At 31.1% G+C, this 72,089-nt stretch overlaps 1 protein-coding gene and 1 pseudogene across 2 annotated transcripts; one reads left to right on the top strand and one right to left on the bottom strand.

The window, feature by feature from the left end:
• Positions 1–18,380: 18,380 nt before the first annotated feature.
• On the top strand, positions 18,381–21,598 carry LOC111292294 (putative serine/threonine-protein kinase At1g09600). Its single transcript, XM_089766814.1, has 8 exons — positions 18,381–18,663; positions 18,760–18,852; positions 18,934–19,203; positions 19,305–19,371; positions 19,484–19,550; positions 19,640–20,027; positions 20,331–20,589; positions 21,325–21,598. Exons 6-8 carry the CDS (start codon positions 19,861–19,863, stop codon positions 21,331–21,333), a joined length of 435 nt encoding a protein of 144 aa, XP_089622940.1. The 5' UTR covers positions 18,381–18,663; positions 18,760–18,852; positions 18,934–19,203; positions 19,305–19,371; positions 19,484–19,550; positions 19,640–19,860; the 3' UTR covers positions 21,334–21,598.
• Positions 21,599–41,449: 19,851 nt separating this feature from the next.
• On the bottom strand, positions 41,450–48,973 carry LOC111292938 (alternative NAD(P)H-ubiquinone oxidoreductase C1, chloroplastic/mitochondrial-like; annotated as a pseudogene). The gene is made up of 9 exons (XR_016345776.1): positions 48,769–48,973; positions 45,618–45,684; positions 45,319–45,500; positions 44,880–44,973; positions 44,555–44,767; positions 43,109–43,505; positions 42,816–42,892; positions 41,917–42,028; positions 41,450–41,825 (listed from the first exon to the last, which is right to left on the bottom strand). The product of XR_016345776.1 is annotated as an alternative NAD(P)H-ubiquinone oxidoreductase C1, chloroplastic/mitochondrial-like (transcript).
• Between the last annotated feature and the right edge of the window lie 23,116 nt (positions 48,974–72,089).

Genomic DNA, 72,089 nt, shown 5'->3' with positions numbered 1-72,089 from the left:
ACATTACATTGAAGAGGTCCGAAATGATAAAGACAGAACCGAGATGTTCAATTCCTGATAAGGACATTGAATTTGAAAGGAAATTTTTTTTTTTACAGAAAGAATACGAGCGGAAGAGGTGATTGAGAGCTGCACTGGCTCGACCTTAGAAGAGTAACGTAATCTAATTTTTGAAGAATCAAAGGGTTTGGGGCCCAAAAAAAGAGCTTAAGAAGCTTGAGTACCACAAACTAAATAAGAGTTAATCAGCCAACATTTGCATAACATGCATTGAATTTCATATACATTGCATAGCATGTACTACATAAATTCAAAAAGTAGGGGTATTCCAAAATCCCATATAGAGGAGATAGATGTGAAGACATTTTCAAATTTGAGAAAAAAGCTTGTCAGGTAAGTTCCTAATCCTTGAAATAGGATGTCTCTTGGTATCGGGGTTGATTTATAAGACCTTTGGGCATAATCTCCTGAAATTCCTTCAAACACAATTTCCACTCCTTTGGACATGATTGTCAAGGAGTAATTTATTTTTCCAAAGTCGTGGTGCCTCTGTTTAAAGGAGCAATTTACTTTCCAAAGTCGTGGTGCCTCTATTTAGAAGAACAATTTACTTTTCAAAGTCGTGGTGCCTCTGTTTAGAGGAGCAATTTATTTTCCAAAGTTTCGTTGCCTCTGTTTAGAGGAGTAATTTACTTTCCAAAGTCATGGTGCCTCTGTTTAAAGGAGCAATTTACTTTTCAAAGTTAGAGGAGCAATTTACTTTCCAAAGCCGTGGTGCCTCTGTTTAAAGGAGCAATTTACTTTTCAAAGTCGTGGTGCCTCTGTTTAGAGGAACAATTTATTTTCCAAAGTTTCGTTGCCTCTGTTTAGAGGAGCAATTTACTTTCCAAAGTCGTGATGCCTCTGTTTAAAGTAGTAATTTACTTTCCAAAGTCGTGGTCCTCTGTTTAGAGGAGCAATTTACTTTTCAAAGTCGTGGTGCCTTTGTTTAAAAGAGCAATTTATTTTCCAAAGTTTCGTTGCCTCTGTTTAGAGGAGCAATTTACTTTCCAAAGTCGTTGAGCCTCTGATTAGAGGAGCTTTGTTTATTTTTCCAAAGTCGTTGAGCCTCTGATTAGAGGAGCCATTTATTTTTCCAAAGTCGTCGAGCCTCTGATTAAAGGAGCATTATTTATTCATTTTCAAAGTCGTTGAGCCTCTGATTAAAGGAGCTGCTTATTTTTCAAAGTCGTTGAGCCTCTGATTAGAAGAGCATTGTTTATGTTTTTCAAAGTCGTTGAGCCTCTACTTAGAGGAGCCTTGATTAAATCTTAAACGCAAAAAAAAGGGTCAAGTTGAGTTTTGAATGGGTATCTACGTCTTTGCGCAATTTTTGTTTCACAGAAAATATGCAAAGAGGGGCAGCTGTAGACACTCAATTTGATCCAGGCCCGGATCAATTGGGCCTGGTCCAAATGGGTAAGCCCATTTTTTTTTTATTTTTGTATTTTACATTTTTATTTTATTTATATATATATATTATTATATATATTTTTCTTATGTATTTATTATTATTATTACTATTTATTAATATATATATCCTTATTATTATTATTATTTTCTGTTAATATTTATATATATTTATCTGATTATATATTATAATTAATTTATCTGTTAATTTTTTGGTTTATCTAATTATTTATTTATTAATATTTTTTTATTATTTGATTTCTTTTTTTTCGACTGAAGATTGGATTGGGATTCAATCAGAGTCCATATTGGATTTAATGATTGAATCCCGATCCAAAGAGGAGTTGGGATTGATCAGAAACTCTTTTGATCAATCCCTATAAAAGGACCTCGGATCAAAGGAAAAAGGATAGAAAAGAGTTATTGGCTGAGAGAAAAAGGCAGACAGAAGAGATTTGAAAGCTGAAAAAGGGTTTAGAGGTGCTAGAATAGCTTTCGGGATAGGTGGGAAATTTTTGGAGATTTTTCTGTGAATTTTTTCTAGAAATTTTCCAGAAATTTCCAGATTTCGGTTGAATTTTTCAACGAAGGTTAAATTTTTTGACGATAATTCTAGCCAAGTTTGAAGTTTTTGGTCAACTACCCAGTTTTCGGTAAGAATTTCCAGAAATCGACCAACTTTTCGATGAACTTCTAGTGAAAAACCCAGATTCCGATGAAATTTTCAAAATTCGGTGAATACTCAACCGGAGTTCTTCGAGAATTTTAGAGAAAAGGGAGAGAAAAAAAAGAAAGAGAGAGAAAGAGGGAAGACTCGGTCTATTGAAAAAATGAAGGAATCAACCTTATATACCCTCCCAAAATGACGTCGTTTCTGCGTTAAGTAACCCAGAGGATCCACACGTTTTGCCAAGATCCGACCCGACCCGAGCGTCGATCAGCTTTCGACCCGCGCGTGATTCGCCTCTCCTAGCCGTTAGCCGAGCCGAACCGTTCCAGGTTTTTTTTTCATTTTTTTATATATATTATATATATTATTTATTTATTTATTATTATTATTAGATTAGATTTGTTTGATATTCTTTTATTTTTATCTTTATTTTATTTTTATTTTACTTTTCTTTACTTTTATTTTCATTTTTATTTTGTTTTTATTATTTTATTTTCTTTAAATAAAATCCAAAAAAAAATATTTCTGGGAAAAAGTTAGAACTATCAATTTTCCTTGAAAACAAGCTTTCCAAAAAAATATTTTTAGCGAAAAGTTGAAAGTATCAATTTTTCTTAAAAAAATAAATTTTCAAAAAAGGGTTTTGAGAAAAAGTTGAAAGTATCAATTTTCCTCAAAAAAATAAATTCTCAAAAAAAAAAGATTTTGAGGAAAATTTGAAAGTATCAATTTTTCCTGCACAAAAGCAATCATTTTTTTCTTTTTTATTTTCTTTTTTAAATAATCCGATGATGGAGCCTTTGTAAGTGAAATAGTAGTTTTTTTGCATACTCTTAAGGTGAGAGAATTTTCTCAATTTTCTATTAAAAGTATTAGAGTCAATTGAGAATAATTTCCAATAACTAATTACTTGGTAAAATTTTAAGGCTTGTTGGATAACATAAAATTAAGCTGGTACCATCTTTTGATGGGCGTTGTGAGGGTGCTATAACCTTCCTCACACGTAATCGAACTCCCGAACCCTGTTTTGATTAGTAGACCCGAACCTACTCTCTTAGGGACCCTTAAATTTAGGTGTTCCCTAAAAGAATAGATTTTTTAGGTGGCCAATTGCACCTAGATAAAAGAGATTGGTGACGACTCCTTAAGTCAATGTCTAGCGATAGATCCCCGGATCTAAACGTTATGACATTCCTTATCCCTTGTAGGCTTTTGCCCAGATCAAACTTGATACTCCAAAACTTGTTAATTATCTAATTGATTACAATCCAACTAAATTTAAGCCCTTCACCTACTGTATTAATAGGTTCAAAGGATCTGTACAAGCACTCCAATGATTCTTCTGCTGTTTCCACATGTGGGGCATTTATGGGTTAGGTCACCAGCAAATCTTTATTCTTGGTCACAATCACCAATTACCCTTCTACATTGAATTTAATTTTTTAGTGCAATTAGGAAAAGACAGTGCTTGTCTTGTGGATCCATGGTTTTCCCACTAAGCAGCTATATAATAGGGATACATAGAATTTTATATTGAAGACACATGGTCCAATCTCGATGGGCAACTCAACATTTTCTAAGACTTCTTGCCTAGTCCCATCAAATGCTCGGACCACCATCTAATTATCTTGGATATAGGACATATTAAAGAATAATTCAACTAAAGTGGACATCGACATGACATTAATAACGGATCCATTATCAATAAGAACCTTAGCTACTATGTGGTTTTTACATTTGATAGTGATATGCAATGCCTTAGTGTTCCTTCTACCTCTAGGCGAAATCTCATCATCGATAAGAAAATGTGATGTGGCACTACTAGATTCCCTACTAAGTGATTCACTTACTCTATAGATACATTATAAGCCACATAAGTCTGATTTAATATCTTCAACAAAGCATTGCAATATGGTTCAGAGTTCAAGAAAAGTGATAATAGAGAAATTTTGGCTAGCATCTTATTCAATCACTTCACCACTGAATACTCACTATGCTTGACTAGCTTTAAAAACTTATAGGCCTTTTTTTTAGGCACGAACTTCGAAGTATCCTTCTTTAGGATCTCTGATTTAGGTTTTTTTTTTTTTTTTACTTTTTCTAAAATCTCTGGAATATAACATCTTTCACTTCTAGTTATGCCCCTTACTCTTGTTATATTGGCAGTTTCAACTTTTGACCTTTATTGCTCTTGAGTCATCACTTCACATTTATATCTCCAGGGCACCGCTTTATTATCTTTATAAAAAAATGGGTGGAAGACTTTGAAAGCTATTAGTTTGGGAACAAACTTGCTCCCAGTTGATTGTGGCTTTTTTTTATAATGTATAGTGATAGATTTTGGCACCTACCTATTTGTCATAGCCACCCCAATGTTTTCTAAGGCGCTTGATTCTTCATATAACTCTATCTGATAAGAGTCTATTAATTTTTGCACCTCTTGGTGAAATTATCGACATTTTTTAATAGAGTATCCTAGAGCTCCACTATGATACTTACACCTTTGATTGGGGATGCATCCTCCCACGTATTATTGGTTGTATCAACCCAACTTCAAATAAGGCATCATAGAACTGGTTAAATGGCATTTTAATCTCTTATACCCTTCTTTTTATATGCCTTTTATCTTTATCCAGGGCATTGACTCTATGATTAGGCAAGGGATTCCCAACTAACATTAGGTGTTGAGCTCTCACTGGAATTAAAACTTATCAACCCCTCTTTAATCAAATGCTATACTTTTTATTTTAAAAAAAGGTAATTTTCAATATAATGGCTTGTTACTTCATAATGGCAGTCATAATGGACAGTGGCATCATACCATTTAAGATAAGAAGGTTCAGGTTATTTGGCAAGGACAAGAGCAATTAGATGGTTCCTGATAGAACTCTATGTAGCTTATAGGTATATAATCAAAATTAGGTCTTTTTTTGGTTCGTGATTCTTTTGTATTACTTGTAGTACTAACTGGATGGGTAGAAGATCTTGGTGAAGATGGATAAGATGATCGAGTGGTTATCTGGTAAGGATATACAAAGGTATGGTTCACCGTGTGGTAGTATGTAAGGTAAGTAGGTTGAGAGTAAATTTTGAATTACTGTCCTTTAAAACTCACAGCTTGAGTCTCACTCTCTTTTTTCTTAAGTTTTATTTTAAAAGACTCACCTCCTTCAAGCTTATCATTTTTAATGGTATTTTCAATAATCTCTCATGAAATTACCATATCAACAAAGTTTTTAGTCGTTTTTTCGATCATCTTCTCATAATAGGGTGATTTTAGAGTGCTCACAAATAGCACAGTAGTTTTCTTCTCTATTAAGGTAGGTTGTACTTAAGCAGCTAAATCTCACCATCTTTGGGCATATTGCTTGAAGGATTTGGATGCCTTATTTTCTATTACCTATAAAAAAAAGTTAATCCGAGGCTATGTCGATAATATAGCGATACTGATTGATGAAAGACTGAGTTAAATCTTTCCATGTCTTTATTCAGGTTTTATCCAACTGGACATACTAACTTACTGTAGACCCAGTTAAACTGTCTTAAAAGATATATATAAGCAACTTCTCATTATTAGCATGTGCTACCATTTTACGATAGTACATAGTGATATGCATGATAGGACATTTGGTACAGTCGTACTTCTCAAACTTTGATACTTTAAACTTTGGTGGCATTACCATGTCTGGTACTATACACAGTCCCATTGCATCCATGGATCCATAGAAATCTATTCCCTTTACAACCCTTAATCTTTTTTTAAGCCTGTTCATGGCTTGATCAATTTTAAAATTCTCCAAGGGCATAGTTGTTTGTGGCTTTTCTTTTCCCTTTACTTTATCTGCAGTAGGGAGTTGAATGGGCTCAACTACCTTTTCGATAAAGACAGGATTATCATAACTTTGGACATTCTCATGGCTTAGGCATAAGTCATTCCTAGGTAGTTATATTTCGAAAAAACTACTTGTTAAGGTTGAAAAAGTGGTGCAGTTTGATTTCATTGTGGATCAAAACTAAGAAGATATATTGAGTTAGTAGCTTCTTGTAAAATATCTTCTTCCAGTGATTTCCCCTATTTACCTTTCCAAGGCCTTTAGAATTTAGCTCAGCTTTCCCTCTAATGCTTATTGGGCTTTTTTTATCCTTTCAAGATGGCTTGTATTGTCCTATTCTATCTTTCTAACTCAAGCCCAAGTATTATATTGATGTGTAGCTATTCTTGCACCTTAGTACCATAATTAAAAATTCAATGATAATGTTGTGAATGAATGAATGAGCATGATGCAAATGCATGAAAAAGAAAAAAAAAAAAAGAGGAGAAAAGAAAAGAACATATTTGCCCCTTAAAGAAATTCAACAAAAAGAAATTTTTATTTATTTCACAAGAGTCTGTTTTACATCAAACCTAATAATGTTCCTTTATAAAAATGCCTAACTTACTCATACTGGTCTTTAGCTTCCTCAATAAAGTTCAATAGCTTCTGTCTATGATTCCCTACTAGTGTAATCGAAGCTCCTAATGTCTCAACCTTTTTTGTCATCATACCTACTTTGATCACAGCCTTACCAATCTAAGCAATGTGGTGTTCTATGTATCTTTATCTTTCCAACCCTTCTCTTTTACTACACCACACTTTATAAGATAACTTTCTGTCCTTTCTGTGATGATTTTGACATGATTTTTTTGTTTATTCAACTTTGATGTTAAGGTCAGAATGTAGTCTGAAAACCATTAATTCTCTTACTCAACTTTTATGAAAATATTTTTTATTCGGTCATGCTATTCTTATAGCTCTATATTTTCATGAACCAACTTTGTGTTGTTTATTTCTTTAAGGGCATAATCCTATTCTCTAATAACTTTCTGGGCCTTACTGTACTCCTTGGAAATCATATGGACTTGGATTTCTAATTTTTTTACTTTATTCTGCCACTGGTCCTTTTCTCCCTATAGTTTCAAAATTTCTTGCTTTAGTTTCCCCTTTTTCCATTTTATGTTTTAACTTAGAAAGCTTATTGTTTGTCTTTTGGCCCATCGGTATGTGATGACCCCGAGGCATAAATGTAATCTCTTGACCTCTCTTATTTCTCCAAATCAGATACCCTTGAGTGACTCGATCAATGATGGCCCTGAACTTACTCTTTTGGGCTTCTTCCAGGCCTTAATCATGCTATCAATCTTCTGGAAAGTTCTAGGCTCCCCATATGAGCAGTCAAACTGGTTGAGCTTGCAAGTCATAAGAGTAAACTGTTTAGCTCTATGTTGTCCCTTTACCATCAACGATGCCTAACTTGTTGACCCCCATAGACCTAAAAGTGAAACCTCTGTATGATCTCTACATTGATACAACATAGGTTCCCTGTCCATCCATAAAGCTAACCATTTTACCTAACTAGCTGTAAGCCCTTGTAGCAGACATTTCCATTTTTTTTGAGTTTTTACCTTTGGTCAAGTGCTCTGACAGAATTTTCTAATCGAACTTCGAGTGTGAAAATAAAGTTTGATAAAAGCACTTTTCTTGCATTTAAAATGGCTCTTCATCCATACAAATAATAAGGGTATGTAACCCTTGAAATGTGCTTTATCCATCTCCCTACAAAAATTCAGAGACCTGATAGTTTTTGCCAAGATAGTTGGTGAAAGATTACACCCCCTTTCAATCTGCTCAAATAAATCCACCACTTCTATCTCAATGTGGCCTAAGACCTTAGGAAAAATAACCAACCCATATACGGCTAGAGCAAATACATTCATTCCTTGATTATCATTTGGATGGTTGATAATGAAATCCCGAAGAACCTCTCATGGAATACCTTTGTGATCACCTTTCTCGTGAATGTATGAACCTATAGTCTCATTTCCCACTCCTAGCATCTGACTCAGCTTCTTGCGACTTCTTGATTTGTGTTTCTTCATGTATACTCTATTTGGATACAATAGATGTATCCCTACTCGAATTGAGTACTCTTCTATTATTAGTACTAGAACAACCTTATTAAAGATGAAACATCAGTAGAAAGGATCTTAAAACGATACCATCACCCTAATAAGTGAGTAGTCAACCTTTACTAAGGTTGGCAACGGGTCGGGTCGGGTCGGGGCGAATTTTTGCTCGCCCCGACCCGACCCAATTTTATAACCATAAAACCCGTACCCAACTCGATTTAAAATTTTTTTTATTTTTTTCATACCCGAACCCTGTTCGACCCAACATTTGTATAAATCATACTTGACTCGACTAAAAATTAATAAAATATTATTTTTTTGAAATATAAAATATTATTTTTTAAATATAAATATATAAATATATATAAATAAAAAATTTAAAAATAATTAAAAAATAATTATTTATATAATATTGGGTCGAGTTTGTCTAAAATCTAAACCTGACCTGACCCCGATTCTTATTTAACAATACCCGACCTGACCTAAAACCTGATTTTTTTTTTAAAAAAAATTGACCCTATCGGGTCGGGTCGGGTCAAAACTTGTCAATTGTGGGCTGGGCTGTCAACCCTAACATCTACTAACATGAGGTATGTGATGTGCCCAAACTTCTCACAGAAAGCCATCTGCTTTGAAGGGATCATACCATTCTACATGTCTAATAAGCATTTCATATCATTATGTTTGAGAAGTAGGTGGACTTCTCTTGATAGTGTAAGGACATGACCAGGTGGCAAACAGTCTCCTTCTAGCTGCCACTTTTTTTATTCCATCCTCACCTCTATGAGAAAGTCACATTTGAACAGTATAGATGAGGTACAAACCTGATATTTTGTGGAATTCATAAGGGTTTTTGTTTAAATAGATTTGGGGCAAAAATACTATGCAATTTGTAAAAATGTTCATGAATGTGCAAGAAAATAAATAAAGAAGACAAAGAGATTAGTTAATCACTTTAATAAATCATATAGTGAACATAGCAATTAAGATAACATCATGGTCTATTACAAACTAGTAAGGCACCACAATCTTTAACCATCATAGGCTACAAGCGAAAAGGATTCAATCTAAATGAGAGTGTTTCGTAGGCCTATGCAGAGACATGAAATCTCATGAAGGCATAGGTACTTCACTCCCTCTTAAAGGTAGAGCCTGAGTGGAGAGCTTATGTCATGCACATACTGATGAATGACAGATATATATATATTCAAGTAATAAATACTTAAGCAAATATGAACAGCTAAATAAGCAAATATATACAAGGCAAATAATAAAGTAAATATAAGATATAAAAGGGAACAAAATAATTTCAAACTTATTAAGCAAGGCTTGGATAATAAGAAATCATTTACTGACTTGATATCTCTGGCAAAGTCGCCAAGTTGTCATAACGTATAGATTCGTAGATCTATAGCTAGACATGGATTAGAGGAGTCGCCACCAATCTTTTTTGTTTAGGTGTGATTGGCCACCTAATTGAATCTAATCTGTAAAATAAATGTTAGGCTCAGGAGTTGGTTACACATTGGGAAGGTTGTAGCACCTCCACAACGCTTATCCAAAGGATGATACTAGTTTAATTTCAAATTATTCAAGCCTTGATCATTTTGATTATTTACCAAATAATTTAATATTGAAAAGTAGCCCTAAAATTGTCCTAATAGTTTGGTAGTAATTTAGGATAATTCTCTCACCTCAGGAGTATTCATGGAGACTAGTGTTTCACTTTGAATAGGTTTCGTCGTTGGATTTATTAATTTATTTCAAGAAGAATTGGTGAAACCTCCTAATAGTTTGGTAGGCTCACTTCAAAGTAATACTCTAATAGTTTAGAAGATAAAAATTATTTTTGTTTATTTGGAAATATATATTTTCAATTTTTCTCATTTTTTTAAAGAATTTTTTTAATTATTTTTTTATCATTTTTTTAAAAAAAATTTTTCTTTTTGAAATACTAGTGGCAAGAATTTTTTTTCTTTCTTTTTTTTTGAAAGGATTTTTTTTAAAAGAAGATTAAACCAGAAAATAAAAGAATAAGTTGAAAATAAAATAAAATGAAAAAAATAAAAATAAAATGAAAAAGAAAAAACCTGCGATCGAGTCGGGTCAATACCAAGGTCAGCGCGCGGATCTTGAGTTAGGTTCACGTAGATCCTAAATGGCCAAAACAACGTCATGTAAAGGCGGTATATAAGGCACCTTTTAACTTTTTTCTTCAAAAACCATAGAGCCTCCCTCTCTCTAGCCAAAGAACCTTTGCTTTCTCTCTAGAAAACCCACCGATAAATTCAATCAAAAACTGGGAATTTCGTTGATTTTTAGGGATGTCGTTGAAAAATTCAATTGAAAACTTCAACCCATCGGTAGAAAATTCACCAAAAAATTCAAAGTTCTTAAAAAAAACCCAAAAAAATTTTTAAAAAAAACCTAAAAAAATGTAGAAAAATTCCCAGATAGCTCCAAACCTTCCCCGAACCTTTGGCAACCCTAAATTCACTTTTAGAAACCTGAATCCACTTTCAGAACCATGAATTAACTCTAGAATCCTAATTTTCAAATACCAACAACCTTTATTGCCAAACTTTTCGCATAATTTTCTCAGTAATTTCCTCTCGTGTTTCTGTGTGTCTTTGCTCTGTGAAATTGGTCCAATTTATAGATAGGTTTAGGAAGATTTTAGAAAATAGATAGAATCAATCCCAGGCTTGAATCCTGGGATTGTATTATGTCCAGACGAGATATCAGGTCCAAAATTTTAACAGTCATTAATTAAATTTGACCAAAGAATTCTAATTCTTGTTTTCTCATTCACATGCAGACTTGAATAGAAAAGGAAAGAAAAAATGAAGAAGAAAAAGAAAAAAATGAAAAATGAAAATAGAAATATAATAATAATAATAATAATAAAAGAAAAAAAACATAAGAAAAAGAAAGACAAAAAGGAAAGTAATAATAATAATACTAATAATAATAATAATATAACAATGATAATAATAATTTATAAAAACTATATAATTGGACTTAGGCATGGAAGTGCTTAATTTAAACAAAAGAGAAAAAGAAAAAAATGAAAAATGAAAACAGAAATATAATAATAATAATAATAAAAGAAAAAAAAACATAAAAAAAAAGACAAAAAGGAAAGTAATAATAATAATACTAATAATAATAATATAACAATGATAATAATAATTTATAAAAACTATTTAATTGGACTTAGGCATGGAAGTGCTTAATTTAACCTAAACACAAATGGGCATAATTGAGCCTAAATGTCAACAAGCTTAATCGGGCCCAGACGTCAACGGGCCTAATGGGACACAGACATAAATGGGTATCTACATGTGGCTTTTATATTTGACAATGATGTGCAACACTTTGATGCTTCTTCTACCTTCAGGTGAAAACTCATCATCGTTAAAACAGATATGGTGTGGCACCAGTAGATTCCCTGCCAAGTGATTCATATACTTCACGAAAACATTATGGGACATATAAGCCTGATTTAATACCTTTAATAAAGCATTGCAATATGGTTCAGTGTTCAAGAAAAATGATAGTAGAGAAATTTTGGCTGGCATCTTATTTAGTTGCTCCACCACAAAATATTTGTTGTGCTTAACTAACTTTAAAAACTTGTAGGCTTCTTTTTTAGTCATCGATTTTGAGGCATCCTTCTCTAAAGTTTCTGGTTTAATATGCTTCTTTCTTTTTTTCTAAGGTTACCGAAGTGTAACATCTTTCACTTCTAGTTATGCCCCTTACACCTGTTATATAGGCAGTTTTAGCTTTCAACATTTCTTTTTACTGCCCCTGAGTCATCACTTCACACTCATATCTCCAAAACATCATTTTGTTATCTTCATAAAGAAATAGGTGTAGAATTTTGAGAGTTGTTAGTTCGAAAACAAATTTATTCCCAACTAGTTGTGGCTTCTCTTTATAACATATAATGATAGGTTTTGGCACCCACCTATCTGTCATAGCCATCTCAATGTCTTTCAAGGCTCTTAACTCTTCATATAACTCTATTTGGTAAGAGTCTATCAGCTTTTGAACTTCATCATGGAATTGTTTGTAGACATTAATCGAATGTCTTGATGCTTCACCATGATACTTATATCTTTGATTTGAGATGCATCTCTCCAAATAAGTACTTAGAGCCACTGGTTGAATCATCTTAGCTTTACATAAGGCTTTATATAACTGATTAAATGGCATCTTAAGCTCTTCTACTCTTTTTTTCACATGTCTTTCACCTGCATCCAAAGCATTGACTGTATGACTGGGCAAGGGGTTTTCACTGACATTAGGTGCTAAACTTTCACTAGTATCAAAGCTTATTAACCTTTCTTTTATGAAACTTTGTACCTTATACTTGAAAGGCACACAATTTTCAGTAGAAAGTCTCGCCACTCTAAAATGGTAGTCACAGTGAGCATTGGAATCATACCATTTAAGTTATGAAGGTTCAAGCTGCTTAGCAGGGATAAGAATAATTAAATGGTTTTTGTAGAGCTCTTAATATAGCTCTATATAGCTCATGGGTATAGGATCAAAAGTAGGTCTTTCCCTGGTCTATGGTTCTCTAGCATTAACGGTGATATTGACTAGATATGTAGAGGATCTTAGTAAAAATGGATAAGATGGTCGGGTGGCTGATGCAGAAGTATTATTTTTCATGTGATGGTATATAAAATAGGTAGGCCAAGAGTAGTGTCTGAATTACTGCCATTCAAGACTCACAGCTTAAGTCTCATTCTTTTTTTTCTTATGTGCTCTTTTGGAAGACTCACTTCTTCAAGCTTACCATTTTTATGACATTTTTTATGATGTCTCCTGAAATCACCATATCAGTAAAGTTCTTAGTCCCATTTCCTATCATCCTCTCATAATAAGGTGACTTTAAAGTGCTTCCAAACAACATAGTGATTTATTTCTCTGTAAAAAGAAGTTTTATCTAGGTAGCTACATCCCATCACCTTTAGGCATATTGCTTGAAAGATTCAGATGCTTTCTTTTCCATTGCTTACTAAGAAAGGCAGTCAGAAGCCAAATCAATAATGTGACGGTATTAATTAATAAAAGATTTAGTAAGATTTCTTTATATCTTTATGCAGGTCTTATCTAACTAAACATATCACCTTACTATGGATCCAATTAAGCTATCTTGAAACCCATGCATAAGTAGTTTTTCATTACTAGCATGTATCGTCATTTTGCTACAGTACATAGTGATATGTATAATAGGACACTTAGTACCATCATACTTCTCAAACTCTGACACTTTAAACTTAGGCAACACACCACGTCTGATTCCAAGCAAAGTTCCATAGCACCCATAAATCCATAGAAATCCATTCCCTCTACAGCTCTTAATCTTTTCTCAAGTTTGCTCATGGCCTAATCAATTTTAAAACTTTTTAAGGGCATAGCTATTTATTGTTTCTCTTTCTCTTTTACTTCATCTGCAATAGGAAGTTAAATGGGTTCAACTATCTTTTTAGCATAAACAAGATTATCATAACTTTGGATGTTCTCATGATCGGATGCATAAGTTATTCCTGGATAATTGTATTTTGGAAAAGCTGCTTGTTATGGTTGGAATATTGGGGTAGTTTGAGATTATTATGGATCGAAGCCTAGGGGATATGTCGATTCAGTAACTTCTTATAAAGTATCTTCTTTCACTTATTTTTTTCTATTTACTTTTTCCAAAGCTTTCAGAATCTTGTTTAACTTTTCCTTTAGTGTTTCTTAGGCTTTTTCTATCTATTTAAGGTGACTTGTATTATCCTGTTCCATCTTTCTAACTCAAGCTCGAGTATTAAATTGATGTGTAGCTATTCTTAGACCTTAGTACCATAATTGAAGATTCAATGATAATGTTATGATAATAAATGCTTGAACAAATGTAATGCAAATGCATGAAAAAAAGAACATAAAAGAAAAGAAGAGAGAATAAAAGAAAATATTTGCCCCCAAAAAAAATCTAATAAAAAAAACTTTTATTTATTCCACAAGAGTATGTTTTACATCAAATCTAATATTGTTCTTTTGTAAAACACCTAACTTGCTCATACTGATCCTTAGCCTCCTCAATAAAGTTTAGCAGCCTCTGTCCATGCTTTCCTACTAATGTAACCAAAGCTCTCAGTGCCTTAGCTTTTTCTACCATTTAGCCTGCTTTGATCACAACCTTGCCTATCTGAGCTGTGAAGTGCTTTATGTATCTTTGTCTTTTCATCCTTTCTCTTTTGTCACACCACACCTGATAGGATAACTCTCTATAACTTTTCATGAGGGTTCTGACATGATTTTTTTGTTCATTTAACTTCAATATCAAAGTTAAAATGTAATCTGTAAACATCTGATTCTCTTACTCAACCTTTATAAAGTCACCTTCTATTTGGGAATGCTTTTTCTTCAACTCTTCATTCTCATGAGCTAGTTTTATGTTGTTTATTTCTTTGGCCTGTACCTGTATATGCAACCTCTTATGTTCTTGTCGTAGCTCTTTGAGGGTATCATCATATTCTTTAACAACTTTCTAGGCCTTATTGTATTCCTTAGAAATCCTATGGACTTAGATTTCTAATTTTTCTACTTTGTTTTACCACTGGTCCTTTTCTTCTTACAACTTCAAAATTTCTTGTCTCAATTTCTCCTTTTTCATTTCATGCTCTAACTTTGAAAGCTTTTTGTCTAACTCTTGACCCACTGGCAGGTGAGGATCTTGAGACATAAATGTAATCTTTTGACCCTTCTTATTTCTTTCGATCAGATACCCTTGAGTGATCTATCAATAAATGGCCCTAAGCTTACTCTCTTAGGCTTCTTCCAAGCCTTAATCATGCCATCAATCTTCTAAAAAGTTTCAGGTTCCCTATATGAGTAGTTAAACAGGCTGAGCTTGCAAGTCATAAGAATAAACTGTTCAACTTCATGTTGTCTTCTTACCATCAATGGTGCATAACTCGTTGACCCTCATAGACCTAAAAGTGGAACCCCTGTCTCATCTCCACATTGATACAACATAGGTTCCCTGTCTATTCACGGAGCTAACCATTTTACTTGAGCAACTGTAAGCCCTTATAGCAGACATTTCCACTCCTTTTGAGTATTTACTTTTGGCCAAGTGCTCTGACAGAATTCTCTAATCGAACTCTGAATGTAAAAATAAAGTTTGATAAAAGAACTTTTCTTACATTCAAAATGGCTCTTCATCCATACATATAATAAAGATATGCAGCTCATGAAATGTGCTTTGTCATTCTGCCTATAAAAATTCAAAGTTTCTGCTAAGATAATTGGTGAAAGATTACACTCTTTTTCAATCTGCTCAAATAAATCCACCACTTCTATCTCAATATGGCCTAAGACCTTAGGAAAAATAACCAACCCATATATGGCTAGAACAAATGCATTCATTCCCTGATCATCATCTAGATGCTTGGTAATGAAATCTTAGAGAACCTCTCATGAAATATCCTTATACTCTATTTGCTCTTGGATGTATGAATCTATGACCTCTTTTCCTACTCTTAAAATCTAGCCCAGCTTCAACGACTTTCTAACTTGTGTTTTTTCTTGTATATTCTATCTGGATATAATAGATGCATACCTACTAAAATTGAGTATTCTTCTATTATTGATACTAGATCAACCTCATTAAAGATGAAACATCGATAAAAAGGATCCTAAAACTATACCATCACCTTAATAAGTGAATGGTCAACCTCTACTGACATGAGATATGCAATATGCCCAAATTTCTCACAAAAAGTCTCCTGCCTTGAAGAGGTCATATTAGTCCATATATCTTATAGGCTTTTCAGATCATTATGTTTAAGAAGTAGTCAAACTTCTTCTGATAGTGTAGAGACATGACCAGGTGGCAAACAATCTCCTTCTTCTAGCTGTTTCTTTTCTGATTCTAACTTCACCTCTATATGAGAGTCACATTTGAATATTATAGATGAGATGCAAACCTGACGTTCTGTGAAATCCATGAGGGCTTTTGCTGGAATAGCTTTAGGGTAAGAACACTATGCATTCTGTAAACATGTTTATGAATGTGCACAAAAACAAAAAAAAATAAAAAAAAACAAAGAGAGAGTTAGTCGCTTCAAAAAACATAAAGTAAAAAAAAAAAACAGCAAGTTAAGATAATAGCATGACCCTGAATTTTGAATTATCTACAAAGGGTGAGAGAATAAGGCTCTATCTATGGTTAGGCTCTTAAAGTTGACTATATGCGATTTGGGTTAATTCTAAAAGGTTCTTAAATTATTCCTTACATCATGGTCCATTACAGACTAGTAAGGCACCCCAATCCTCACCCATCATAGCTACAAGTAAAAAGGGTTCAATTTGAGTGAGAATTTTTTACAGGCCCATACAGAGACATAAATCTCATGAATGCATAGATACTTCACTCCCTCATACAAGTAGAGCCTGGGTGGAAGGCTTATGTTGTGCCCATGCAAATGAACGACAAGTATATATACAATAAACAAATAAATAAGCAAATATGAACAAATAAATAAGCAGGTATACACAAGAAAAATAAATAATAAAACAGATATAAGCTATGAAAGGGAATAATTCTAAACTTATTAAGCAAGGCTTGGATAATAACAAGTCATTTACTAACTTGACTCTCAAGGTCTCCAACGGAGTCGTCAAATTATCATAACATATAATTTATATTTTAAAGATACCCAAATCAAGTTTCGGACTCCTCTTTAAAATGGGAGAGATTTAGTTAAGTGACTAATCACCTCTAAATAAAAAAAAATTGGTGGTAACTTTTAAAATCTATGTCTAGGGATAGGTTCATAAATTTATACGTTATGAGAAATTTACTTATGAAATATTTACATTATTATTAAATGAATTTATAATTCTTTCATTTTGAATAAAAAATGTATGATATCTCACTTTTTATAAAAGAAAACTTTTCATAAAAGCTACTAATAAATTAAAACTCATAAAAAAAATAAACTATTAAAAGTAAAAAAAAAATTACCACTAATCTAGTAGTAGTAAAAATCGTTAAGGTATTTTTGGTAGGATCAAAATGAGAGCGACTACTATTGAAATGTTCATTTTACTTAAAGATTGATAAGATGAAGAAGTCCAAGCTAAGTGAATTATCAAATGATGAAATGAGAAATAGAATAAAAGTCTTGTGTCTTGTAATTTATGTTTTGTATGTTTTGAAATATTAGTATTTTAAATTTTAATATCTTTATTTAGTGGATTTGATTATCACTTTCCAAAGAAAGTAGGCACATTGTCTAACCACATAAATTATATATTATTTTTATTTTTATTTTATTTTTCTTACATATTATTTTTAATAATAAATAATAGATAAAAAAATTAAAAATAATAAAAATTTTGAAAAAAATATTAATGGATCATGCTTGGCACGTCTCTGACACAAAAATCTCATAAGAGTTATAGATCACGTGTCATGTTGGATCGTATCTTTAATTTTTATAGGCCATACTCACACGATCTGTTAAAAAATAATGTTAGGCTAGCATCTGTCCGTTAACACATGGACTAATGTTAGATTGTTGGCATGATTCATTTGACACGTGTACTATTGAGTAAAAATTCATTTTCCTTCAAAAGTCAACTTTTGCTTGTGCAATCTAACGTAACAATCTAATATTTAACAATTTAACATAATATCATATATTATATATAATATAATAATGTAAAATTATTAAATAAAATTTATTTGCGTTGAATATTTTCACTCAATGACACGTAGAATAAAGACTAAATTTATATGTTATAAATATTTCAAATATTAAAATTTAAAAGAAAATTTCCCCAATTATCTATTACATATTAAATTGTAATAAAAATTTAAATTTAAAAAGTTCATTTTATTTGATTTAGATCTCATAAATTATGTAGATTTTTTTTTAAAAAAAATTTGACAGCCTAAAAAGGGATAATTTTACTTTCATGAATTCCTTATAACAAACTAATATATAGCAAATTAGTATAGCATCTATACTACAATAGATAAAAAAAAAAAAAATCTGTAAAGATTTTGAGTTTTTTGAGTTTAAGCTGTCAAAGTTATCTTTTTATTTAATTTTGTGAATGTATGAAGTTATTTTGTTGAGAGACAGTTATCGCATTGCATGTAAGATAAAAAAGAAGATGTGGCATTGCATGAAGGATGTGGTAATCCAAGGAGAAGAAAAAGATACATTTGGCATGTTATGTGGCATGATGATGCATAGACCGGATTCTAAGCATTTGATCGAAGAATCTAAGAGTAGAGATATCGGTATCTGTAAAAAAGAAAGTCTCAATCGCCAAAAAGGAATCTTCACCTTCTCCTGCTAATAATCCTTCTTCCACTGGTCTCCCATTGGATGATGAGCATGAGAACTCGGCAGTAACAAAAGCTTGAGCATTATTTCCTTTTATTCATTTGTTCTTTTGGGGGTTTATAAGTCTGGAAAGCTTGAAAATTTTCCAATTTGAAAAATTTTGGTGTTTCGGGAATTCAACAATTTGTGAGATTGAGAGTCAGCGAGAAGAGAAGCTCCAAATAGATCTAATGGTGTGGATCCTGTTTTTGTTAAAATACCCAAGCTTTTTCTATCTTCCTGATTAATTCTTGACCATGGAATTCTAAGATTTTTTTCCTATTTTTTAGGCTTTTCCTCCGACTAGATTATCTTCAGAAAGGGATGGTGAGATTGATTTTGGGCCTTCTGATCTTAAACCAATGGCCACAGATATGGAATTGGTAAGTCTCCTAGCTGTCACCTATCTTTTGGTGTGATGTTGTGTCATAAATAAATGGTTTTTTATTTGCTTTGTTGTGTAGGAGATGAAGGCTACCACAATGGAAGATGAAAGAGAGTGAAAATCAGAAAGAAAGATGTGAATGTGGAAGCTGAGGATAATAATAAGCCCAAACCGATCGATGAAGAAGCTATATGACATAAACTAGTTGTAAATAAACAAAGGAATAATGATCTTCAGCTTGATTTGGAGAAATCTGATAGAGATAGTGGCACAAGTAGTGGTTGTGCGAACAAGCTCAATCACCATGTTCAAAAGTTGCAGCATCAACAACCCAGTATAGAGAAAACTGGTAAAAATAATCCTTTTTTTCCTTTTTCTGCTTGGGAAAATTCCCTTGTCTCCATGTGTTGCTGATCTGGAGGTTTTTCTTTTTTTTTTTGCCTTCTACAGCACAATCTGGTTCTTGACCTTTGCCGATGTCAAAGGCTAGCTGGCCTGGTGGACTTCCTCCAATAGGGTATAGCTGGGTTGATTTGATATTTGTTTTGTGGTTTTTTGGCATTAGGAGATCTAAACCAGTGATTTAGATGTTATAATTGGGGGAAATGACTTTTTCTTTTCCTGATCAGATGCATAGCGCCTCTACAAGGTATTGTGTACATGGATGGTAACATAGTATCTTCTGTAGATATGCAGGCATGTCGCTGTGTTCTTTATATTCACAAGTCTAGATTTCTACTTCTTTTTTTTTTATTAATTTATCTTGAAATTTTGGACTTTTGCAGCCTCCACAGTTGCTTTTTACTCAACCAAGGCCAAAGAGATGTGTGAATTGTGTACAAGATAAGGGGCAGATGCCAGTGCACGGTTGATATCAAATCAGTAGCCAAATCACAATGCCAGTTCTGCGCATGCATCCTCTTCTGATGATGAGGAAAAGAATTCAACTTTGGCGGTTGTTGACAGGTCTACAAGGACCCCATCTCATCTGCAAAGACGATCAGTAATGGGGGCCAGGGTAAGGGCTGGACAAGGGCAGCCGAGGATGTCCAGGATCATTATTGGTGGTGAGAGAGGTGCACAGGTGGTCGCTGGTTGGCCTTCTTGGCTAGCAGCTGTATCTGGAGAAGCCATCAATGGGTGGATACCTCAAAAGGTTGACTCATTTGAAAGGTTGGAAAAGGTCACCATAGCTGTATCTTTCATTATTGATTATTGTGTTCTGTTCCATTGCTAATTGTATTCAGTGGTTCAGAAACTTTTGTTTTTTCATGTGTATGCTTACTTTGAAATTTATAATATATATGGTACATGCAGTTAAAATGGCCTTATGTTTCGTTGATGTGCATTTTCATACACATTATTTCATCCTGTGAGGGGTTGTATCCCTTTGATTTATGTCATATCCCCTTTCCTCATTCATTAACTTGACTGTCCTGCTAATTATGTACATATTGGTCAAGGAACTTACAACAGTGTGTACAAAGCATGTGACCTTGAATCAAACAAGATAGTTGCCTTGAAGAAAGTGCGATTTGTTAATATGGACCCTGAAAGTGTTTGTTGCATGGCAAGAAAAATTATTATTTTGCGTAGGCTTGATCACCCTAATGTCATGAAGCTTGAAGGTCTAATTACTTCCAGGGTGTCTGGAAGTTTATACCTTATATTTAAATACATGGAGCATGATCTTGCAAGGCTTGCAGCAAAACCTGGGGTTAAATTCACTGCTCAGGTATATTCATATCTTCAATATATTTGATTATATCATCAATGTTGTTCAAATGAGAATAGAATTGGTGATTCTATAATCTTATGGAATTCAAAGGAGTAATATTCGTGGTGGAAGAACACAATTTTATAAGTCTGTTACATCATGAACTGTGACTGGATCTTCATTCGTTTTTGATAGTACATATTTTGCACGATATTAATCCAGGAAAACAATCTTCAACAACTTCTGCATGAAAAAAAAAATCCAATTTATCCAAGGGTGTTCTTGGACCAAGCTAGGTCTCTATGATCTTCTTTTTTGAGTTTTTACATTTCATAATTTGGTGTAGAAATGCAAATGAACTATTGTTTTTGGGTGGTTCTTGATGCATTGGATGCAACTATTTGTTGATTTTGGTAGATGAAAATATAACATGATGTGTCTGAACAGTAGCAATTATGCTCAATTATGCTACTATCTCTGTAGGTTTTGTTTCCTCTTATGTATGGTAGCTAAAATTATTACACTTTGCAGTCAAAGTGAGAAAGGCCATAGTTGGTGCAAGAGCAGCAAACACTATGCTCAGCAGTGTGCAAATATATCCTAAGTTACATCATAGTCTTTTTTCTTTCTCAAACTTTACAACTAGACTGAAAGGAATATAAATTATGGTTGTTTATGATAATTTGTGCATCTGAAATGCAGTTTATAATATGAAATTTATGTTATCACTTATAAGTGGGATTTCTTTTGCAGATTGGGTAGCACTTCAAGGATGGCTACTTGCATAAAGATGAATTTAAAATAGTTTATGTTGCCCTGATAAAGGTTGAACCCTCCATATATTTTTCTATCCCTTCCTTAGGAGGATTGGTTGGTGATTGACTACTTATTTTTAATTATATTTCCTAGACATTAGAGTTTTGTTAGGAGGTTGGTGTCAATTTGCAATTGACAACAATTTAAACCCAAGCAACCATTGTATTTTCATGAAAATTGGTCCAAAAAAATTTTAAGTGATTGCATATAATGGTAATTAGTAATTGCCCAAAATAATTTTCGATTAAGATAGTTTTTTAACTTAAAAATATTGAATGTATTATAGCAATTACCCTTTTTCACAATTCTTTATCTTTAAAATATTTATTCAACATTCTCTACTTACTTTCACAACTCATCTAAGTTCTTATTTCTATAATTTTTTGGATTAAATTATAATTAAATAATTAATTCATATTAACTGCATATATCACTCTGAATTTAAATTTAATTAATTGCCGAGCCATATAAAACCTTTTTCCCTTTTCTTTTGTTCATTTGTTGTTGATGGTGCAATTAACAGTGATAAGACATACTTAAAAAGAAACTATCTTAATTAAGAAATAAGCAAGAGTGAAAAAGGTCTCGTGATATCTACGTATGTCATCGTGATTAATTCTTGATTATTGCACTTTTGTCTTTTCTGTAATTAAGATATTTTAGATTTTCCCCTTAATTACTTCATTTTATCATTTATTTTTCTTATCAAATGAAAGTTGAATATATGTATTTTGTATATCATAATATTTTTTGAAAACTTTGCATACAATTATGTAAAGAATGCTAATTAGTTTAATAGTTTTTGTGTATATAATATATAGTTTAATAAAATTAATCCATAGTACAAGTTACAAACTAATTTTAAATTTTAATAAAATTAAAAAAAATCTAAATATTAAATAAAAATTCAAGTTTTTAATTTTTTAGAAAAAAATATTTGAACTTGGGACTATATCAGTTTATAATCTAATCTGGACAAGTCTAATAAAAATTTTGAAGTCTAAATTTCTCGTTAGACTGACTTTACCAGGCTTGTGGGCACATTTACTTCAAACCCACGTACTTGATGGATCAAATTTATCACTGTGGTTAAAAACGATAAAAAAACAATAGACATTCCCAATTCTTGATTCAACTCCAGTCTTGAATATAATCTTTTAAATTCGAGTCCTGAATATAATGTTTTAGACTCAAGCTTGGCCTAAAAATATTTTTATGTTAATAAATATTATATTTTAATTAAATTTTAATTTTAAAATATATTTAAAATTATATAATTATTTGTAACACCTTAATGATAATTCTAAATTAAATGGATGAGTCGAAGTCAAACTCGTAGACTAAACCTTAGAAGATTGAAACAAAGGTAAAACACATTAATAGTCACTTAATTATATGAATTTTTTAAAAATAATTATTAAACTATTAAATTTTTTTTATTTAGTCACTACCCACTAACGTTCAAATGTGTTTTTTCTTTGTCACTCCGATGTTACTATAGTATGCTAATATGACAAGCCACACAACTGTCAAGTGCCATATCAGCTAACCATGAATAAAAGTCTTTTTTTTTTTCACTTTTTTCCTTTTCTTTCCTCGCAATATCTCTGCTTTCTCTTTAGTTTCTCTTTAAAACCCACCATCAAATTTGAATAAAAAAAAAAACACAATCCAAAGATAAGCAAATTCAATCTTCAAATACACAATCCAGAGCCTCAACACAACCAAAGCTACAATCAATTGGCACTAAACGAACCATTCAAACACAAGTCCTGTCAACATTACACAACAACAATAATCATCAATAAGAAATTTTGGGCATTAACAATAAACCGACAATTTCTAGAAGCAAGCATTTAAAATACAAATACACAACATAGCCACACTAAACAACAATCAACAAACCCTACCAATGTCTGAAGTATCATTTGCCATATTCAGTTCCACAATCCAGCAAAATCACAATGCATACTAGAGAAGTTAAGAGGGTTGAGGTTCATATCAATAACCATAGTTGATGAAGAACTCTATTGTCCTACTGTTGATCTACCAGCTAGAGATGCCATGAATACAGGTGCATTTGTTAAAGAGAGCGCCTCTCATTCATTGGCGTGTAGGTCTTCAAAGAGAAAGAAATAGAGATAGGTTTCCCGTGAGTGGTTTTGTTAGTGTTTGGGGTCGATCAATTAAACAACAAGAGGAAAGGAATAAAAATGGGTTTCTAGTGACAAAGAATAACAACGGTAAAGAAGACAAGGGTTTGCGGTTCAAAGTTTTCTTAAGGTTTTTGGAAATCAAAACCAATGGGAGGATGGTGTTTTAGGTAGGATATGAATATAGTTGGTGTTGAGGAGATTTGGAATAAGGTAAGTGAGATTTTAGCTAATAGATGTTCTTGATTTTAGGATATAGATCTACAAAGTTAGGTTGTTGATTTTAAGGTATAGATCTACAAAGTTAAGGGAGCTTTTTTGTGAAATCGAGCCTAAAAGAAAGATTAGGATCGTTGCAGACAAGCGACAATAGGTGATGGCAGATGATCGCTAGTTGTCGATTTTTGAATTTATTTTTGGATAAATTACATATATATACCTTATGGTTAAACATGATTTGATTTTGCCTCTTAAGGTTTGAAATGTGACACATTACCACTCTAAGTTATTTTTTCATACTATTCCATTAGTATTTACTAACTTCATTAACACCTAAACCTTTATCTTTCCCCTAGCGCCTTCTTATCTCTTTATCCCTCATTCTCTTTCAAAAGTTTTGGTAATCCATACACAAATCCAAAACCACCTCTTTTTCTTTCTCTTCATCATCTTCCACAAAAATCACTTCTTTTTCTTTCTTAAAGTACCTTAAAGCATCAAAAGCTTGCCTTTTTTATTTACTTAATCTACCACTCATAATATTCCTTTTACAGCTTTTAAATAAATCTTAGTTAGGATTTAAAGCTGATAATCCAAATTTAAAGTATTTGATAGAGGTGTGAATTTCTCTAAGAAAGGGAAGCTTAGTTTTTAGGTAACGAGAGATTCTCAAAATAGTGTTGTTCAAGGATAAAATTATTTTTTTTGGGCTTTAATTCACTTAAGAAAATCTAGATTTTTTAGAAAGTTGAAAATCTAAGGAATTTGAATATAGGGCTTTATTTTTATGACTAAAATTGAAATAAAAATACTTATCACCACCATATTTACAATTACTTGCTAAAGCACTCTTTGATGAAATTTACAAACTGCAAACCTTGAAAACTCAATACCCAGTCAAAGAAAACCATGAAACATAAATTTGGGATGTTAGGGCTATTAGAAAATTCTTGAAAACATAGAAACCAAAATAACCATTTCTGAAATGAAATGTTGAAAACTCAAAATTTGAAAAACTAAGATACATCAAAACCCCATGAAAAGATAGGATTTTTTAGACAAAAAAAAAAAAAAAACCCTAGAAATTTTGAAGTGAAGAAAATATGTGGAAAAATGGGAAGAGAATTTTTTGGACAAAAAGCTATTGACTTTTTTTGGGGAAAAAATCGATGAAAAAATTGATGAAAACTAATTGAATAGTTGTTTTATGTACTTTATCATAAGCATGAATAAGGGAAAAAAGAAAACTCAGCAAATAAGCTTCAGTATTTAATATCCCTTGTTTCACATCTTTTTACATTTGCATCTTCCTCTCTTTCTCATGAATTTTTCCTTACAATCTTTGTCCACTCTTCCTCCAATACAATCCCTGATAAAACTAAAACCCTACCTTCAATTGCAATCGTTTTGTCTTCAGCAAATGACATTTTCTTTCATGACCACTTACTTCTTTTCCACTCTTTTTCACACCTTCCAATATATCTCCATGTTTCTCTATAAATTCATAGGATAATTTCACCTTTCTATAATATAGTTGTTAGATGACCAAAAACCCAATAAAAACAACTATAATTGTAGCAAAATGACAACAAATCAAAAGTAACACCTACAGTAGCAACAAGAATCATGTCCATGATAGATTTAGTAACCATCATCACAACATTGAAGTAAAAGCTCCATTGGCAAGCTTATTCATTTTTAGGTAATTTAGGTTTGAGAAACAAAAAGTAAGAGTTGAGAAGAAAAAAAAGAGAATATGGTAAAAAATACAACTTAGGCATTAATGGCGTCAATGAATGATGACACAGAAAAATAAGTTAAGGTGGTTATATGTCACATTTTAAATTTCAAGGGACAAAATCAAATCACGTTTAACCATAAAGTATATATGTATAATTTACCCATTATTTTTAATGCAAGTATTGTGCTTAAAGCTTTAATGAGAGAAAGTTGATGGTTGAAGATTATAAAGAGAAAGGATGAAGGGAAAAATGAGAAGATAGTTTTAAATTTTGGTGCTTTAGTTAGGTGTGAAAATAGGAATGTTTTGGTTAAGTAAAAATATAAAGAGGACCATGTTATCTTTGTAGAGATTGACACACAACTTGTGAGGTATTATACGTTTTAACTCGAAAGTCTCATAGTTTTATTTCACAAAAGGTGTCGCATAAGTATAGATTTAAGTATCTACTCATATATCACAGCAAATCCTCAAAACATTCCAATGTAAAATTAGGGTGTTACAAAATCCTCTATTAAACCTTAACGTGCCCATCAAGCTTAACATAATGTACATATATAACTATAGAATTAGGACATACTACATATTGAGAGGTGACTCATCATATAACACTTAACTCCCTTAAAATTCTAAAAATAACTCTCATTATGTAGCATTTAGTTCCCAATCAGTAGGATTCTAAAGGTAGCTCCTATGATGTAGCACTTAATTCTTGAACTTCTAGCCAATTATCACTCTAATACTATTTGTAAAGATCTACAACTAACTTGTGTCGTAATTTTTGTCATGATTCAAAGAACTCACAATTTTGTCTCACAAAAGTCACTTCTTTCTTATCAATAAACCAATGTCACATCTTTAGCTATGTGATATTTTTTATGACATGGACATGCCATGTGATAATTAACATCATATGTGATATGTATAATTTACATTGTTAAATATTAATGATTGACTGACAAAAAAATAGACTCATTGACTAAATTAAAAATTTTAATAATTTAATGATTATTTTTTAAAAAATCATATAATTAGGTAACTATTTATGTATTTTACCCTTAAAACAATAAACAGAGAAATTCTATCCTTTTATGGTTTTGTTCTTCGTTAAAGAAAAACCAAATCCAATTCATATATGGTGTAGACATTAAATTTTGTCAAAAATGGTCTAACACTATCAAACTGGGTTTGTTTTACAAAGTACCAAAATGGAGATTAAAATAGAAGATTTTAAAACAAATCATTTTCTAGCCCAATTAAATATCAGGATAATCATCAAATAAGGCTCGAAATTAAATTAAAAATTAAAAAAAAAGAGAGAAAAAAGAGAAAAAAAGGAAAAGCTGATTAAAGGACCATTTGCAACTTGGGAGAGGGCCCTATTACAGGCCTAATTCATAACCCAATCACGATCCATAAATAGCCCGTTATAAAAGTCTATTTAGAGACCCAAATAAGGCCTTTAATGTCGCATATTATAAGGCCTATATTACAAGAAAAAATGAGCTCCAATGAGCTACTGCAATCAGCATGACCTTTATGGGAAAGGCCTAAAACAAAAAAAAGATAAATAAGAGAAGGAATGACCTAAAATAGGCTAACCAGTTTGTTTATGAGAAGAAATACGTGCATACATACAAGAAAAAACTGAAATGAAAAGGCACAAAGCTAGGAAATTTTGGAAGCCTAAACCAAAACCATAAAAAAAAAATGAGGGTTCATTTTTGGGTTTTTCACGTAAGTGTACGGACATATAGGTACAAAAAAGACAATTAGCTAAAAATAGGTAGATTTGTTGTCAGGGACAATGAGGGACAGCACCTATAACAAATAAAAACAAAAAAGATAGGGTTAGTGGAGCATAAAAAAGAAACAAATCTTAAAGCCTTAAGAAGAAAGGTTGAGGAAGTTTAAAAAAAAAAGGGCGAACACAACATAAGGGGGAGGTTTTTTGGAGTAGTTTGGGAGGTTTGTTTTTTAAGGTTAGAGTTTTTTTGAAAAAAAAAAAAAGAGAAAACCTAGAGAGGAAAGGGAATCGGGTAACTAGAAAATACAAAAAAAAAAAAGAAGCTCTAAGGAACCACCAACAAGAACAAAAAAGAAATCTAAAGAAGCTTAAAATAGAAACGAGAAAAGGTAAAGTTTCATGATTTTTCCCTTTTTCATGAAAGCTTGCAGTTTTGCTTATCTCCCTTATTCTATTTTCTTTCATTTTTTAGTGCATAATGCTTTCTTGTGTTGGTTATTGCATAGCCTTATTTTTTGCTAGCTATGGCATTAAAAAGAAGTCCTTTACATAAAATAAATAAAAAAAAGAAATACATAAATTCATAGAGACATAATAAACAAAATAAAGTTCTTAGAGTTTAAAGCTTTAAAGTTATTGTTCCATTTCAAGTCTTTTTTTTATTATCTATAAAAGCTGGTCTTTGTTGGATCGCAAGCACTTGAAGCTTATGAAAAAATAGAATCCATTCTTAAAAGAGAAAAAGATTGTTTCAAGACTTATGAATGAGAGGTTTAAGTAAAAAAAAAAGAATATATATATAGATAGTTTTTAAGCAAGATAAGTGTTCAAGTGTCATTTTTTCCCATTTGTATAATTTTGGGTTTGATAGCTACAGCTTCTTGTTTTGTTTATATAAAAAAATAATAATAATGAAAAAAGAAAGAACCTTTTACTAAAAACTAGAAAGCTAGAAAGGTAAAATGGAAAAGGATAATAAGAGATGGTTGGGAGGTTTCGATCATGGTTTCTCAAACAGAAAAGGATAAATGACTGTGCGAATGAAAAGTATGAAGCCTGTTTGCTCATATTTGTTTCTCTTACTTGCTATTTTGGCATGGTTAGGGAAGCTTCAGGCATTATCATTTCATGCATGTTGTCTTTGCTTCCAAGTTCACATAAGCTAGTTTCAGTTTGTATCATGGTTACTAGTTTTCCTTTTCTATGTAAAGGTCATTGTGGCTATAGTTTGCATCTATTACGATTTACGCATAGAAGTTTTTACCTTTGTTGTTCCCATATTCATTGATTTGTCCCTTGCATATAGTTGTGTGGTGTATATTATTTTATGTGATCTTGAAATATAAGATTTCAAATATTGCATGGTTGTTGAGAATTTTTGAAAAAAGCAAGAAAATGTATTCATGTTTTCTTATATGTGTATTTTTTTAACAATTTCTTATTTGGACTATTCTTGCTTGACATGTTACAAGACAAGGTTTTTTTAAAAAAAAACTTAAGAGCTATAAATCGAAATAAGAGATATAGGTAAAAACATTAGGTTTTTATCTAGTTAGTTACCTTGGAAGTGCGACACTATTTAGGCTTGAATCTCTTCTACTTTCTTTTGATAGCATGAGAGGATGTTTGCTTAGGAGGGATAAAACACTCAAAAGGAAGAATAGGGATGTTCAAAGAGCTTCAAGGATCCAAAACTGATATGGATTGAAAAAAAAAAAAGTCTTTAAAATGTAGGTACTAGTATAGGCGGTTTAGGAAGTATCAGAATATGCACTACTAAGGTCTTCAAAATGGAGGTTCTAGAATATTCAATTCTTGAAAGAATGTTTGTTTTGGAAGTATAGACTACTCAAAATAAAAAATAAAAAAAAATGAAAGTTCAAGGGTGGCTGGTTTTAAAATGGGTGGAGGAAAATCCTAAGTACTTATTTTAGTTGATTTTAATAAACAAAAGTTCTAGGATATGTAAAAATCTGCTTATTCCCCATAAAGCTTATTTTCATACATAATTTGTATCATGTAAGTCTGACACATTTCCTTTATATTGTTCAAGCTCAATTACAATTTAAATTTCATGCTTTTTTTTTATGGATTTTTATGCCTATCATAATTTTAATGCAATTTATAATGCCGTGCTCCAATTTACTTTTAGAATAATTTATTTTCTATATGTTTTACATTTATACCAAACACAATAATGGCAAAAATAATAATATAAACAAAAAATTTTTATGATGGGATTTCGAAAAATTTGAGTAGTAATTCTTGAAAATTTCCTAGGTGAGAAAAATCTTTTAAAAATTATCAAAGTATTGGCATATTTAAAAATTTATTTTCAATATGAAAAGCCTTTATTATTTTCTTGAATTTGAGAAGTCTTTTAGAAAAAAAAATATGCCTTTTCTTTAATAAATTTAAGGATAAGTTTTATTCTTGCATTTTTTTTAAAGCAAATGAAAAATCTCCAAAAATGACATCCAAAAGAAATCTGAGTAGTGATTCTTTAGGAGACTCAAAATAAGAAAGTTTATCTAAAATGTCACCAATATATTGGAGCATTTAGATTAATTTTTGATAAAAATTTCTCATTTTTTTACATGGCATAAAATGATTTTTTTAAAATATTATTTAATTTTAAACTATAGATATTATACTTTACAACTTTTTAATAAAAATATTAGAAATAAATATGAACCACTGAGGGTAGGATTTTTGAGAATTTCGAGTAGTGATTCTTAAAAATTTTCTTACGTAAGATAGTTCCTCTTAATATTGTCAGAGTATTAGAATATTTTAAAGAATTTTTCAATATGAAAGGTTCTTTTTTTTTTTCAAGCATAACAAAAAATAAAAATATGTTTTTAAAGAAAATTTTAAAAAATTAAATTTTAAATACAAAAATTAAGATCATTTTAGTCAATATTAAAAGATAACACATAATTAATCGCTACCGATTTAATCAGGCATTGTGAGGGTGCTAATCATTTCTCACTAGTAATCGACTTCAGAACTCAAACTGTTTTCATAGACCCAAAAGTTATCTTTTTAATAAATTTTAATTAGTTTTAAAATTTTATTAAAAAGGTAAGTTTTAATAGGTGGCCAACTACATCTAGTCAAAAAAGATTGATGGCGATTCTATCTTTTGTTTTCAAATTCGTTTAGCAGCTTTAAACCTATTATGACAGGTTGGCGACTCCATTGGGGATGTCAATATTTAGAGAGTAAAGCCAAAAGTTAATAATGTATTATCTTTAGTTGTGCTTTAAAGGTCTTAATTAGTATTTAATATTAATTTCCTTAATCTTAATTTTGTTTAATAATAACAACAAGAATAATAAAATAAAATAAAAAAATTGCGTTTCATTTCAACCATGTCATTTATTATTTGCTCATTTATTTTATGTCTCAAATGTATCATTATTGTTATTATAAAGCACCTAAAATAAAGATTATAATACTTTGTTCCCTCATTCACACACAACATATTCATATCATATATGAGCTCTATACCTAAGCTCTAGCTCTTTTAAGAGGGACTAAAATACCTATGTTCTCGTGAGGTAATAACCTCCACAATGGCAAGCAAAATGCTCTCACTCAAATTAAACATTTGTCATTTGTAACCTATAATGGGTGAAGATCAAGGTTCCTCACTAATCTTGTATGGATGCCAATAAGTAACAATTTGGAACCTTTTAGACATATAAATCCTCACTCAACATGAAGTGAGCCTTAAGGGACTGGCTTTAGGTAAAGTCATGCTAACCATTTTTGTAAAAAATTATCGAATTAGGGTACGAGAGAAACATTCCAATAAAATCTGTGTTTAGGTGTATGAATGGTGTAAATAAAACTAAAATGGTGTTAAAAAAAAAAGAAAAAAGCGAAATGAAAGAAAAATATTCTTTTAATAAATTGACATATGGTTCAATTTGACTAATGCTGATTCAAAATTTACATCTTCGAAAAATATTTTCCAAAAAGAAAAAGAAAAAAAAATTTTCAGCAAACAAAAATACGAAAATAATTTTTTTTATAAAAAAGATTTTTCATTTTTTCTTTGACTGATTAAAAAGCAACAAAAAAAAAGCACAAAGAAAGACAAAAAATTTCTTGAAGTATTGGTAATCTTACGTGCTTGTTTTCCATAGAAAATGTTTTATTGAATTATTATTGTTTTTCTTCTAAGCAAAAAAAGCAAATAATAAAAAAAATGTGAAAGAAAAACAAACAGAAAAAAAAATTTTAATTTATTTGTTTAACAAATAAAAAGGAAAATCATGAAGAGAGATTTTACCTTTTTTTATTTCAACCAAAATTTTCTTTTGAATTTAGAATAAAGTTGTTCTATATTTATTTTGTGTTCTCACATTTAAAAAAAAGTCTTGAAACTGATCAAATTATCTAATGGGTCTTGCAGAAATAAAAAGAAAAAAAAAAGAAAAAACATTAATTTATTCTTTCGTATTGCATTTAAAAGCCTTCATTTACTAATTTTTTCAAGTTCTTGGTTTTGCTGTATGCATCATTTTTTTGCATAAAGCATTAGAGACAATCATTTTAGATAATCTATCAGCAAGATTTTCATGGAACTTTAAAAATCATGAATAAATCTTTCTATTAGCAAGTTATCTTGGGAAGTCAATGAATGGTCCGAAAATAAGCAGCAAGTAAAAGAAGAATAAAAAGAAAAAATGAAAAAAAGAAAAAATAGATAAAAAGGCACATCTAATAAATTTTTTTTAGGCATATTATGCAATTGGTTTAGTGTTTGTTCAAGATTTGTGTTTGTAGGAATTTGCAAAAAAGAGAGTTGTGAATTTAAAGTTTATCCTTTGTAATTCATTTAATCTTTTTTATGGTTATCTCATCATGTTTTGCATTTGAAAATAAAAAAAATAATACATACACTTCATCCCATACCTAAATGTTAGTGTCAATTTCATTTGATTTACATTGTACATGATTGTACATGCATTGTACATGCATTGTATCCCATGCATAAATTATGTCAATGCATCTTATCTAAGTATGTTTCATCAATTATATATATGCCTCTCATTACTCATGTAATATGTCATATATGCATATTCATGAATAATATGATTCTTTAAAATGTGCATTGTACAAATAGCATTTCGTGCAAGCACATCATCTATCATGAAATAAGACATTACATTCCATGTATATACATTCACATGATTTCTATTGTGCATATAATGTATTTTGTATAAATGTGTTTCATCATTCATGTACTAAGCCATTACATTATGCGCATATACTCATAAAATAATATGATTCCCATTGTACTCACATTATAGATACACTTCATTTCATGTAAATATGTCTTATTACTTGATGAACATGCATGAAAAAACATGATTCTCATCAAATTTTAAGAGTGTATATATTGTATTTCAGTGATGTATGTCTCATACATTCATAAATTCATCATGGAAACATTAAGCCATTCATGTATTCTCATAACATCCCATCATTCAATGAATAAAAAGCACTCCCTATAAGAAAAAAAAGGGGGTTCCTAAAGTTCTTTCAAGAAAAATCATGACGAAGCCCAGTTTTTTTTCAAATTATTCTTCTTTTCATCTGAATTTGGCAAAACTGTTAAAAGGTTGAATATATGAGAGGATTGGGCATTTTGAAGTGAATAAGCCTAAGATGAAAGATAACATTATGGAAAAACATGGTTTATGATCACAAACAACACTTGGCCTTTCTAGCTTTGTACCAATTCTTGAAAGTATATTGTTGTTTTCCAAAAATAAAGGCTTTTAGTTTTTAGATTTTTGTAAATAATAACATATTGATTGATCAGATTTGATTTGTAAATATTATTTTTTATATTTTCCAACTCTTGAGTGAGGTAAATAAAAAAAATTGATTCGTAATTGTTTACGAATAAAGTCTCATATAAGTGGTTTTCAAGATCCTCAAAATTTTTGAAAGAAAATAGCCTTTTCAAAGGGAAATATACGTTTTCTAAATAACGAGAATCTCAAAATAATTGGTGATTACTATCAGAAAATAAACTCATCTAATACCTTCACACATTTCCTTGACTGCTCCCATGCTTCAATTATTTTGAATAACCTCACCCACCAGTCATAATCCTTTAAGGGACATAAATTTCAATTTACGAACCTTGTCATCCTTTGATATATTGAGATAATAATCTTTTCTACATGGGCAATGAATAAAAGAGACTAATTTTGAAAATTTATTTTGAATTTCAAAAACTAAGCAAGATACTCTTATAAATTTTTAATTGGTAATTCAATGTGTGTCAAGTTTTGCCAATATAATTGAACCATCCAAATTCTTTCAACAACCATAGACATGAAAAATGCTTAAACCTTTTCTCTCAAGTAACCCCTGTTTTATATCTTAAGGCACATTGACCAAAAGAAGCAAAATTTCTTCTTGTCTAAGATAATTTGTTTCATACATAAATACATTTTCCCTTCATTTTACCAAAAATGTCAGATAGTTTGGAAGTAAAATGAACTTTTTTATGAGCTTTGTGATCAAATTTGAGATATCCCATATAACTTAATTTTCACCATCATAAAAACCTTGAGTGGAAAGCAAGATGGGGCATCAGTCACACAAAAATGATTGATGGTTATAATACAAAAATAAAGAAAAAATCTTTTATCTCTTTTTTTAAATAATTTACTCTTCTAACTAGGTGATCATATTTGAAATGATGAATAGCCATCTTTCTCTTTCACATATAGAAAATTATCCATTTGTTACCCATTTGAGCCTATTAAATTTCTTGTTTTAAAATAAACCCCAGCTAAGGATCATCTTTTACATTAGGTGTAAGATAAGAACATCTTCAAGAAACCAATTTCAAAAAAAATGTTTTAGAGCATCCAATGTTCACCTCGAAAATAAAAACATAGGGTAAAGTAGAATCTTAAGTAAAATTTTAAGAAAATGAAATGCTAAAGTTGAAGTCAAATATTTTCAAAAAAAATATAAAACAAAAAAAGAGATGAACAAAAACTGAATAAGGAATCATAATTGAAAACCTAAAAAGGATAGTTTGAGTCAAAGAAAGGATCTAAGTTAAAAACATAAAAAGACAGCTTAGATGCAAATAAATACCAATTTTCAAGTATAGAGGGCAATGTCCAATATAACAAACTCAGAAGGATTAAAGGCATCAATGGAATAAGGTTTTAAGAGAAAAAATTTTGGAATGTTGTTCATGGTTGTTTGAATATTCACTTTCTAAATACAATTCCTTTATTTAAAAAAAAAAGATACAAAAAAAAATGAAGAAAGAAATAAATACATTTTGGAGATGAGAGTTTAGAGTAAAAAATGAATAAGGCTTTAATTACAATCCCAAGTAAAAAAGAGAAATGGAATTCAAGAAAGAAGAATGCTAAAGTTAAAGTTAAATGTTTCCAAAAAAAAAAAAGAAAGAAAGAACAAGGAAAGAAAGACATATACCTCAAAAATAAAAGTCCGGGGTGAAAATTGAATAAGGCTTCAATTAGAATCCTAAGTAAAAAATGGAGATAAAACTCAGAAAAGAATAATGCCAAAGTTAAAGTTAAATGTTTCCAAAAAATAAAAAACAAAGAAAAAAAGACATACACCTCAAAGATGAGAGTGCAAAGTGAAAAGTGAATAAGGTTTTAGTTAGAATCTCAAATAAAAAAAGATAAAATTTAAAAAAGTGGAATGCTAAAGTTGAAATTAGATGTGTCTAAGAAAAAGAAAAGAGTAAAAAAAGAAAGATACATAACTTTTCATCCAGAGAATGCTTCGTAAGATCCTTGGCCTAATTACCTTAAATAACATATTTTTGAGCCTATTTATCCATTCTTTCAGAACCCTGAACCTTGGCCTACATTACATACCTTAAAAAGTCAACTTTGATTGAATGTGAACACTTGAATTGAAAAGCTATGTCCTTAAAAATTTGTATATACCCATTAGTATTTGGCAAGTTTTTACCACATTCTTCGCTAGTAAAAAATATAGCTCTAAGGTGAAAACCTAAAAAGGGCAGTTTAGAGCTAGAGCCACTCTTGAGGCTCCTAAAGAATTTTTAAGTTCTAAGGTTCTATCCAGAATAAAATTCATTATGCAAAACCTTTTGAAAGATCAATACCCATTAAAGATTTTACATTTCACCAAAAAGTGAAAATAAAAACCAATATTTTTCCCTTCTTAGATCTTTTTGGAAAAATAAAGGTTAGTTTTGACTCACGTTGCAATATCATATTTTCAATAAAAAAAAGTGTTTTAGAAAAATGATCTATTTTGTGAGCTCAAGAATAATCCTTGCAATCCTTGTTAAACCTTTCAGTTATGTCCACTAGTAAAAAGAATTGAATTATAGATTACCTATATCCCTAAGCATTCTAAATAGTAATCATCAATTTTTTAGAGATTTAAAGTCATGAGTTTTCAATTTTTCTCATTAATTACGAAAATACTTCACGTAAGGCAAATTTGTAATCACTTTTGAAAGGTCCAAAAATTATTTATGCATTTTGTATAGAATATTGACATCATTGTTGCTAAAGAGTGAACATTGAAAATTTGAACAAAGATCTTTAAAAAAAAAAGAAACAAAAAAGGTTTCACATTTGCATCACTTGTAAAAAACATTTAACCTGCATGCTGTATAGAAAAAAAATCACATTTGCATCAATTACATGTGCATCATCAAAAAGACATTCGTATAAAGACACTTAATCTGCATGCAGTGAAAATAACAACAAAAAAAAGATATTCACAGTTGCATCACTTGCATTCACGCTTTCATTATGAGTAAAACATTCACATTCGCATTTATATCATGATAAAGACATGTGCATTTGCATCACCTGCATTCACACTTGTATGTACATCATGAGAAAGATATTTACATTTGGCATTTGCACTTGCAGCATTGCATCTACATCATAGAAAAAATATTTGTAAGGACATTTACATGAAAGGAACATTAGTATTTGCATTATAAAAAAGTCACCTGCATTCGCATTCTTGCATTCACATCATTTGATGAAAATAAACATTTATATCATGATTATGTTTGTCAACTTTATAAATATAAAAAAAAAAAAGACAAAAAGAGACAATGAAGTTTATCATGAAAAGATAAAAAAAAAAAGTAGTTTGATTAGAGACCAAAATGCCAAAAAAGTTTGAAAAGTTGAAAGAAAAATGATTTGTAAAAATGAAGCAAGTGTTGAAAAATGAATGAAAAAGGAAAGATGTGATATAAATAAGATTTAAGCATAGTTTAGCGGGTACTTTAAGCCCAGTTTAGCTTATACACTAAGCCCAGTCTAACTGGCACCCAGATCAAGTTGGCACCCAAATCTGTAAGACCTCTAGGCATAATCTTTAAGATCTTCAAGCATAATTACTAAGACCTTTAGGTAAAATATTTTAAATTTTTAAAGTTTCAATACTTCTAATATAAGGAGCATTTAAAGATTTTGAGATTTGTAAGACCTCAGGGCATAATCTGTAAAACCTCCAGACATAATTTTTAAGACCTTTAGGCAAAACATTTTAAATTTTTAAAGTTTCAATGCCTCTATTACAATAAGCATTCAAAGATTATAAGATTTGTAAAACCTTTAGGCAAAATCTCTAAGACTTTCGAACAAAAACATTTTAAATTTTCAAAATTTTAATACCTCAATCACAATGAGCATTCAAAGATTTTGAGATTTGTAAAACCTCCGGGCATAAACTCTAAGACCTCTAGGCAAAATATTTTAAATTTTGAAAATTTCAATGCCTTCACTACGATGAGTATTCAAAGTTTTTGAAATCTCTAAGACCTTCAGGAAAAATATTTTATATATTTATAAAGTTTCAACGACTCTACTATAATTAGTATTTAAAGATTTTGAGATTTGTAAGATCTCTGGGCATAATCTCTAAGTTTTTGGGTAAAATTCGTGAGTTTTTCAAGCTAAATCTGTTTTAGTTTTGAGATTTGTAAGACCTCCGAACATAATCTCTTATTTTATTTTCAAAAGTTATTATGTTTTTGTTTAAAAGAGTTTTTAAACTCGTTTTCAAATGGTCAAGTTTATTAGTTATAAAAAAAACAAAATAACAAAAAAAAAATTTTTAAGAGAAAAAAAAAAGTTCTCTCTCCCAAAAAAAAGTTCTCTCTCCCTCCGAAGCATTATACGGATAAAATTATTATCTATGTATTTGCATTATTGTTTATTTTTAAAAATATGCAAAAAATGAAAACTGTAAACATCGAATTTTGTTTGGAATGACCTAACACTGTTAAACTAGGTTTTTTTTACTAAGTACCGAAATGGAGATTAAAACAAAAAAATTTTAAAATGACCCATTTTCTAACCCAATTAAACACCCAGGATAATCGTCAAATAAGGCTCGAAATTAAATTAAAAATTAATAAAAATGTCAAAAAAAGAGAAAAGAAAAAAGCCGATTAAGGGACCATTTGTAACTTGGGAGAGGGCCCTATTATGGTCCTAATTCATAACCCAATCACGATCTATAGATAACTCGTTACAAAAGTCTATTTAGAGACCCAAATAGGGCCATTAATGTAACTTATTATAATGCCCATATTACAAGAACAAATGAGCTCCAATGAGCCATTGCAACAACATGGCCTTTATAGGAAAGGCCTGAAACAAAAAAAGGATAAATAAGAGAAAGAAAGACCCAAAAATGGGCCATCTGATTTGTTCATTAGAAGAAATAGGTGCATGCTTGCAAAAAAAGACTGAAATGAAAAGGCACGAAGCTAGGAAATTTTGAAAGCCTAAACCAAAACTAGAAAAGAAAAAAATGGGGGTTCATTTTGGGTCCTTCCCATGAGTGTGACATGTAAGTACGGAAGGGATAATTAATTGAAAACAGGTAGATTTGTCGCCATGGACGATGAAGGACAACACCCGCAACAAAAAGAAGAAAAAAAAGAGACAGGGTCAGTGGAGCATGAAAAAGAAACAAATCTTGAAGCCTTGAAGAGAAAGGCTAAGAAAGTTTAAAAAAGGGAGGGCAAACACAATGTAATGGGGAGGTTTTTTGAAGTAGTGTGGGAGGTTTGTTTTTTAAGGTTGGAGGTTTTCTGAAAGTTGAGGGAGTTTAAAAAAGTGAAGGCAAACACAATGTAATAGAAAAGTTTTTTAGAGTAGTGTGGGAGGTTTGTTTTTTAAGGTTGGAGGTTTTTTGAAAAAAACAAAGGAGAAAAACCTAAGGGGAAAGGGATTCAGGTAACCAAAGAACAGAAGGAAAAAAGAAGCTTTAAAGAACCACTAACAAGAACAAAAAAGAGATCTGAAGAAGCCTAAAATAGAAATGAGAAAAGGTAAAGTTCTATAACGGTTTCTCCTTTTCATGAAAGCTTGGAGCTTTTCTTTTCTCCCAAATTCTTTTTTTTTTCATTTTTTGGTGCATAACGCCTTCTCGCGTTGGTTGTTACATAGCCTCATTTTTCGCTAGCCGTGGCCTTGAGAGAAGGTCCTTGCTATAAAACAAAAAAAAAGCAAGACATAAATTCATAAAGACATAATAAACAAAATAGAGTTCTTAGATATCAAAGCTCTAAAGTCAGTGTTCCATGTAAAAGTTTCAGGTTTTTTTTTTACTATTTATAAGAACTGGTCTTTATTGGATTGTAAGCACTTGGGCTTATAAAAAACTAAAATCCATTCTTAAAAGAGAATAAGGTTGTTTCAAAACTTAGGGATGAGAGGTTTAAGTAAAAAAGGGAATATATATATATATATAGATAATTTTAGAGCAAGATAAGTGTTCAAGTGTCATTTTTTCCATCAGCATAATTTTGCTAGCTAAAGCTTCATGTTCTATTTCTATAAAAAAAAAAATAATAATAATAATAAGAGGATCATTTTTACTAAAAACTGGAAAGCTAGTGAGGTAAAATAGAAAAAGACAATAAGAGATGATTGGGAGGTTTCGATCATGGTTTCTAAAAAAAAGAAGGATAGAGGACTATGTGAACTAAAAGTTTGAAGCCTGTTTGCTCATATTTGTTTCTCTTACTTGTTGTTTTGGAGTGGTCAGGGAAGCTTCAAGCATTATTCATGCATGTTGTCTTTGTTTTTAAGTTCATATAAGCCTAAAGTTTTCAATTTGTATCATGGTTACTGGTTTTCCATTTCTATGTAGGAGTCATTGTGGCCATAGTTTGCATCTTGTACAGTTCATGCATAAAAGTTTTAAGCTTGGTTGCTCCCATATTTGTTAATTTTTCCCTTGTATAGAATTGTGTGGTGTCTATTATTTTATGTGATCTTGAAATATAAGATTTCAAATATTGCATGGCTGTTGAGAATTTTTAGAAATAGCAAGAAAATGTATTCATGTTTTTCTTATATGTGTTTTTTTTTTAACAGTTTATTATTTAGACCCTTCTTCCTTGACATGTTACAAGACGATTTTTTTTTTTAACTTGAAAGCTATAAACTGACATAAGAAAAATAGAGGTAAATAGGTTTTTATCCAATTAGTCGCCTCGGTGGTGCCGCACTATTTAGGCTTGAATCTTTTCTACTTCTCCTTGATAACATGAGAGGATGTTTGCTTAAGAGGGATAAAACACTCAAAAGGACAAAAAGGGATGTTCAAAGAGCTTCAAGGATCCAAACTTGATATGAACTAAAAAAAAAAAAAAGATTTTCAAAATGTAGGTACTAAGATAGGCAGTTTTGGAAGTGTCAGAATATGTAGTACTAGGGTCTTCAAAATGAAGGTTCTAGAATTTGCAATTCTTGAAAAGATGTTTGTTTAGGAAGGATAAAGAACTCAAAATAAAATTTAAAAAAAATGAAAGTTAAAGGGTGATTGGTTTTAAAATGGGTGGAGGAGAATCCTAAGTACTTATTTTAGTTGATTTAAATAAACAAAAGCTCCAGGATATGTAGAAATCTACTTATTCCTCGTAAAACTTATTTTCATTTATAATTTATATCATGTAAGTCTAGACACATTCCTTTATATTGTTCAAGCTCAATTACAATTTAAATTTCATGTTTTTTTTTGTTGGATTTTTATGCCTATCGTAATTTTTATGCAATTTATAATGTCGTGCCCCAATTTACTTTTAGAATAATTTTTTTTATGTTTTAGATTTATACCGAACACAATAATGTCACTAATAATAATATAAACGAAAATTTCTAATGATGGGATTCCCTAAAATTAGAGTAATGATTTCTGAAAATTCTTTAGGTAAGAAAAATATTCTAAAAATTATCAAAGTATTGAAATATTTAAAAATTTCTTTTTAATACAAGAAACCTTCATTATTTTCTTGAATTTGAGAAGTCTTTTAAATAAAAATATGCCTTTTCTTTAATAACTTTAAGGATAAGTTTTATTATTACATGTTTTTTTAAAAGCAAATAAAAAATCTTCAAATATGAGATTCAAAAATAAATCATAATGATTTTTTAAAAATTTTTAAGTAAGAAAATTTATCTAAAATGCCACAAATTTATTGAAACATTTAAATTAATTTTCGATAAAAATTTTTTGTTTTTTAAATGACATAAAAATGATTTTTTTAAAAAATTATTTGATTTTAAACTATAGATATTATATTTTACAGATTTTTAATATAAATACTAAAAATAAATATAAACCACAGATGATAAGATTTTTAAAAATTCTAAGTAATAATTCTTAAAAATTCCTTAAGTAAGATAATTCATCTTAATATTGTCAGAGTATTAAAATGTTTTTAGAAATTTTTCAATATGAAATGTTCTAATTTATTTTTCAAGTATACTAAAAAATAAAAAAATATTTTTAAATAAAATTAAAAAAAATTAAATTTTAAATACTGAAATTAAAATCATTTTAATGAATATTAAAAAATAACATATAATTAATTGATATCGTTTTAAACGTACATTGTTGTGGTGCTAATATTTCCTCACGTGTGATTTAACTCTCTAACTCAAATTGTATTTATATACCTAAAATTTATTTTTTAAAAAAATTTTAATTAGTTTTAAATTTTTATTAAAAAGATAAGTTTTAATAAAAAATCAATTACACCTAATTAAAAAAATTAATGACGACTTCATCTTTTGTTTTTAAATTCGTCTAGCAGCTTCAAACCCATTACGACATATGAGAGCCTAGTGCGTAGATCCAAAAATAAAAGAAGTCCCTGCCTGACTACAATAGATTTCCTTGCTTACCCTTGATTGGCGTTTCTTACAATGCATACTTATCCACATATCAATCACTTCACAATTTTGTAAACTCTTGGAATATGAAGCACATACATCGAGCATTTCGTAAGACCTAGTATTCAAGCCCCAAATGGTGTTAAGGCAATTCATAATGTATTAAAGGTACATGAATCAAACGATCCAATCAGCCATGCTTTCTTACATATTAACAGTTATCTATGAGCCTGAAAGAACCTTTGTTAAAGTGCTGTGTACCGATGCTACTGAATCTATGGCCGACCTAGCAAACCAGCTAAGTCCCACCTTAAACCGGTGCTCCTTTGTTTGTAATCAGATCAAGTAAGCTAACTTCCTTGCTGAAATAATGGAAAATATATTAAAAACTTAAAGTAGAACAAAAGCAGACGAGGGAAGATATGCCGAGAAATCAATGCACAAACAACTTACCAGCATGACCAATAGGACCCTCTAAGGTTAGACCGTTAGACCCTCAATGAAACTCGGTGAAATAGTTGCATCATTTCTACCTAGGGTCACCATCTCTCCTAGATTCTGGAATCTGGTAGCCAAACATGACAGTGTTAGAAAACTTATTCTAGTTCAAGAACTTCAATACGACTTTAGGCAGTGTACAAATATTGAGCATAAAAAATGACAAGAATGTATGACTACCATGTTCATAGAACACATGCACGCTCTCACATAGATGCTGTTAACCAACAACACATAATTATATTCCAAAGACCTTCCATATTCCTTTAGATTAGATATGAGGACAAGCTACGTAGAGAAGGCATAAATGTGGTGATTGCAAGCGAAAAATTACTAACATAACAGAGTATAGTATTATCTGAATGATATACAACCCAACAAAATTGCGGGAGCTGTGAGAATACAATCTAAACTTCCATGACTATTTTAAAATATGAAAAACATCTACTGTCCAACTATGATTATCTCTTTATCAAAATCGCAAATGAAGCAACTGCAGCAAGATTTTTTGGGACTACATTGTATGAGGAACTTCAGATCAGCTTTAGCCCCTAATTTACATATTAGACTTATTTACCAGCATGGATATGGCTATACATATGTGAGTAGGTTTTATCTTGTAAAATATTTCAAGGATCAACTAAACCAGCTAATATGTAAAATCTTAATGAAGGGGCAAAGGAGATGCATGCTTTATTGAAAAAACACAATGGCAAACAGGAGGAACAGAAGGAGGAAAGAAAAAGAAAATCAAGTTACATGGCTTAGAGTTAAATACATATAAAACCATCATTGGTGCTATAAAAAGCAATGCAATTTTATCTTTCATAACAGTAAGTGCCCATATTTCTAACCTAAACGGCAACAAAGGATGGTGATTATTTGCTACCCGTAGATTCCAAACAGCAAAGTTTGCCTGCCAAAAAGTAACCTGAGAAAGACAAGCAAGCAAGTCAATTAAATAAAAATAATGAGAATAAAAAAAGAAACCATTCATAGGTTTGGGAAGTTAGAGTTCCGGATCCATATGAAGACCTAAAGTTCCATTTAGAAAAATAACAATGAAAACTTTTGACAGAGATTCCGCAAGCAGTGAAATGGAAAATACATTCAAATCTTACAATAAACTAAAGCACGTAGGTTATACATGAGCTGTGGTTGGCAAAAGCCTTCCAGTTGAGTCCCTTAGAGCAAAAGAGTCACCGAGTGCAAATATGATGGCCCTAAACACTGAGAGTTAGTTTCATCTGTTTCTGCTTCTCCTCTGGCATTCAGTGGAAGTTCATGGGGTTTGTCATGAGGTTCCAATTCAGGAAGAAGTGGTTTGGACCCAGCTGTTCATAACACCAAATCTGGTTCCAGAATTTGACTTTGTAACCCTTTTCAGCAGGTTGCAGCTCCAAATATTTCTTAGAGTTGCATTCGGCAATGTCCTTACCTTCTTTTATCTCATTTGCATCTGCTGAAGCTTCCACATAAATTACTCTCTGTATGCAGCAAACAAAATAACCCAGGAGAAGTTGAACTTTCCTAGATGAAAGAACCTGGTAACAATAGCACAAACATTATAAAAGCCAAAGTTAAGACCACTACTACAGCTAAATACATACTACAAACATGAGAATTAAAAGTACAAGACAAGATAATAAGAACTCCAGAGGCTTAGGGACACATATTGTGGCATGAAGCTCAAAACTCCCATGTCCGAATCTTTGAAATAATATTGTTAATGAGAGCATTGCAGAATGGCATGAACACATGTAAACATCAAGTTCAGCTTGAAACTGAAAAAATGATGCACTAGCTGCTGTTCAAAAAGATTTTCACATGCTTTTGCAGAATTTCAGCATCTTCTGTACAAATAAATTTAAGGAAAAGCCAATCAAGTAATGTTTCAAATTAAATTATCCTAATGCTAGAAGAATTGAAGTTAAGGTTTTAACTTATTATTATTCAATAACAAGAAGCCGTTTAGGACTAAGGATAATCAGTTACATGGATCATATTCAGCCATTCTGCTTTATGACGAACTCCGAGTAAGTTAAGTCGCATTTTCTCCTCCACCTTACATGTCTATATCACCTTAAACACATCTCATTTATTTCATCCTCAATTGGCGCCAGACCCATACTTTTTTAATGCATTAATTCCTGGTAAAATCCTTCTTTGCATCACAAACATCCATCTCAACATTCATAATGCAACCTTCTCTAGAACTCGAGCTTAGGATTAATACCTATTTTGGTCATATATACCCAAAAATAGGTCATCAGCAAAAGGCATGCACCGATTAATAGGGTCCTGGATATGCCTTGAAAATCCATCCATTACCAGGGAATAAGCTAAAGTCAAAGTTAATGCTTAGTGTAAGCCCATTACCATTTCGAAAAACTGATCATGACTCCTTGCGCATGCAAACATCATGCATGCCCTCTATAACTTAAATGCAAAACGATACAACCTCCTTTTCTACTCCAAACCAGACAAATGACTCCTCTTGAGACCTTATCATTTAACATTGAAAAACCATGGTAATATAAAAAGAAAAAGAAAGGCCATGATTTCACATGTTTTCTAAAAGTTAACATGTTACTTTTAAGGCAGCTTCCCTCTTTCCAGCTGGGGCCGTTGGACAGATTGTGGTTTCAACGTTAATATCTTGTAATATTCCTGTATCTTGTAATCTCTCTGACAAGGTGGCAGCTAACTCCACTCCAGAATAACCACAACCAACTACAGCTACATGGATAAGAGAATCTTTACCAAACTTCCTCTGCTCCATTGCTCTAAACTTCTTGTCAATCTTCTGCATAAAAAAGGGTAACATTTAAGAATATAAAACCAAGATACCAGCAACAAACTAGAAACTAAATGAAAACTGTATCGAGATATCAAGGGGGTAGCTGAAGGACTCTTACACATGCATCCTCTAGGATGGAGAATGGCAATGCAAACTCTAAAGCACCTGGTACAATATGAAGTTTAGCTTCAGCTCCCAAAGCAAGAACCAACATGGCTGCCCAAGATAAGATAAAATAATATCAGATGGGCATTCAAAAAGTACAAGCAAGCAAATAAGAAAACCAATGTGTATGTAAGCTAATCAAGAAGACCACTTATGCAAAGTTCATAAATGTTGCCAGAGTGTCGAATAATAGTCTTGGAACCATACAGGACCAAAAATATTTTTTCACATCAAATAATTAGAACATGTATTTCCGTGGCTCTAAGTCAAAGAAATATAGCACAAGAATAGAGGAGGAAGCAATAAAGTCAATGAGAAGTGGTCCTGAAGAAAACCTTAAAAGTTATCATCAAAAACATCTAGGATCGGTAGTCAGGGCAACAAAATTATACCAGTCATACTCAATGAGAAGGCCGCTTTCAAGCAGCACATTGCCACCACAACTTGATTGTTTATGGCCATTCATTCCCAATGGTCAGAGGGAAGTAATAGCTTTACCCTATCTTGGAAAACCTCAACACCAGTGTCTGCAAGAAACTCCGAAAGCGAGGAGCAATTTCCCATTCATCTACGTCTGCATCAAAATAATTCTACAACAATCAAGCTCTAGATTTCATTTGTAAAGAATGTTCAACTAAATTCTCTATAGAAACAAGAAATTATGTCCTCAGAATTTGATCAGAAAACATACCTCCACATAGAAGCTTATACAACATTGGCTTAAAAACAAATCGTTCAGACTGATCAACTAGAAGCACCTGATCCCATATTTGGTGAAATAACCAAGTGAGCTGAGTAGGGGTTAAAATGCATTAAAAAACAATGTCTATGTCAAGATATTTTACATGCTATCTTCTTTTTACCAGGAAAAAGGGAAATATGACATCTAGGGAAGTAGATGGTACATATGTGGTATGCATACCATGGAAGAGCAAGCAAATAAATGCTTGTATGCAAGGTCATAACCTTCAAGGATTTGTAACAAGGTCGACTTATCAATTGAAGGATAACATACTAAAACACAACATATAACAAAGAAAAAGGTTAAAGAAACTGTAGTTTGGAGATATCTAGTCATATTGGCCAGTATATTATTCATATTCTGCAGACTCTGAGAGTATGTTGTTTCAGAAAATACCACAATAAAGTAAATAATAATAAAAATTCAATCTCAACATACACGAGGTTTCTTGGTGTCAGGCCATAAAAGAGACTCTAGCCTTAAAGCAGCATTATATATATATATATATATATATATATATATATATATATATGTAATCTCACAACTATGACAGGACGTTTGCAAGTTAATCGGTCATCATACTAAAGTTTCATATTAGTTAGAATGATTTTTGTCAAACTGAGTTATTAGGAATTTCCAATGTTCCGTTGTTACTAATAGAGCAATATGGAGAGATGTTGGAATTTGAATAAATTTGTACGTTTGAGGGAAGGATTATGGAGGGAAACATTGTAATGAGGCCATGAGCTGAGCCAAAAGGAGGAGGCATTTTACTAGCATTTTTCGTCGTGGTGGAAGAATAAAAGGATGTCCTCAAGTTGCAAAAACCGGAGGCTCCACACCTCAACCTTCTCCCACAACCAGGGTATAATTTATTCCATTTCTTTCCCTTTCCCTTTCCCCTACTAAAAATTCTTAATAAAAAGAAAATGCCCAAATCAGATTGTGAAAAGCAAATCAAATGAAAGGGATCGACAGAGAGAGATAAAAAGAGAGCCTACTGTTGAAAGGCAGGAGTGCTACAACTAAAGCAAACTGAAGCAAAAGATAATGCAAGCGACGCCATTGAACATTGAACCAAGGGCAAGGGAAGTTGCTGCTTGCTACTTACTACTTAGAAGTAGAAAAAAAAAAATGGCTTCTCTTTTCCAACTTTGCTTTTGGTCAAATGCGGGTGTAACAACAGGGTCCAAAAAATAAAAAAAAAAAAACCCTCAAATTTTTTACACATTTTCAATAAAATTAATAAACTCTTCCACAAATATATATATATATATATATATATATATATTACAAGTAATCACTCAAAAAATTTATAGATTCACAACTGCTTTTGGTGATACGTTGCATAAAACACTCACTCAATTCTTATTACATATCCCAAACTTTTAGTTTAATGATTAAAAATATTTAAAAAAACATCAAAAATTTAATTTTGAATCAAATTTTTCTTTTTTCTCTTTACAATGTTTTAAACCTTTCATTAATCTAGTGTACAATAGTCAGCATGTCATTTTTCATGAAACTTCTTTCAGCCGACTTTTTTCTTACCATTAGTTCTTGGGAACCTATCTTTACTGTATCTACTTTTTCACCTATTGTGTCCAATTCTATGTCTTTTCCACCTTCTTCTTCCTTTACGAAAGGTTTTAACTCCAGCCTTTTTATGGAATCATCCACTCCTACTTTTACAAAAAAATTTTTTTAAGTTCATGTTCTATTCTACCATACCTTGATCATACTACCTACAAGACTTACATTAGCTAGAGAGAGGATTATGTCACGGGTCGAGACTCAAGCTCCGAACCCGCGCGGCTCCGGGACCCGGGCATTCACCCTTCCGGCGTCCCAGATCAGCCTTCCGCCACGGTTCACACCCTTGTGAGGTATTGTCCGCTCTGGCCCCCTTGGCCTCACGGTTTTGTCCTACAAAAGGCGCCTCACAAGGCGGAGATGGTGTGAACCCTTTTATACCCCAGGGACCCTCCTATTATGTTCGATGTGGGATTCAGGACTCCCCCTTAGGTCCGTGACATTCTTCCGCACCCAACCTCGTGACGCCCTCGTCACGGAGGCCGGCCACCCTGCCTACCTCCCTCGAGGCGCTCGGCGTGGATCGAACGGTTTAGGGCTGGCTCTGATACCACTTGTCACGGGTCGAGACTCAAGCTCCGAACCCGCGCGGCTCCAGGACCCGGGCATTCACCCTTCCGGCATCCCGGATCAGCCTGACCGCCACGGTTCACACCCTTGTGAGGTATTGTCCGCTCTGGCCCCCTGGCCTCACGGTTTTATCCTACAAAAAGCGCCTCACAAGGCGGAGATGGTGTGAACCCTTTTATACCCCAGGGACCTTCCTATTATGTTCGATGTGGGATTCAGGACTCTCCCTTAAGTCCGTGACAATAGCACAAGCCAGCCCATGTCTTGAAGCATCTTGATCAAATGGGAAATTTCCAAATCGAACCTTGCCATCATTTTTCTTCTTCATAGTAATATGTTCGCTTTTCAAAGCACTCTACAATGTTTGTACTTTTTTTGCTTGAAAAAGTTCCCAAATGATTTTTCAAAGCTGTTGTTCCATTAATGCCACCAGTTTTAAAAACTTGATTACAATAATTGCAAATTCCCATCATTTTTCCATTTTCAATTTTGTTTTCAAAGTGTTCCCAAACTTCTAAAGTTAATTTGCAAAAGCCAAGGATACGGGGGCGTGGGTGTTTCTTACGTGAATTTTCTAATGGAGGTTTTGTTGAAGTAGGCCTAGCCTTACTTGAATCTCCTAAATTTGGATCTACTTTCCCTGAAAATATAGTAGTAGTACTTTTGCAGTTCTCTTCAACAATTTCGACATTTTTACTAGTTGACATTTTTAGTAAACTGTAAACCTAAATTGCATTAAATCACAAAACAAGCAAATAATAAGCAAACCAGTAGTAGAGTCGAAATAAGAACAAGGAAACAAGAAACGTTTAATAGAAAATTAAAGAATGCAAGAATCTTCCAACATTCGATTTTGCAGTAGAGAAAAAACATCAAGAAAATCTAAAAAAAAAAAAGCAAAAAATAAATAGATAAATCACCTAAAAAACAATCTTACCGAAGTATCAGCTCAATCCCATAGATAGATAGTCAACTTCTGTGCTATTACCTTGCGAAAAAGAGAAGAGAATGGCAAGAATGAAGAAATAGAGAGCAGCGACTGAGGGAACGAAGAAATAGAGAGCAGAGCGGCAACTGAAGACAGGGGACTAGTTCTAGTTTAGGGTCAAAATTTTTAAAGGACTTTTATCTTTTAGCTAGAACGTTAGTGGGTGCACTATATGGTGATATGGTCAAACTAGTTGTCAAACCGTTTAAATTTTTTTTGTTTTAAGGATTTTGTCTTTTAGCTAGTTTGTATGATTAGATGACATTTTTTTATAATTGATAATATTTTTAGTTTAGGGTTAAAAAAATTTATACTATAAATGTTTTTTAGAATAAATTTTTTTGTTTTGTTTTTATAAAATCTTATAATGTTATTTAGATAAAATTATATAATATTTTATTATTATAAATGGTATTTAAAATAATTTTTGTTTTGCTTTTATAGCATATAATTTATTATGTGATATAAACTAAAATATATAAAATAGATTATTGATATTGTACCTTACTTAATCATAATATCTTATCATGTGATATAGAATAAAATCATATAATCTTTCATCACAATACATGTCTAAACAATAAATACATTCTAGTAGGTTTTGAATTTTGATCAAGGTTGTTAATATCATACCAAATAATGTTTCGATTTTTTAAAAAAATATGGTATATACCAATACCAATTGTTTTAACATATTATTTCTGTTTTTTCAATTTAATACAAATATATTTATAAATATGCATAAACTTGTACATTATAACATTATTAATAATTTCTAAAAAAAATATACAATATATTCAAAAATCAAATAAATAAGTTTAAAAGCATAAAAAATAATATTATAAATTTTTTATGATATTTTTAAATACTTTATATAATCGTATGATATTTAAATAAGTATTTTTTCATATAAATATTAAGATAAAAACAAAGATATGGAAAACATTAACCAAGGTTTTATAATTGTTAAACTTTATAAGAGAAGTATAATTATTTTCTTAAAAAAATTGAAAAACTTATAAACTTAGATTTGAAAAAATAAAAAAATAAAATTATAACTTATAAATTTTGGTTTGAAAAAATAAAATATCAAAAAATAAAAAATAAAGAAACTCAACTTTTAATGGTTATTTTATCAATTAATTTTATTTTTATTAAGTTAAAAATAGTTAAATAAAAAAATAAGTTAAAAATTATAAAATATATTTTATACTTATGTACTAGCTAAAACATGCTATTCCACCGAAATTTATCAAAATAAACCGAAACTAACGAAAACAATCGATATTATCTGACATCAAATCCAATACGAAATTTTTTTTTTAAGTGTATTGTATTTTGATATAATTGAAATGTACTAATTGATACGGGCGGTACCGAAATGAAATTAAGAACTATGATTTTGATTGCATTGTTGTAAATCTTATTAACATTCTATATATTTATTTATAATTTAGACTTTATTATCAAGTGATATAAAGTAAAGTATATAAAATAAGCCATTGATATATGTATCTTATCATAATAATTTATTTTATAAAATAAAGTATATAAAATATTTTAAATAAATATATAAAGTACATAAAAGATCTAGAATAAATATACTACTTTTAATTTTAAATTTGCAATCCCTTAACATGTTATTTAGATTAACTTAACCAATTGTTGTAATGTTGGACATTAATTTGAATTGTCATAATACCTTATCATTTGACATATAGTATGGAATAAATTATATAATAATTTATTATTATACTTATAAATATTATCTAAAATATATGTGTTATATTATCATAATAACCCCTCAATTAGCTGTTTAAAACAATTGTTAAAATGATAAAATAGCCTTCTAAAGATAATTATTAAAAATATATATTTATTTATGTATATATTACTATGTGAATATTTATATATTATACTAAAACTAGTTTTTTTAACTTGTACAATGTATAGGATTTTTTATTAAAATTTTCATAATTATAAATTTATTTTTAATTATTGATCTAATACATAATCATATATTTATAAATGCTAAGTTACAATTAAAGGATAATTTATATATAATATATTATAAATGATATTGTTTATATAAAAGAAGTTTAAACTTTTGTAAATTTTCAAGAGAAAGGAGATGATCTTTATAAGATATAAGTTAGCTTGAGTACCTAGAAAGAAAGAAGTCACCATAAGGACTTTTTCATGATCCATCGTAATCCTTGAAAAAGCTATTTGAGTTAGGTGACTGATCATAAGTGTGCACATCATGTGGACCATCTAGTCCCTATAATGGATTTCCATTTGCTTCAGCACCTTGCTTAATAAGATTAAGCATGTTGAGGTCGTAACATTGGAACTCCATAACTCTAGTAACTATGCCACTTTTGGTAGGCTTGTGGCGAGAGAGATAATGGAGCTCACCATCTGGTTCTAGACCCATTGAGATTCTTTAAAAAACCACAATATAGAAGCTATTAACATCAGTAAACCAAAAGAGGGTCTAAGATATTAGCTTATTTGATCAAGTTATTTGAAGGCAAAACCTCTTACTGTGATTGTAGAACCAATGAAAGATGAGAATACAGACTTAAAGCTTTCATAGAAATCCTGGTAAACTTGAATTGAAGTCTTTCCATTAAGAACAGCAAGATCATCAGCCACTTGATTAATGCAGACTTAAATTGAAATGTGTTGTTGTGGTCATCTTTGGCCAGTCGGTTGTTATGCAACCTTATCTTTCATCAGTTACTGCACTTGTAGTTGCTTAACTTTCAGGGACTGATGGCCAATGTTTTACTAATGTTCTGTTTGGTGACTATGGGTTAACCGAATGATCTTGCTAACATTTTCATTTTGAAGGATTTTGGATTTGAAATTTTTGTGCTGGTCTGCTTTGTTATCTACACCGATTGCATGTTAGATTGAGTATGTATTTGATAAATTTAATGTTTATTGACAAGATTTTTATAGTGATAATGGCTCTTACATGTACTAGTAAACTTATGGTTATATGCCATATAGGACGTATTCTATTCCCAGTCCACCTCTTCCTACTATGGGACATAATGGTCAACTACATACGGTGCAGACATTTAACAAAGCAAATGAGACTTTTATTTTTTACAACAATTCTTCAAAGGAAATAATTTTGAGAAAATAAAAGGGTTTGGGGTTTTGAGAGGGAGTTACCTTAAATAGGTTTTGAAAAGAACAAAAAAGAACTGAGAAGCTTAAAGAAACACAGCACGTCATTGAAAGCTTCAGTTGAAGAATAGTTAGAGAGGCTTCTGGGTTTAAATGATGAAGAAAAATGATACTTTCAAGGAAGAATTACTTAAATTACTTTCCATTTGGATTTGGTTTTAAATTACTTAAAAATTTGTTTTAAATTGAGATAAGATGATATAGGGATAAGAATTTCATTAAAATTTAAATTGATTTTTTATTTATAATTTAAAATTTTAGATAATTCAATAATTTTTGAAATATATCTTTTTGATAAATAATTTAAAATTAGTAAATATCTTATGTGTCATTTTAAAGAGAAATTTTAGGAATTTTCTTACATGTCAAAAAATGAAACTGTTCACGTAAACATCCATGTCAGTAAATTTTATCAAGTAACTATGTATGTTGTAATATAATATAATATATATATGATATCAAATGCCAAGGTGTTATGTTTAAATAAAGATATAAGTATATTTTTGTCGAAAATTATAATGAGTTCTAAGATTAGTTCATTTGGTATAGCTTTTAAAAGTAACATGTTAGATATACAGCTAAGGATAGAATCCTTTTAATTGCAAGAAATTTAGATATTTTTCATAGGTTAAATGATTAATAGATTTGGATATCCGCATTATCCACGAATATCTGTGAAAAAATTTAAGTAGATTCAAATATTTGATATTTAGAAGATATTTTTTTTATCTGCTCCTAATCTGTCATAGATAATAAATCTCTAATCCAAATCTGTTAATTATCCATTTATAACTATTTGAATATGACGTAAACAAATTGAATAATGACAGATATCCATTTTATTATTATTGTTAGCTTTATAGTTGAGATGGTGATCTAAGAGGGGTAATTGGATTTCTCCAAATTCTTCTCAAATAATGATTTCAAAGTAATTTAATGGAAAATTAAAAATAATATCAAAATATGATGCAAATAACAATAAATTGATAATCTTAAACCAAATACAAGGTAAAGAGATATGAATAGAAAAATCAAATACAAGGATTTATACAGGTTTGGTCTTTCTCCACAAGGCACCTATATCTTTTCTTTTTGGTTGTCCATACTAAGGCTTCAATCCATTAATCTTGAATTGAAATTACAATCCTATCTTTTTCTCTCTAAGGCCTAAAATAAAAACCTTACACACTTTACTTTTTAGGCTAAGTAGCAACCTCTTAGTTCCACAAATTTAAGACAATACTTCACCTCTTAATTACAAAATCACTTAATAAAAATGTAAATTAAAAAAACCTCTCAAAGGCTAAGTGTTTGCCTAATAAAGTATAAAGAAATATGATGAATGAAGATCAACAATGATTTGGATACAACAAAAACAAAGATATAGACTTTAAAGCTCTAAAACTCTTGATTTCTTTGTGAGAATGAAAATATGACTTGTTTGATTCTGCTTTCTTGATTCATCAACCTCCTTAGTGTGCTTGAGTGGTCAATATATAGATAAATTAAAGTGCTAGCCATTTGGGATGCTTGGGAGAAGAAAATAGCCATTGAAGGCATGAGAAATTATCCGTTGGAGTTGTTCCAAGACATACTCGATCAAACCCTTCCATGAAGGGATCGATTAGTTCATGTTTAGGAACCAATTACCCATTTGAAAATGCCTACCCGATGATCCCTTAAGTGAAGGGATCGATTGGTTCAAGAAGGTGATTGATCCCCTTCATAGGGTGATCAATCCCTTCTTCAACTAGGAGCACCAACTTGCATTTTGTTGGAAAAATCAATTGATCCCTTCCCTAAAGGGATCGATCTTGCCATCTAGGTGAATATCTCCTATTTTGCACTCTACTCACTAATTTGATCATATCTTGAGTTATACAAATCCAAATCATAAACCGTTTGAAGATTTAAAAACTAGACTTAAAAGGCTTTCTATCCATGTAAAATTAATTACCTAATTCATTGTGTATAAATTGTAGTGAATTTTCAAATCTACCTTTTATGCAGTTTTTAAACAATTGCAAAATGTCTAGTAAAAGTTCAAAATCTTTTCTTACAAAATTTGGATTTTGATTTTGTTTAATCCATTAGAAAGTAGACTCAAAGAGCTTTCCAATCATATAAAATTCAAATATTAAAACTTTGTGAATTAATACAAAAAAAATAAAATGAGTTCAATGTTGGAAAACTTTGTTTTTGTAAAACAACGTTCTTAAGTTAATCTATTTCTCAAAACCAATATTATTAAAATTGTATTAAGTCCTAAATGAATAAATTCACTTTAAAAACAACAATTGGACTTTCATTTAAGCTCAAATAAATAATCTTTAAAGATAGATTTGGTTTGAGAAATATAAAACCAAGAAAGGTTTGTTTAAACTTTGAAAATCATATTATTTATTTAGTACCAAATATAAAACTTAAGAATATGTACCAAATAAATCTTTTTCAAAATCTTAATCAAGCTTATTTAGCTTAATATTTTGTCCTTTCAAAATAAAGATCAATTCAAGGTTAACAATCTCTCCCTTTTTGATATGACAAAACTTAAAGATAAATTTGCTTGATAAAAAAAAAAAACTTTCTTTAAGACATTTAAGATTTTGAAAAATATTTTGAAAAACTCTCCCTTAAACAATACAAGGCAAAACTCCCCCTCAATTAATGCATCTTAATCTAAAATAACTCAACAAACATATGTTAGTTAAATATATGAAATAAGAATAATAAAACATATGCATGTCAAGCACAAGCAAATTTATCCATATGATATTTATCCCTATTTTTGTCATAGCAAAAAGACATGAGCAAATAAATACAAAAAGAATGTATTAGCAAATATATTCATGAAACATTTCCCTCTTTTTTGTTTAAGTTCTTTATACCAAATGTTTAAGCTCCATCAATTGCTATAAGCATGCAAGAAGAAATATCTCTAAACTCTCCTCTTTTTGTCTTTTCAAAAAAAAAGAGATAAATTTAAGGCATAAGACAAAATGTTTGATACCAATAATATCAAAAGTATTTTGAATACATGTAATCAAGTGTTATATGCACAATGAAGTTACATATATATATTCAAACACAAAAATATAAGTGTATCCAATTGAAATGTTATAGCACAAAATCATTCATTCAACCTAACCACATGAAATTTATGAGCAAAAGGATAATAAATTATATGCAACCTACTCATAAATCATGTTAGCATAAGATGTACTTAGAACCTTGTAGACACCCAATTTGGTCCAGGCTCAGATCAATTGAGCCTAGTCCAAATGGGTAAGCCCATTTTGTATTTTCATTTTGTATCTTATTTATTTATTTATTTATTGCTATTATTATTATTTATTAATATATATTTTTTTATCTATTAATATATATTATTATTTATCTATTAATGTATATAAATTTTTATTATTAACTATTATCTATTATGTATATATTAGTATATATATATTTATTATTTATCTTTTTTTTTTTGCTGGGATTAAAGGATATTGATTAGAAAAAGTTGGAATTTTACATTGAATTTGGGATTCAATCATAGTTCAGATTGAATTCAAATATTGAATCCCAATCCAAGAGGGAATTGAGATTGATTAGAAACTCTGCTGATCAATCCCTATAAATAGGTCCATAGAGATCACACAAGAGGACATAGAGAGAAAACAGAAGCTAAAAAGGTTCTAGTGCGTTAGATACAGCTTTAAGAATTTGCGGGAATTTTTTTTAGAATTTTTGAAGTCTTTTTTCTGAAAAATTTTTGGAAAATTTCCAGAATCCGGTGAATTTTTCAATGACATTTGAATTTTTCAATGACTTTTTCGACCAAATTTGAAGTTTCCGACAAGTTTTGTCAGATTTCGATAGAGTTTCAACCAGAATCTGGGTTCGAGTAAAGAGAAAGAAGAGGAAAAGAAGGGAAGAGAGAGAAGGGAAGAAGCATCTGAAGAAAAAACGAAGGTATTTGCCTTTTATAGCTCCCAAAAACAATGTCGTTTTACGCTTAAGAAAATCCCATGATCCGCGCATTCCCATTCGGGTGACCTGACTCGTAGTGCCAACCCGCTTCTAACCTATGTTCGACCTGCGCCTCAGCCGACCTTTTTAGTCGAGTCGAGCCACCAAGCCGTGTCATTCGAGCCATGATTTCTGTCTTAAGCTGAGCTGTTTCCCAGCCCGAACCGAGCCGTTCCAAGATTTTTTTTATATATATAATTATTTAATTATTTAATTATTATTATTATTATTTATTATATTAGAATTATTTGGTATTCCTTAATTTATCTTTATTTTTATTTTATTTTGATTTATTTTTTTAATGATTTTTCTAAAATAAAATTCCAAAAACAAAAAAAAATATTTTAAAAAAAAATGCATTTTGAGGAAAAATTAAAAGTATCAATTTTGCTTAAAATTAAAATTTCCAAAAATATTTTAGGGAAAGTTAAAAGTATGAATTTCCCTTGAAAATAAAATTTTCAAATTCTTTAAGGAAAAGTTGAAAGTATCAATTTTCCTTAAGAATAAAACTTCCAAAAACATTTTAGGGAAAGTTGAAATTATCAATTTCCCTTGAAAATAAAATTTCCAAATGCTTTAAGGAAAAGTTGAAAGTATCAATTTTCCTTATATAAAAGCAATGAGTGTTTTTTTTTTTAAAGAGAGAAAAAGATTTATATCAAAAGTTGAATCATTATTCTTTTTTTTTCTTTGTTTTTTTCTTTTTTTTTTATTTTAAATAATCTGACAATGGAGCCTCTACAAGTGAAACAGTAGTCTCCTTGCATACTCTTGAGGTAAAAAATTTTTTTCAATTTTTTGCTAAAAGTATTAGAGTCAATTAAGAATAATTTTCAATAATTAATTACTTGGTAAATTTTTAAGGCTTACTGGATAACACAAAATTAAGCTGGTACCATCTTTCAATGGGCATTGTGAGGGTGCTATAACCTTCCTCACACGTAACCATACTCTCGAACCATGTTCTAGTTAGTAAACCTGAACTTATTCTTTTAGGGACCCTTAGGCTTAGGTGTTCCTTAAAATGATAGATTCCTTAGGTGACCAATCGCACCTAGATAAAAAAGATTGAAGACGACTCATTCAAGTCAATGTCTAGTGATAAGTCCTCGGATCTATATGTTATGACAGTTTAACGACTCTACTAGGGACCCTACTGAGAGTCAGGCCAATAAATAAATTTGTGTTATCTAAAAGCCTAATAAAATTTTTGTATAGATTTTTTTTATTCATTCATATTTAGTTACTTTGTTAATTCTGTCATTCATATACATGTGCATAACATGAGCTCTATACCCGAGCTCCATCCCTCTATAAAGAAGCAAAATTCCTATTACTTTCGTGAGGTTTAATGCCTTCGCAGTGGCTAGTGAAATACTCCTACTCAAATTGAACCTTTTTCGCTTGTAACCTGTAATAGATGAGGATTGGGGTGCCTTACTAGTCTGTAATGGACAATGATGTAAGGAACAATTTGGAAACCTTTAGACTTTTAACCTTGAACCACATATAGTGAACTTTAAGAATGCCTAACCTATAATAGAGCTATCTCCCTCCCTTTAGAATTGACCAAAAGCATAGGGTTCATTCTTCTTATTTTGTGTGATGTTTTAATTTACTTAGTTATTTATTTATTTCTTATTGTTTAGCAGACTAACTTTTTTCTCATTTTTTTGCATTGGTTCATACTCATATCATAAAGTTGCATAAAGAACATTTGCCTAAAAGACGATCTTTAACAAAAATTTTTCATGGACTTCACAGAACGACTAGTTTGTTTTTCATCTGTATTAGCTCCTTGTGAGTCACCCAACAAAGTAAGGGTCTAGTCATAAAAGATTCAACTGAAAATGGGAGATTGTTTACCAACCAGATATGATTCTACCTTATCTCAAGAAATATCTATCCTCTTCAAACAAAATAATCTAAAGGATTTAGTTGATATATGGAAGAAGATGAGTTTATCAAGACAAGAAAAGTTTTGCCAAAGATATGAGCATATAGCACACCTTCTTGCAGTAAATGTCGACAATAAACTAGTTAGAACTGCAGTGTAAATTTGAGATCCTGCATACAAGTATTTCATCTTCAATGAAATAGATATGACGTCAACCATCGAATAATATTCGACCTTGTTGGGCTTGCAACTCAAGGCTTCTGACAAGATATATGTTAGAAAACACAAGTTAAGATTTCGTAAGGATTTGGCCCATCTCATGGGGATAGACATGGAGATTGTGGATTCTCACATAAAAAAGAAACAAGAACAGGTTTACCTACCTTGAAAATTTTTTCATGATTTCTTAGTGCAACATGTCAACGAGAAACAAGGATTAGATGTATTTGCCTTAGCCATATACGAAATGGTGATATTTTCAAAGGTTTTGGGTCATATTAAAATAGCAGTGGTTGACTTCTTCGATAGTGTGATCAATGGTTGTAACTTTTCAATAGTAATATTAGCAAAGACTATCAAATCTTTGAGTTACTGTGGTCAGAATGAAGGGCATTTTATGGCCTGTATACAGTTATTATACTTATGGATGAAAAGTCATTTCAAGTGGAGAAAAGGTGCTTTCTCGAAGCTTTATGTCCACAATCGAGCTCCGATCAAAGAATTTTATGAAAGTGGGTGGTCAGAACAAAAGTCAGAAAAAGAGTGGATAGTTTTCTTATAAGACCTGACAAGTGCCAAAGTAAAGTGGTTGGTCGTATGGATGAATCATGAACCTATGCTATATTAGTGTAGAGATAATACTGTGGTCTCACTTTTAAGTTTATGAGGAGCAACAAGTTATGCACCACTTATAGTGAGAAGGCAGTTTGGGGCAGAACAGTTCATTCCTATGACGCATGAGCTTCATCAGTTAGATTTCTCTTACAGTGAGCCAAAAACATTTTAGAGGATGAATGAGATGATTAAAGCATGGAAAAACCTCGAAGAGTGAGTCATGGATTGTTCAATGATAAGGTCACCCTTGGATACTTGGTTTGAAGAGTAAAACGAAGATAGGAAATAGTATTCACTTATGAAAGCTCTTAACCACCAATAAAAAAAAAGCTTGAAGAGATACCATCAGAATTGAAGCTTGCAACAAAAGAATTTGAATCTAAAAAAGATAAGTTAAAGCAAGAGATTCATACACTTAGAGAAAAGAAGGATCAATAGAAAGAAAGGGCCGAAAAGCATGAACTCAAAGTTTGCAAGATTTTTAGGAAGTGTAACACAGCTATCCAAGACTTATCAGAGTTACGCCATGAACATAAGATATTGTGTGTGAGGGTATAAGCCAAAGAGATAACAATTGTTGAGTTGACTGAAAAGAATGCAAGATTGAAACAAGAATATGCTGAATTGGAAGAAAAAAGTACTTAAGTACAGACAGAGAATAACATGTTGAATAGCTACCTAAACAGGTTAAGATAAAAATTGAATGAACAAGAAGACCATATTGCTGCATTGGTTAGAGAGCATAGAGAGTTATCATACCAAGTTTGGTGTGATAAAAAAGAGAACTTAGGAAGACAGAAGTACATTGAGCACCTAATGACCCAAATTTGTAAAGGGGTATGCAAGGCAAGAAAGATGGTAGAAGAGGCAGAGGCATTAAAATAAGTGGTGGCCTTAGTAAGAGAACATAGACAATGTCTCCTAAACTTTATTGAAGAAGCCAAGGCCCAGTATGAGCAGATCAAACGATTTTATAGTTATAACTCTAGGATGATAAACTCAATGTAAATGAAAGTTCTTTGGAATAAATGAAATCTTTTAGTTGAGCACTATCTTAAGGCAAATGTTCTTTGCATACATACATTTTCATTCATTATACTTAACAAAATAACCATAAGATAGTCATATAAACTTGCTAATTCAAAAATATGGTATTCAAGATTCAAGGATAGCTTCATCCAGTAAGAATCTCGCCTACCGATATAATACAAGAGCCAGAGCTAGACAAATAGAGCAAGAAAACTCTCACAGATTTGAAAAGCTAGAAAAAGCACAGAAAAAGATTGAGAATGAGTTGAGTAAAATTCTAGATGTTTTCAATAAGATGAACAAGAAAAAATGGATAGAAGAAAATACAAGCCAATAAGACCCCTTATCACAAGAAGTGGCTGACCATTTGTATCCTCCAGATTTTGGTCCACAACAAGCCCATCCCACACAGGATATTTCACCACAATAGTTCACATATCTTGCATACTCCAGAATACCATCAACTTCGAATTCAGGGCATTACCATAGCTATGTAAATCTTGTCTTTACTGAAAAAATAGTAGAACCAATTCAAGTTCTAGATTTAGATGACTTGAAAGAGAAAAAGAAAGAAAAAACAAAGGTAAAATCTTAGGAAAATTCAAAGATTAGTATGCTTGAACAAAGATTAGGGGTTGTAAAAGGGATTGGATTTTATAGTTCTATTAATGCTGCTAGGCTGTGCTTAGTCCCGGATGTAGTCATTCCATTAATGTTCAAAGTACCAAAATTTAAGAAATATGATGGTACGAAAGTGCCCAAAAACTCATCATCATGTATTGCCAGAAGATGGTAACCCATGCCCATAATGAAAAACTATTAATGCATATTTTTCAAGATAGCCTTATAGGCTCTGCTGCCAGGTGATATGTCCAACTAGATAAAACCCGTATTCATTCTTAGAGTGATATGGCTCATGACTTCATCAGTCAATATCAATATATTATGAATTTGGCTCCTAATCATTTGTCTTTATAGAACCTGGAGAAAAAGGTAAATGAGTCTTTTAAGAAATATGTCTAGAGATAGAAGGGTGTAGTTTATCAGGTACAATCTCTTCTGACTAAAAAAAAGACTACAGTATTGTTTGTTAACACTTTAAAATCTCTCTATTATGAAAAAATGATAGGGAATGTAACCAAAAATTTTACTGATATGGTAATTTTAAGAGAAATTATTGAGAGTGCCATCAAGAATGGTAAGCTAGAATGAGGTGAGGCATCCACTAAAAAGGCTTTGAAGAAGAAAGAGACTGAAGCTCAAGCTGTGAGCTTTGATAGGTAATAATTCAGGGATTATCAACCCTACCCATCACAAGGATACCCCTCATATTATCCTGATGTGAATAACACCTCTTCTTATCCATACCAACCTATCCCACAGCCATCTTACCCTCAAACATATCAACTTTCTTTTAGACCTTAAAATGTCACATACAATCTTAACACTTAACCTACCTCAAAACCTTAAACCCGTCCAGCCAGCCTAATGGAAGGTTCTCAGGAGCAACGAACCACTCATGAAAAGCCTGTATTTGACCAAATCTCTATGACCTTTATAGAGTTATATCGTGAGCTTTACAACAGTCATCTGATTATTCCAAGTAAGTTAGAGCCACTCAAGCCACCTTATCCTAAATGGTATAATCCCACAACCCATTGTGACTATCACTATGGGATTGCTGGTCACTTCATTGAAAATTACACTACCTTGAAACACAAAGTACAACAGTTGATCAAGGATGGAATGATTAGTTTTGATACAAGAAGGGTAACTTCACCATGTTAGTGGTAATCCTTTGCCTAATCACAGTGTGAATGCTCTGAGTAATGAATAGGAGCATCATTTGAAAAAAAAAATTACAGATATTAGGACACCTCTTAATCAGCTATTTGATGCTTTGAGAAAAGCTGACATGATATAACCAGTGAGTCCACACTATTATCATAGAACATGTATAGCAGACACTAGTTGTAAATATCATAGTAGGGGCAATGGGACACTCTATTAAAACTTGTGAGTAGTTTTATCAAGAGATACAAAAGCTTTTGGATTCATACCAGATGGAGGTCTATGAAAAGGAAAAAGACTTAGAGAGTGTTGAAGTATCCATGACTGATAAGCTTGTAAAACTATTTTTAAAATCGGTGATGATTCACGATGGGAAAAAGCCAAAGTCAGTTTTAGACAAACTTATTCCCCGATCGATAACTTTTAAAGTTTTGACTCTTTTTTCATACAAGGATGATAAAGCTATACCTTGAAAATATGATTATGATACAACGGTTCAGGAGCAAGAAGAGAATGTCTTTAAGATTGACGCCCTAATATAATTGATGTAAGAGGTATTACTCGAAGTGAAAGATGTTACACTCCAGAAATATTAAAGAAGGCTAGAAGAGAGAAAGTCAAGGTAGGAGAAGGATAAAATAACCTTGAAATGGAACCTGAAGAGGATCATCTGAAGCCAATGTCAGAAAAAGAGGCTTGTGAATTCTTAAAGTTGGTAAAACATAATGAATATGTGGTTATTGAACAGTTGAACAAAATGTCAGTATGAATCTCATTATTATCACTACTATTGAATTCAAAACCATATCAAAATGCCCTACTGAAAGTATTGAACCAAGCATATGTGGCACATAATGTATCTGTTGAATATGTGAACCACTTGGCTGAAAATTTAGTCATACCAAATTATATTTCATTCAGTGATGATGAGATTCTCTCACAAGAAAAAAAAGTACCAAGGCTCTGCATATCACAGTCAAATGTAAGAGCCATATCATGGCTATGGTTCTTATTAATAATGGCTCCACTATTAATGTCATGCCTATGTCAACTTTGGTAATGCTACCTATCGACTACTCTCATATGAAAGACAGTCAAATAGTAGTGTGAGCTTTTGATGAGACCAGAAGGGAAGTCTTAAAAAATATTAAGATGCCTTTGCAAATTGAGATGTGCACTTTTAATATGAAATTTCAAGTAATGGATATCTCTTCGTCCTATAGCTGTCTACTAGGAAGGCCATGGATTCACATGGTAAGGGCTATTTTTTCTACTTTTAACCAAAAAATTAAGTTCAATATGAAAGGCCAGTTAATGTAGGTTTGAGAAGGAAGACATGCTAGTGACCCAACTTTTAAATACCCTATATGTGGAAGCTACCAAAAAAATAGAGGAGTGCTCCTATCGATCTTTTAAACTGGTCAACTCTGTGGGTGAAAGATTTAAAAATCAACATTTTTCAAAGATAGTGATGAGTCAAGTCATCCATAAGGGCTGGTATCCAAGGGTGGAACTAGGTAAGAATTTACAGGGAATAAAGGAGCCTCTAACAGTGGTGGAAAATAGTGAAAGGCTAGGCCTAGGCTATGAAGTAACAGAATGGAAAATCAAGAAAAAGGTCATAGGTAAAACAACAAGACTAATGATTATCTCATACTTGTATGAGACATTCAGACCTGAAAGATTCATGTACCCAGATGCAGAAAAAGGTATGGAAGAAGCTTTCTTTCAATTAACCATCCATGTTATTGAAGATGAAGTAGGGCTTAAGCAAGAATGGTGGGTCTGCCTTTATCCGTCAGATTATGAGTTGAATAATTGGAGTGCCATTGAAATGCCTTTGACCTTTGAAACTAATTCAATGTAATTATACATCCCAATAGTTATTGCCCAAGGCATTAGGGTGATCTTTCTTGTTTGGGTAATTTATCTTTTATTATTCTAATAAAGATTAAGAAGGATAAATTTTCATTCATTTTTTCTTGTGTCTTTATTATTGACATTTTTCTCAAATACATATTGCCAACATTTCCCATTTCATTCAATTTCAGGTCCTTAAATGAACATGAAGATAATTATGATAACAATTAAAAGGTTAGTTTTGAGAATTCAATTAACACTGATGAACTTGACAATAAAGAAAATTCTGAGGAATGTGTTATGTCTTCGGACCTAATAAGATTGATTGAATAAAAAAATAAGCCAATTGAGCCTCATCAGGAGATAGTTGACTTAGTGAATCTGGGAGATGAAGATAATAAGAAAAATATCAAAATTGGCACTTCACTTTCATCAGGAGATAGGTAACGTTTGGCAAATCTATTTTGAGAATTCATAGATGTGTTTGCTTAGTCTTACCAGGATATGCCAAGACTGAGCACAGATTACCCCTAAAGCCAGAATATAAGCTAGTCTAGCAAAAATTGAGGTGAATGAAGCCTAAAATGCTATTAAAGATCAAAGAAGAGGTGAAGAAATAGTTTGATACAGGTTTTCTACAAGTGGCTAAGTATCCAGAGTGGGTAGCTAATATAATATCAGTTTTTAAGAAAAAAAAAGGTACGAATGTGTGTAGACTATCATGATTTGAATAGGGCTAGCCCAAAGGATAACTTTTTTTACCTCACATTGACACACTAGTAGATAACATGATTAGACATTTAATTTTTTCCTTTATGGATGGGTTCTCAAGATATAATCAGATAAAACTGGCTGCAGATGATATGAAAAAGACTACTTTCGTGACTATGTAGGAAACTTTTTGTTACAAAATCATGCTTTTTGGGTTAAAGAATACTGGGGTAACATACCAAAGAGTCATAGTGACACTCTTCCATGACATGATGCATAAAAAGATTGAGGTGTATGTAGACAATATGATTGTAAAATCTCAAGAAGGTGAAGATCATATCACTGATCTCAAAAAGTTATTTGAGAGGTTGAAAAGATTTTAACTCAAGTTAAACGCAGCCAAATGCACTTTTGGGATAAAGTCAGAGAAGTTACTAGGCTTTGTGGTCAATGAAAAAGGGATTGAAATCGATCCAGATAAGATACGGGCCATTTAAAATTTGTCACCTCTGAGTACACCAAAGGAAGTTCAAGATTTTCTAAGAAGATTGAATTGCATTTCTCGGTTCATCTCTCAGCTTACCTATAAATGCGATCCCATATTTAAATTTTTTCGTAAGAATAATCCTGGAGAATAAAATGAGGAATGCCAAGTGACTTTTGATAAAATTTAGCAATACTTGTCAAATCCTCCAGTGTTGGTGCCACCTATTCTAAGAAAACTTTTAATCATATATTTAACAGTGTGTGAGAATTCAATGGGATGTATGTTAGGGCAACAAGATGAGTCTAGCCGAAATGAGAGAGCTATTTACTATCTAAGTAAAAAGTTCATAGTATATGAATCCAAGTATTTCTCATTGGAAAAAATGTATTGTGCATTAGCATGGACTACCAAAAGACTCAGACAGTATATGCTCTATCACACCACATGGCTTATAGAAAAATTGGATCCAATTAAATATATTTTCGAGAAGCTTTTTTTGTTTGAAAGAATTACTAGATGGCAAGTAATGCTCTTAGAATATGATATTATATATGTAAGCTAAAAGGTAATAAAAGGGAGTGCTATAGCTGAGTTTCTTACAGATCGTGCTACTGAAAATTATGAACCAATGAGATTGAAATTCCCTGATGAAGATCTAATGACTATTTTCCAATTAGAGAAGGGGAAACATAAAGAAAAGTGTTGGAGAATGTATTTTGATGGAGTTGCCAATGCCTTGGGACATGGAATTAGGGTAATTCTGATCTCTTCAAAAGAACAATACTATCTTGTAATAGCGAGGTTAAATTTTAATTGTACAAATAACATCGCTACATATGAGGCATGTGTCATGGGTTTACAAATTGCTATAGATAGAAGAGTGAAAGTATTAAAAGTGTTTAAAGACTTAGCTCTAGTTATATATCAACTGAAAGGAGAATGGGAGACAATAGATTCAAAACTCGTTCCATAGCATAACTATATTTTAGAGTTAATAAAGTAGTTTGAAGATATTCAGTTTGACCATTTAGCTCGAAAAGAGAATCTGATTGTCGATACCTTGGCTACAATGATTTAAATTAATGATAATACTGACATTCAGCCCATCATGCTAGATGTTAAGGATATGTCAGCTATTGCTCTAATGTAAAAAAAGAAAAGGATGGGAAGCCCTAGTATTATAATATCTTACAGTATATTAAAGATCAGCAATACCCAGTTCAAGCAACAGAGAATGATAAAAGGGTCATCAGAAGATTAGCTATGAGTTTTTTTTCGTATGAGAATGTTCTGTACAAAAAAAGCTGTGATCAAGTATTACTAAGATGCGAAAGTAAGGCTGAAGCAAGAAAAATCATTGAAGAAGTACATGATGAAATATATGGGGCACATTCTAGTGAATATATGATGGTGAGTAGATCATAAGAGTAAGATACTACTGGTTGACAATGAAGAGTGATTGCATTGACTATGCTCGTAAATACCATAAATGCCAGATATATGCTGATAAGATCCATGCTCCACCATCTGCTTTATATGTTTTGGCACCACCTTGGACATTCTTAATGTGAGGCATGAATGTCATTAGTCCTATCACCCCAAAAGCTTCTAATGGGCATAGGTTTATTTTTGTCATGATAGATTACTTCACAAAATGGGTGAAGGTAGCATCATATGTAAATGTAACACGATCTGTGGTTTGTAAGTTCATAAAAAGAAAGATCATCTATAGATATGAACTTTCAGAGAGAATTATTTCAGACAATCTGAAAAATCTAAATAGTAAGATGATGTAAAAAATATATGCTCAATACAAGATTAAGTATCATAAGTCGACAGCATATCATCCAAAAATAAATGGGGTAGTTGAGCAGTTAACAAAAATATCAAAAGAATTCTTGAAAAGATGACTGAGACTTATAAAGATTGGCATGAGAAGTTATCATTTGCACTGCATGCATATCGAACATCAGTGTATACCTTTACTGGGGCAACCCCATTTTCTTTGATTTATGGGATGAAAGTTGTACTACCAATGAAAGTGAAAATCTCATCCTTGAGGGTTCTAAAAGAAGTTGAATGGATTCGAGAATGCTATGAACAATTAAATTTCATAAAAGAAAAGAGATTAACTGCATTGTGCCATGGTCAGCTATATCAAAGAAGAATGATGAGGGCTCATGACAAAAAAGTTTAACCCCGTTACTTTCGAGAAGAAGAGTTGGTCTTAAAGAGAATCCTCCCAACCCAGCACGATAATAGAAAAAAATAGACTCTGAATTAGGAATGGCCATATGTGGTGAAATAGGCTTTTTCAGGTGGAGCCTTGATACTGATTGAGATAGATGAAAGTGATTTATCCCATCCTATAAATTTTGATGCTGTGAAAAAGTACTATACTTGAAAAAAAAAAAGAGGAAAAAATAAAATGAAAAATGAAAAAATGAAAATGAAAATGAAAAGAGAAAAAAAATAAATGAGAAATAAAGACTCAAGACAAAAATCCCAAGAGGGCGACTTAAGTCATAGCGAGTTTATCTAAGTTGAAAACCTGAAAAGGCAGTTTAGATAAGAAGAATACAGTATCAAATCTAAAAATTCATTGGCAGAGAGGCTAGCAAATTCGAAGGAGCTCTAAGTTGTTAAGTGCATCAAATGATGGGGTTTTCAGAAAAACCTTGAGATGTGTTATCATGATTGTCCGATTATTCATTTTTGGGCATTGTCTCCCTATTCCTATTTTTGTAATTCTTTTTTGGCAAAAGTTTGCCAACATTTTTGCTAATAAAAGACATTCTACTTCACTCTTTGTGTGCCTTTTTTGTTGACTGTTTCCTAATCATTCTTATTCTTTTCTTATTAATACCTTGCAATGGAAGAAATGTGTGAATACATTCTTACTTTTTGATATTGAAATAATGATTGATAAATAAATAATAACATGAAAGATTAATACATTACATTGGAAAGGTTAAGAGTGATAAAGGCAAATTTGAGATGTTTAGTTCCTGACAAGGACATTGAATTTGGAAAAAGATTGTCTGCATAAAGGATACTAGAATTAAATGAAAAAGATGATTAAGAGTTACGCTGACTTGGTCTTTAAAGAACAAAGGGTTCGATACCCAAGAAAAGAGCTTGAGAAACTTAAGTATCACAATTGAATAGGAATTAATTAGCCAACATTTGCATAGCATGCATTGAATTTTATACGCATTGTATAGCATATACTACATTCAAGAAAATATAGTGCATAAATTCAAAAAGCAAGGGTATTCCAAAATCCCACATGAAGAAGACAGATGTGAAGACATTTTCAAATTTGAGGAAAAACTTGTCAAATAAGTTTCTAATCTTTGAAATAGGATATCTCGCGGTATCAGGGTTGATTTGTAAGACCTTTGGGCATAATCTCTTGAAATTCTTTCAAACACGATTTTTAACTCCTTTGGACATGATTGTCAAGGAGCATTTACTTTCAAAGTTGTGATGCCTTTGATTAGAGGAGCTTTGTTTATTTTTTCAAAGTCATTGAGCCTCTATTTAGAGGAGCTTTGTTTATTTTTCAAAAGTCGTTAAGCCTCTGTTTAGATGAGCTTTGTTTATTATCCAAAGTCGTTGAGCCTCTGTTTAGAGAAGCTTTATTTATTTTTCCAAAATCGTTGAGCCTCTGATTAGAAAAGCCATTTATTTTCCAAAATCGTTGAGTTTCTTATTAGAAGAGCCATTTATTTTTTTCAAAGTCGTTGAGCCTCTAATTAGAGGAGCCATTTATTTTCAAGGTCGTAGAGCCTCTGTTTAGAGGAGCTTTGTTTATTTTTTTCAAAGTCGTTGAGCATCTACTTAAAAGAGCTTTGATCAAAATTTTAACCAAAAAAAAAAAAAAAGCAAAAAAAATATCAAGTTGAGTCTTGAACGGGTGTCTACGTCTTTGCACAATTCCTGTTTCACAGAAAATATGCAAAGAGAGACAGCTGTAGACACCCAATTTAGTCCAAGCCCGGATCAATTGGACCTAGTCCAAATGGGTAAGCCCATTTTGTATTTTTAATTTGTATCTTATTTATTTATTTATTGCTATTATTATTATTATTTATTAATATATATTTTTATCTGTTAATATATATTATTATTTATCTATTAATGTATATAAATTTTTATTATTAACTATTATCTATTATTTATCTATTAGTATATATATTTATTTATTATTTATCTATTTTTTAGCTGCGATTAAAAGATATTGATAAAAAAAAGTTGGAATTTTGCAGTGAATTTGGGATTCAATCAAAGTTCAAATTGGATTCAAAGATTGAATCCTAATCCAAGAGGGAATTGAGATTGATCAAAAACTCTTCTGATCAATCCCTATAAATAGGTCCACATAGATCACACAAGAGGACACAGAGAGAAAACGGAAGCTAAAAAGGTTTTGGTACGTTAGATATAGCTTTAGGAATTAGTGGAAATTTTTTATAGAATTTTTGAAGTTTTTTTCCTGGAAAGAAAATTTCTGGAAAATTTCCAAAATCTGACGAATTTTTCGGTGACATTTGAATTTTCTGACGACTTTTTCGATCAAATTTGAAGTTTTCGACAAGTTTTGCTAGATTCTGACGGAGTTTCTACCGAAATCTGGGTTCGAGTATAGAGAGAGGAGGAAAAGAAGGGAAGAAAGAGAGAAGGGGAGAAGCATCTGAAGAAAAAATGGAGGTATTTGTCTTTTATAGTTCCCCAAAACAACGTCGTTTTGCGCTTAAAAAAACCCCAGGATTTGCACGTTCCCATTCGGGTGACCCAACCCGTAGCGCCAACCCGCTTCTGACCCAGGTTTGACCCGCTCCTCAGCTGACCTTTTTAGCTGAGCCAAGCCACCAAGCCGCGTTATTCGAGCCGTGATTTTTGTCTTAAGCCGAGCCATTTCCCAACTCGAGCTGAGCCGTTTCCCAGTTCGAGCCGAGTCGTTCCAAGGTTTTATATATTTTTAATTATTTAATTATTTAATTATTATTTTATTGTTATTATTATTATTTGGTATTCCTTGTTTTATCTTTATTTTTATTTTATTTTATTTTATTTTTTTAATGATTTTTTTAAAATAAAATTCCAAAAACAAAAAATATATATTTTTGAAAAAAAATGCATTTTGGGAAAAAATTGAAAGTATTAATTTTTCTTAAAAATAAAATTTTTAAAAACATTTTAGGAAAAGTTAAAAGTATCAATTTCCCTTGAAAATAAAATTTCCAAATACTTTAAGGAAAAGTTGAAAGTATCAATTTTTCTTATATAAAAGCAATGAGTGTTTTTTTTTTTAAAGAGAGGAAAAGATTTATATCAAAAGTTGAATCATTATTTTTTTTTTCTTTTTATTTTAAATAATTCGATGATAGAGCCTCTGTAAGTGAAACAGTGTCTCCTTGCATACTCTTAAGGTAAGGAAATTTTCTCAATTTTTTGCTAAAAGTATTAGAGTCAATTGAGAATAATTTTTAATAATTAATTACTTGATAAATTTTTAAGGCTTATTGGATAATACAAAATTAAGCTGGTACCATCTTTCGATGAGCGTTGTGATGGTGCTATAACCTTTTTCACACGTAACCGTACTCTCGAACCTTATTATGATTAGTAGACCTGAACCTATTCTTTTAGGGACCTTTAGGCTTAAGTGTTCCTTAAAAGAATAGATTCCTTAGGTAGCCAATCATACCTAGATAAAAAAGATTGGCGGCGACTCCTTCAAGTTAATGTCTAGCGATAGGTCCTTGGATCTATATGTTATGACAAGCCTAAAACATCAATGGCAATTAAATATAAATTTAAACACATGCATACAAGCTCATACAAATTATTAAAGATATCAATCGTTAAAGATATGTTATCACAAAGCATACCAATTGTTATCCCAAAACAAATCAAGCAAAATTGTATTCTAAAATTGCTTTTTATTTCAAAATAAAGATTAATCAATTTAAGACATACACAATTTTGCATGGAAAGCATAAGCTATATCAAAGATAGGCACATAAACAAGTGTCTTTGAAAGTTAAAAAAAATCTTTAGCAGTTTTGATACCAATTGTTAGCAATTTTATTCAACAACTTTTATAGAGAACACATACTTCAAGTATATGAAATATTTATTCAATATATACATAAATAATAATAGTAATCTTTCATAAATTATCAAACAAGAACCCAAAGCTCATATGTATATTACAAATCATAAGTACTAATGAGCAATGAGGTTCAATCATCATGTCCTAACAAAGATTATATAAGCATGATTTTTCAAACATGATGAGCACATATGCTATAGCAAAGAAATAATGAAAGTAGAATTATTCAAATATAATCAAAATTATTTCAATGTATAACAAAGTACTTAACTCAAACATATGCAAGTATTCAATCATATATTTCAATCAAAATCATACAAGCATATGCAAAATGCATAAGCAATATACTTAATTAAAAAAAATATGCAAGCATTTAGGCACAATTTGGTACATGCTATCTCAATGGACTCAATCAATGAATATTTGTATAAAGTTTCAAAATTGTAAGTTCATAATCCATGAGTCAAGGCAATTGAAAGATAAAAAAATCAATATATTCAACTTATATCTATGTCCAAAAATTCAAACAAATATTCATGCAATAAAAACTATTAATCAAAGCAATCAAGAACCAGGCATGAATATTAATGAAGGTGAATTAATCAATCCAAGCTTTAAAAAAAATATTAAGACAATTTTTATTAAATAGCTTGGTGACTAATTTATACAATATGTTCATATGCTTAACCACAAAATCATATATTTGCATATATCAAAGCAAGCATGTATATGTATCCAAACTCATACATCATATCATAAAGTCGATACATTTACCTTTATCCATGTCAAGCTTTGTTGTTATGCTCATTTGGCTTTGAATTCTCCAATTCACTTCATTAGTGCAAAACTAGGCTTGATTGATGAGGATGACATGCTTTGCATGCTACTCTTGAAATTTAAAAAATATAGGCTCATTCATGCTCATTTGAAGTTCTCCTAGCATAGACTTAGAAAATATTCTTGACAAAGAAATATTCATTAATAGCATCAAGAATAAAAATTATACTAATTGTAAGAAAATAATTCTATATTCTAAGTCATTACAGGCAAAAGAAAATTTATTTACTAAGCACAAGTTGCCAATTGCAACAGAGACATATTTATAAATTTAAGCTAAAGGCCATGTATCAAGTTATCATAATATTGGCACTTAAGCTAAAGTTTTCATGTTATATGCAAGACATGAATCCTTTCTAGATCATTTAGAAATATTCAAAACAAAAAAGACATATTCAATATTCATGTATACTCAATAAATCACCAAAGAATATGTCAAAATAAGTTTTAGGCCATATAAAAACTAAAAACTC

Source organism: Durio zibethinus, chromosome 10 (assembly GCF_047325235.1).
Source record: "Durio zibethinus cultivar Kanyao isolate XHJ-2024 chromosome 10, ASM4732523v1, whole genome shotgun sequence".
Classification (NCBI taxonomy): Eukaryota; Viridiplantae; Streptophyta; class Magnoliopsida; order Malvales; family Malvaceae; genus Durio; species Durio zibethinus.
Note: the sequence above shows the minus strand (reverse complement) of the source record. Positions and strands in the feature narration are given on the sequence as shown.

Excerpts from the sequence above, each read along its gene's own strand:
- LOC111292294 (XM_089766814.1), top strand. The coding sequence starts at position 19,861 with ATGGGGGCCAGGGTAAGGGCTGGACAAGGGCAGCCGAGGATGTCCAGG. Across the intron at positions 20,028-20,330 it reads AAGGTTGACTCATTTGAAAG|TGTGTACAAAGCATGTGACC; the intron begins GTTGGAAAAGGT and ends AACTTACAACAG.